The sequence below is a fragment of the Pan paniscus genome, chromosome 20, assembly GCF_029289425.2.
Source record: "Pan paniscus chromosome 20, NHGRI_mPanPan1-v2.0_pri, whole genome shotgun sequence".
Classification (NCBI taxonomy): domain Eukaryota; kingdom Metazoa; phylum Chordata; class Mammalia; order Primates; family Hominidae; genus Pan; species Pan paniscus.
The window spans coordinates 26,869,163-26,941,251 of NC_073269.2; the positions used below are offsets into that span (position 1 = coordinate 26,869,163).

General features: G+C 41.0%; 1 protein-coding gene and 1 pseudogene across 1 annotated transcript; one reads left to right on the forward strand and one right to left on the reverse strand.

Moving 5' to 3' along the window:
* Positions 1 to 14,479: 14,479 nt before the first annotated feature.
* LOC129394650 (protein GVQW1-like) lies at positions 14,480 to 20,249 on the reverse strand (annotated as a pseudogene).
* LOC100986753 (zinc finger protein 729) lies at positions 16,828 to 54,715 on the forward strand. The gene is made up of 4 exons (XM_034946612.3): positions 16,828 to 20,298; positions 37,449 to 37,575; positions 38,381 to 38,476; positions 47,665 to 54,715. Exons 1-4 carry the CDS (start codon positions 20,248 to 20,250, stop codon positions 50,973 to 50,975), a joined length of 3,585 nt encoding a protein of 1,194 aa, XP_034802503.1. The 5' UTR covers positions 16,828 to 20,247; the 3' UTR covers positions 50,976 to 54,715.
* Positions 54,716 to 72,089: the final 17,374 nt, after the last annotated feature.

Genomic DNA, 72,089 nt, shown 5'->3' on the forward strand with positions numbered 1-72,089 from the left:
CAAAGACACACTGAAATACAAAGATCAATGACACTGTGAGCAATCTGCATCAACTAGTGTGCAAAATAACCAGCTAGCATCATGATGATGGGATCAACTTCACACATAACAATATTAGCGTTAAACGTAAATGGGTTAAATGGACCAATTAAAAGATATAGACTGGCCAATTGGATGAAGAGTAAAGATTTATTGGTGTGCTGTATTCAAGAGACTCATTTCACATGCAAAGACACACATATGCCCAAAAAAAAAAAAAAAAAAAGGAAAATTTACTAAGCAAATGGGAAGCAGAAAAAAGCAGGGGTGGCAATTCTAGTTTCCTACAAAACAGGCTTTAAACCAACAAAGATCAAAAAAAGCAAAGAAGGGCATTACATAAGGTAGCAAGACAAACTGCAGACAAAACCCCTCAGACACCGAGTTAAAGAAGGAAGGGCTTTATTCGGCCGGAAGCTTCAGCAAGACTCATGTCTCCAAAAACCGAGCTCCCCCAGTGAGCAATTCCTGTCTCTTTTAAGGGCTTACAACTCTAAGGGGGTCCATATGAGAGGGTCATGATCAATTGAGCAAGCAGGGGGTACGTGACTGGGGACTGCATGCACTGGTAATCTGAATGGAACAGAACAGGACAGGGATTTTCACAATGCTTTTCCATACAATGTCTGGAATCTATACATAACATAACCAATTAGGTTAGGGGTCAATCTTTAACCAGGCCCAGGGTGAGACACCAGGCTGTCTGCCTGTGGATTTCATTTCTGCCTTTAGTTTTTACTTCTTCTTTCTTTGGAGGCAGAAATTGGGCAAAAGACAATATGTGGGGTTGCTGCCAGAGCCCTTAGACATGGGGTCCAGCCTTTGGAAACTCCATCTAGTTGTTTTGAGAGATAGGCCACTGGCCTTGGCCAGGGCCCCACAGCCTGGGTTAAAACTCCAACTGCCATTATTTCTCTTTCTGACACATAGAGTGTAAAGGGTTTTGTCAAGTCAGGTAGCCCCAGGGCTGGGGCCAACATCAGTTTTTCTTTTAACTCATGAAAAGCTCATTGCTGTTGGTTATAATAGAAGTAGTTTATCCAATCTACATTTTTATTAAGTGTCGTCCACCAAAATATTGTCTCAAATCCTGTAGCTATTTGATTTCAAGCTTTAAATTGATCTGGTATTCCCCATGGGGCTCCAATTGCATCTAAATAGATGTGAGAGTCGAAAGACCCATAAGGGGCTTCTCTCACTTTATGGTGTCTTATTTTTCCTCCCTCTGGTTGATGAAATGCCAGGGTGAAAGGGATAGCCAATTGGACTAAAGTACAAGTGCCACTCCAGTTATTCAGCAGGGTGCCCAGTAAAGGTCCATCACAATACCACACACATCCATGCCAGGATGAACAAAGGGCTGACTGATTGATAAGCTCTTGAAAATTCTTAAGCTCACTGCATCCCTTCAGGTTTCCAAGGAATGCTAAGTTTCCTCCCTATCATGAGAGATGCAAAGTGAACTTAGTGTTGGGAGATGGAAGCTGGATGGCCCTTGGGGGCAGATCCACAGGGTGCCAGACTTAGGGATATAGCAGAGAGAGCGTGGCATGACTTATTACTCCAGGCTATAGAATGCTGGAAAACAGCTACCATACAGCCCATGCCTGGTCAACTGGAGGACCACCTTAGTGGAAAGGGGACAATCTGGGCCTCTGGCCTGCCATGTGCTCAAGCATAACAATTGTCTTTGTTTAATGTGTGGATGGAATATTTGATCCATTCCAACCAGGCATTTGCATCTTGGTATCCTGTCTTAATTGCCAAAGTTTGTTTTAAGTCTTTAACTTCTATGATCCTCTAGTAAAATGAATGTATGATTTTAGGAAATTACAAAAACTGGTTGGGGCAGTCCATCCTTGCTCTTTAGTGGTCCACAGAAAGTTGGACCAGCTATGGCATGAAAGCTCTACATTGGGGGCCAAGAATCCTGGTTGACATTGGAGTCTTTATCAAAATTTCCCCAGATTAAATGGTCCTAATTTACTAATGCCCAGTCTGAGGAGAGTCAGGAGGGACAGAGGTACTTTTCTGAAGTAGAGAGCTGTCTTTGACTTGGCAAGTCCCCACAGGGTATAACAACGCAAGCATTAAAGGCAATGGCTTGAGGCAAAATTGACTTGGTTATGTTAATAACCCTAGAAGGTCAGCAATAGAGCAAGGAAAAAAGAAAGTGTAATAGAATAGATGAAAGAGTTAAATTTTTCTCAGCTTTAGTTTGGTAGAGTTTTCCCCTGGGACTATGGCCCATGACTCTGGAGGGGGTGGTGCTTTCTTGACTCGGGTGTGAGTCAAGAAAGAAAGTCACTTCCTGACGCCGACCTCGTCTGGTTCACTGATGGGAGCAGCTTCATGCATCAAGGCCAGAGGTACGCTGGAGTGGCAGTAACTTCAGAGACTGAGGTAATCTGGGCGGAACCTCTGCCCCCGAGGACATCGGCCCAGAAGGCCGAACTGATAGTGCTCACCCAAGCTCTTACCTTAAAGGCGAGGAAAAAGCTGACAGTATATACAGACAGCCGATATGCTTTTGCAACGGCGCATATAAATAAGGCCATTTACAAGGAGCGAAAGTTACTGACGGCTGAAAGAAAAGAGATAAAAAACAAGCAAGAGATCCTAGCCCTGCTAACAGCCCTATAGAGGCCAGAAAAATTAGCCATTGTACATTGCCCACGGCATCAGAAACTAACTACTCCAACTGCTCAAGGCAACTTTCTGGCAGACCAAACTGCAAGGAATGTAGCGAAGGCTCCCAGCCAACTCCTTGCACTCCAGCTCCCTGACCCGGCCCCCAGGACTTGCCATATTTCCCTGAATATTCAGAACAAGATCTCTAGTAGATTGACAAACTTCCCCTGAAACAAATCCAGAATAGGTGGTGGACTGATACTAATGACCAAACCATCCTACCAGAAAAATTAAGACAACAGGTGTTAGAACACATCCACCGAACCACCCACCTGGGGGCCCGGCGGATGATAGACCTGATCAGACGCTCCAAGCTCAAAATCAGACATATAGCTGAGATGGCCAGCAGTATCGTGACAAGTTGCAAAGTCTGCCAGCTTAACAACGCATACCCCCAATCTCAAGCTGCAGCAGGAACAAGGCTCAGGGGAACCAGGCCCGGTATCTACTAGGAAGTAGATTTTACTGAAATAAAGCCAAGAAAGTACAGGTACCAGTACTTACTTGTCTTTGTAGATACTTTTTCAAGGTAGACTGAAGCATTCCCAACCAAAAGAGAAACTGCTCAGGTCGAAGCAAAGAAAATTCTGGAAGATATCCTTCCCAGGTATGGCTTCCCCGTCCAGATAAGGTCAGATAATAGGCCCACTTTCGTCGCTAAAGTAAGTCAGGACTTGGCTTCCATCCTTAAGGCAAATTAAAAACTACATTGCGCTTACAGGCCCCAGAGTTCAGGACAGGTAAAAAAGATGAATCAGACCTTAAAAAAGACCTTAACTAAATTGACTATAAAGACTGGCGCTAATTAAGTAGTCCTTCTCCCCTATGCTCTGTTCCAGGCCCGTAATACCCCTTACAAACTAGGCCTTACCCCTTATGAAATCATGTATGGCAGACCTCCACCCCTGGTTCCTAGCTTAAAAGATGATCTGCCTAAGTCTGAAACAGAAAATGTCTCTGAATTCTTATTTTCCCTACAAGCCTTACAGAAAATTCACCAAGAAATCTGGCCCAAGCTGAAAGAGCTATATAAGACCAGTCCCCCACCGACATCCCATCCGTACCAGCCAGGAGACTAGGTCCTAGTTAAGCGACACCGACAAAAGACCCTAAAGCCCAGGTGGAAAGGACCACTCCAAGTACTCCTGACCACACCCACCGCCCTGAAGGTAGAAGGCATTGCGTCGTGGATCCACTACACCCACGTCAAGCCAGTGGACCCAACCTCCGACCTTCTGAGGCCAATCACGGCGGCGGCTAAAGCACCAGACACGTAGACTGTGGACAGAGCTAAGAACAACCCCTTAAAACTCACCCTGCGCCGGCAGCATAGCTCACTGCAAACATGCAGTTACGTAGTCCAACTCTAACATTAGTCGCCCTAGTGGCCGCTGAAGAAAACATAAAGCCAGCTCCTAATCCCTTTGTCTGGAGATTCTGGCTTTATGAAAACCAAACCCACCCTAGGCAACCTCATAAGCCCAGGAAATTAGTGGCCAGTGCAGATTGCCCCTCCTCAAGGTGCAATAGCCCAATTTTACTAAATTTTACCGATTTCCCAGTAGCCAAACCAGTGGCACCAATAATATGCTTCAAGTATGATCAGACTAAATACAATTGTAAGCACTATTGGTGGCACCAAAGTGCCGGCTGCCCTTATAACTATTGTAACATCCATAAATACCAATGGTGAGGTAGAAAAGAACAGATAGATCCCAGATGGCCCTTCCATCGCAGACGAGATAGAGACCTTTCATATACATGGATAGTTAGAGACCCCTGGAACTCCCGCTGGACCACGCCTCAACACGGGGCTGTATACTACTCCTCCGCCTCCACATGGCCTAGCAGTCACCTCTATCTGTGGCGAGGTCTAGTGCAAGTACGGCCCCTGGTCCATAGAAATATCCAGCGACAAGAAAACCGCCTAACACAAGATTTACGTCCTTTTTCCTGGTTAAAATTATTGCAAGAAGGATTAGAACTTGCTAACCTTACAGGACTTCACAGCCTGTCTGGCTGCTTTCTGTGTGCCACTCTAAGGCGTCCACCGCTAACCGCTGTCCCCCTGCCATGAGGATCCTCCACCTCTGCCCAAGCTAACAACCACCGAAACCTCTCATATGCCCCTATCCCTAACGTGCCACTATACCTAAACCCCAGTCAAGAAAAGTTTCCCTACTGTTTCTCAGGAACTAATTCCAGCCTCTGCAGCATCACTGCAACGCCCCCTAATATCACCTTAAAGGCTCCGTCAGGCATATTCTTCTGGTGTAATAGAACATTATCTAAAAACCTATCAAGCCCCTCTGTTACCAACCTACTGTGTCTTCCTGTCACATTAGTTCCCCAGTTAACTCTACTTACTGCCAGCGAGTTCCTAAAGTATACCGGTAACTGGACTAGTGCTGTTAATCACCCAGACCCTAGACCAAGACCTGCATGAGCCATATTTCTCCCCCTCATTGCAGGAATCTCCCTCACCGCATCCTTCATGGCGGCCGGACTGGCTGGAGAAGACCTAAGTCACACCCTCATAGAAAGTAACAAACTGTACCAACAATTTGCCGTTGCTATTGAGGAGTCAGCTAAGTCCCTTGCCTCCCTCCAGCGGCAGCTCACGTCCCTAGCACAAGTAACCTTGCAGAACCGGAAGGCCTTAGACCTACTCACTGCTGAAAAAGAAGGAACGTGTATGTTTCTAAAAGAAGACTGTTGTTTCTACATAAATGAATCAAGGCTTGTAGAAGACCAGGTCCAACAGTTATGCAAGTTAAGCACAGAAGTAAGAACACAGCAGTTTGCTTCAGCTGCAGACCAATGGTAGAACTCATCTATGTTTTCTCTGTTAGCCCCCTTCCTTGGACCCCTGCTGAGTCTACTATTTCTGCTTACCGTAAGACCTTGTGTTGTTAACAGAATTTTGCGGTTCGTTAAAGAAAAGTTTAACACTGTACAACTCATAGTCCTCAGAGCCCAATACCAACCTGTAAACGCTGAAACAGAATCAGACTTATAAGACCCAAGATTGGCTCTAAAAAAATACCTGAAAAGAAAGGGGGGGAATGAAAGGAGCCAGGCACATTCCTCAGCCCCAGGCTCAAAACAAACAAGCCCAGTACAAACACATCCCATCCTCCCATCCCATCACATATCGCCATATATCTCTCAAACTTCCTGAGCCCAGTACAAACACCACCAAGAAAGTCTCCGATAAAAGGACAGCCGTTCAAAGTTTTACTGAAAGAGCAGGAACCAAAAGAATTCCTTTGTTCCCCTATAACTTTCAGGCTATAAAAAGCAAACACTCGCATTGTTCAAGGCCCTCTTGTATGCTGTAGAATGGAAGGACCAAGTTCGAACTTGTAGTAAAGATCCTTGCCAGTTAGCTTTGACTCTGGACTCCGGTAGTCTTCTTTAAGGAACTAACAGTCTAGGCATAACACCACCTCTAATGCCAGTCTATCTTACACAAAGTTTTAAGTTTTCCTGCTGTCATACTATTCCATAGTCTCCCTTAGATCCTTTCTTGAAATTTTTCAACATAGTTCCTGGTGGGGTGGGCTTACTTTGTGCCTGACCCATGCTTTCTTGAGACAAGACACCATGCTCACACCACACGCATACCACAAAACAAAGAACAGTTTAAAAGGGCACACACATACTTTTACAGTTTACACCAAACCAGAATCAAAACCAAAATCGGAGTATCAAGAAATCCAAGCCAGGTCAAAACCAAAACCAAAGTATCAAGCAATCCAAATCAAGTCAAAAACAAAAACCAAAGTGCTGGTACAGGCACATTGTGGGTGATCAGGCCACACTTCCACTCAAATGGAGTGGGCAAGTTCCAAAGACCAGTCTTACCAAGTTTCAGATGTCTGGACTCCAAGTGCCAGTTCCTTCCCAGTGTTCAGCCACTGCATTGATCCTCTGTAGGGGCCTGCCTTGCACCGCTCTGACAAGGCATTCCACCGGGGCAAATGCCTACCCAGGAGCACTCTCAGGATCCACGTCACTCAAGCTGGCCGGAGTCCCCCACAGGGATGCTCCACAGGGAAGGCCTAAGCCACCTAAGGGGCTGCCTCAATGGTCCATCCGTTAATCGCCTCACTTCCCAGTCAGGGAACCAAGAAACGTAGCAGGACAAGCCACAGACAAAACCCCTCAGACACCGAGTTAAAGAAGGAAGGGCTTTATTCAGCTGGGAGCTTCAGCAAGACTCACGTCTCCAAAAACCAAGCTCCCCGAGTGAGCAGTTCCTGTCCTTTTAAGGGCTTACAACTGTAAGGGGTTCAGTGTGAGAGGGTCGTGATCAATTGAGCAAGCAGGGGGTATGTGACTGGGGGCTGAATGCACCATTAATCAGAATGGAACAGAACAAGACAGGGATTTTCACAATGCTTTTCCATACAATGTCTGGAATCTATAGATAACAACCAGTTAGGTCAGGCATCAAACTTTAACCAGGCCCAGGGCATGGCGCTGGGCTGTCTGCCTGTGGATTTCATTTCTGCCTTTTAGTTTTTACTTCTTTTTCTTTGGAGGCAGAAATTGGGTATAAGACAATATGAGGGGTGGTCTCCTCCCTTAATAATTATAAAGGAATCAATTCAACAAGAAGAGCTACCTATCCTAAATATATAGGCATTCAATACAGGTGCACACAGATTCATAAAACAAGTTCTTGGAGACCTACAAAGAGACTTAGACTTCCATACAATAATACAGGGAGACATTACCACCCCACTATCAATATTAGATCAATGAGAAAGAAAATTAATAAGAATATTCAGGACTTAAACACAGCTCTGGATCAAGTGGACCTGATAGATATTTACAGAACTCTCCACCCCAAAACAACAGAATATACATTCTTCTCAGTGCCACATGGAACTTACTCTAAAATTAATCATATAATCGGAAGTAAAACACTCTTCAGCAAATGTAAAAGGACTCAAATTATGTGATACTGTCTCTCAGACCACAGTGCAATCAAATTAAAACTCAAGATTAAGAAACTCACTCAAAACTACACAACTACATGGGAATTGGACAACCTGCTTCTGAATGACTACTGGGTAAATAATGAAATTAAGGCAGAAATCACAAAGTGAAATTAAGGCAGAAATCACGAAGTTCTTTAAAGTCAATGAGAACAAAAAAACAATGTACCAGAATCTCTGGGATGCAGCTACAGCAGTGTTAAGAGGGAAATTTATAGCACTAAATGCTTACATTAGAAAGCTAGAAAGATCTCAAATCAACACTCTAACATTACAACTAAAAGAACTAGAGAGGCAAGAGCAAATAAATTTAAAAGCTAACAGAGGATAAGAAATGACTAAGATCAGAGCAAAACTGAGGAAGATAAGGAGATAGAGACACGAAAAACCTTCAAAAGATCAATGAATTCAGGAGCTGGATTTTTGTTTTGTTTTGTTTTGCTTTATTTTGTTTTGTTTTTTGAGACGGAGTCTCACACTTGTTGCCCAGGCTGCAGTGCAGTGGCTAGATCTTGGCTTGCTGCAACCTTGTCCTCCTAGGTTCAAATGATTCTCCTGCCTCAGCCTCCTGAGTAGCTGGGGTTACAGGTATGCATCACCAAGCTTGGCTAATTTTTATATTTTTAGGAGAGACGGGGTTTCACTCTGTTGGGCAGGCTGGTCTCGAACTCCTGACCTCAGCTGATCTGCCTCTAAAAATGCTGGGATTACAGGCATGAGCCACCATGGCTGGCCCAGGAGCTGGCTTTTTTGAAGAAATTAATAAAATACATAGAACACTAGCTAGACTAATAAAGAATAAAAGAGAGAAGAATCAAACCCAATAAAAAATGATAAATAGGATATCACCAGTGACCCCACAAAAGTATAAACTACTAACAGATAATACTATAAACACCTCTATGCAAATAAACTAAAAAATCTAGAAGAAATGGATCAATTTCTGGACACATAAACCCTCCCAAGACTAAACCAGGAAGAAGTCGAATCCTTGAAAAGACCAACTAAGTTCTGAAATTTAGGCAGTAATAAATAGCCTACCAACCAAAAAAACACACACAAAAAGCCCAGAACCAGATGGACTAATGGTTGAATTCTACCAGAGGTAAAAAAAGGAGCAGTGAAGCAGCATTGTTGTCTGGGGTAAATACCCAGGGTTCATCATCTAATGCTGAGAAGGTTAATGACACAGACACACACACTTGGAGTGTGTTGAAAGAGCAGAAAGTTTAATAGATGAAAGAAAGAAGAAAGAGAGGGAGAGAGAGAGCTTTCTCATGCAGAGAAAGTGGGGCCCCCAAGGTTTCCAGGATGCAATTGATTTTTTAAAGAGGCTTGAAGAGGGGGTGATTGATTTACATAGGGTTCAAAAGATTGGTTTGACCAGGTGTACCATTTACATAACCTGCAAAAAAACTTCCCACCCCAATCTTTTATTATGCAAATGTGGCCTCTACCTGGCTGGCTCCATGACAACTGCACACGAGGGGACAAAGAAAAGGAAGGGGGAATTGCCATATTGGGTGGACCTGGCTTTCAGTACAGCTGCCCACATTCATCTATGCAGGGTTCTAGCTTGCTTATCTATGCTTGCAGCTTGACTTTTCAGGCTGCTTTATGTTAGAAAAGAGATGGTTTTTCGCTGATTTCTATTAAAGAAAAATTTCACTGAGAACATTTTTACACTTGCTAAGTGACTAAAATAATTTCCTAATAACTGCTATATTACTGGTACCATTTCTTCTGGAACTATTCCAAAGAATTAAAAAGGAGAGACTCTCCTCCCTTCTCATTTTATGAGGCCAGCATCATCCTGATGCCAAAACCTGGCAGAGACACAACAAAAAAAGAAAACTTCAGGCCAATATCTCTGAAGAACATTGATGTGAATATACTCAGTAAAATACTGGCAAACCAAATCCAGCAGCACATCAAAAAGCTTATCCACTACAAACTAGTCGGCCTCATCACTGGGATGCAAAGCTCATTTAACATACACAAATCAATAAATGTAAGCTATCACATAAACAGAACCAATGACAAAAACCACATGATTATCTCAATAGATGCAGTAAAAGTCTTCAGTAAGGGCTGGGCATGATGGCTCACGTCTAATCCCAGCAATTTGGGAGGCCGAAATGGGTGGATCACAAGGTCAGGAGTTCGAGACCAGCCTGACCAATATGGTGAAACCCCATCTCTACTGAGAATACAAAAATTAGCCAGGGGTGGTGGTGTGCACCTGTAATCCTGGCTACTTGGGAGGCTGAGGCAGGAGAATCACTTGAACCCAGGAGGTGGAGGTTGTGGTGAGCTGAGATTGTGCCACTGCACTTTAGCCTGGGTGACAGAGCGAGACTCCCTCTCAAAAAAATAAAATAATAATACAAATAATAAAGTCTTCAATAAAATTTAACATTGCTTGGCTGGGTGTGGTGGCTCACACCTGTAATCTCAGCACTTTGGGAGGCTGGGGCAGGTGGATCACTAGGTCAGGAGTTTGAGACCAGCCTGATCAACATGGTGAAACCCCATCTCTACTAAAAATACAAAAATTAGCCAGGCATGGCGGTGGGGGCCTGTAATCCCAGCTACTCTGGAGGCTACTCTGAGGCTGATGCAAGAGAATCCCTTGAACCCAAAAAGCAGAGGTTGCAGTGAGTTGAGACCATGCCACTGCATTCCAGCCTGGGTAACAGAGTGAGACTCTGTCTCAAACAAACAAAAAAACAAACAAACAAAATTCAACATCCCTTCATGTTAACAACTCTCAATAAACTAAGTATTGAAAAAGCATACCTCAAAATATTAAGAGCTATTTATGACAAACCCACAGCCAATATCATATTGAATGGGCAAAACCTGGAAGAATTCTGGAAAATCAGCACTAGACAAAATGCCCTCTCTCACCACTCCTATTCAACGTAGTATTTTAAGTTCTGACCAGGAAAATCAGGTCAAAGAAAGAAATAAAGGGTATTCAAATAGGAAGAGAGGAAGTCAAATTGTCTCTGCAGATGACATGATGCTATATCTAGAAAATCCCATTGTCTCAGCCCAAAAGCTCCTTAAGCTAATAAGCAACTTCAGCAAAGTCTCTAGATACAAAATCAATGTGCAAAAATCACAAGTACCAACAATAAACAAGCAGATTGTGAAATCATGCATGAACTCCCATTCACAATTGCTACAAAGAAAATAAAATACCTAGGAATACAGCTAACAAGGGATGTGAAGGACCTCTTCAAAAAGGACTACAAACTACTGCTCAAAGAAATGAGAGGACAAAAACAAATGGAAAAAATTTAGTCCTCATGGATAGGAAGAAGCAATATTATGAAAATGGCTGTACTTCCCAAAGTAATTTATACATTCAGTGCTATTCCCATCAAACTACCATTGATGTTCTTCACAGAACTAGAAAAAACGACTTTAACATTCATGTGGAACCAAAAAAGAGCCTGTATAGCCAAGAAAATTGTAAGTGAAAAGAACAACGCTGGAGGCATCATGCTACTTGACTTCAAACTATACAACAAGGCTATAGTAACAAGAGCAGCATGGTACTGGTAAAAAGAAAAACAGACACATTGACCAGTGAAACAAAATAGAGACTCAGAAATAAGACCACACATCTACAACCATGTGGTATTTGACAAACCTGATAGAAACAAGCAATGGGGAAAATATTCCCTATTTAATAAATGATGCTGGAAAAAAATAAAGTCAGAAAAACCTTCTCTCTTTCTGGTCATATTATCTATATCTTATTTAGTCATTTTTATTTACTTCAATTGCTTTCAATTTTAGTATTTGCTTTGGAAATTACTTTTTTACTATGTATAACATTTTCTTGGAGTCTATTTATGGACATCAATGCTATTTTTCATATTTTGATATACAAAATAAAACATCAATGTGGATGTGATGGCACCTGCCTGTAATTCCAGCATTTTGGGAGGCCGAGGTGGGAGGATTACTTTAGCTCAGGAGTTTGAGACCAGCCTGGGCTACATAGTGTGACCTCACCTCTAAAAATAACAGTAATAAATTAGCTGAGCATGGTAACACATGAGTGGGGTCCCAGATACTCAGAATGCTGAGGTGAGAAAACTGCTTAAGCCCACATGGTTGAGGCTGCAGTGAGCTGCAGTCATACCCCTGCATTCCTGCCTGGCTGAGAGAGAATCTTTCTTAAAAGAAAGAAAGAAAAAGAAGGCCAAGGCAGGTGGATTACTTGAGGTTAGGAGTTTGAGACCAGCCTGGCCAACATGACAAAACCCTGTTTCTGCTAAAAATACAAAAATTAGCTGGGCGTGGTGGCATTTGCCTGTAATACCAGGTTCTCGGTAGGCTGAGGTATGAGAATCGCTTGAACTCGAAAGGCAGATGTTGCAGCGAGTGGAGATCGCGCCATAGCACTCCAGCCTGGGCAGCAGAGCAAGACCTTGTCTCAGAAAAAAAGAAAAGAAAGAAAGAAAGAAAAAGAAAACCACAGAGAATAAACTATAATTTTTTTTAATGTTTGTAAAGCTCTAATTGCATAGCAGATTTCTGGAAGTCAGTTTCCAGAATCCAAGGCTAATCCCTAAGCATCTTATACATTTCTTTCTGCATTGATTATAAAATTCGGGTTTCCCAACAGAAATGGAAAAAAATAAAGCATGAATAACAATGAGATAGCACACAATTATGATAATGGCAATCATGAAAAGAAAAATTTCAAAGACCGTCAATGAAAATTTGGATTAAATAGATCTAGAAATATGAAATGGTAGAGTAGCTTTGGAAAATAGTTTAGTGGCTTATTATAAAGTTGAGCATACACTTATTATGTTACCAAGACATCCCACTGCTAGGTCATTACTAAAATAAACTGAAAACTAATGCTGAAATTAAACTTTTTGTGGATGTCTATCGCTCACTTCATTTGTAATTGCAAAAAGCTAGATGTAAACCAGATGCTTCTCAACAGGTGAATGAATAAACAAACCAGTGCATACCTACAATAGAATCCTAGTTGTCAATAAAAAAAAAAAACTATTGATGAGTCACAAATGCATTTCTTTAATTGAAGAAAGTAAAATCCAAAGTTTACAGATTATATAATCAAGTATATGACATTGTAGAAAAATAAAATTATAAGGATTGATAATAATCAGGCCAGGCTTGATGGCTCAAGTGTATAATCTCAGCACTTTGGGAGGCTGAGGTGAGAGGACTGTTTGAGCCCAGGATTTTGAGAACAAACTGGGCAACATAGAAAGACCTCCCTACAAAAGAAGAAGAATAAAAAGAGAATAATCACTGATTGTAGGGGTGGGTTGCCCCTCCACACCTGTGGGTGTTTCTCGTAAGGTGGAACGAGAGACTTAGGAAAGAAAAAGACACAGAGACAAAATATAGAGAAAGAAATAAGGGGACCCGGGGAACCAGCATTCAGCATATGGAGGATCCCGCCAGCCTCTGAGTTCCCTTAGTATTTATTGATCATTCGTGGGTGTTTCTCGAAGAGGGGGATGTGTCAGGGTCACAAGACAATTGTGGGGAGAGGGTCAGCAGACAAACACGTGAACAAAGGTCTTTGCATTCATAGACAAGGTAAAGAATCAAGTGCTGTGCTTTTAGATATGCATACACATAAACATCTCAATGCTTTACAAAGCAGTATTGCTGCCCCCATGTCCCACCTCCAGCCCTAAGGCGGTTTTTCCCTATCTCAGTAGATAGAACGTACAATCGGGTTTTATACCGAGACATTCCATTGCCCAGGGACGGGCAGGAGACAGATGCCTTCCTCTTGTCTCAACTGCAAGAGGCATGCCTTCCTCTTATACTAATCCTCCTCAGCACAGACCCTTTACGGGTGTCGGGCTGGGGGACGGTCAGGTCTTTCCCTTCCCACGAGGCCATATTTCAGACTATCACATGGGGAGAAACCTTGGACAATACCTGGCTTTCCTAGGCAGAGGTCCCTGCGGCCTTCCGCAGTTTTTGTGTCCCTGGGTACTTGAGATTAGGGAGTGGTGATGACTCTCAAGGAGCATGCTGCCTTCAAGCATCTGTTTAACAAAGCATATCTTGCACCGCCCTTAATCCATTTAACTCTGAGTTGACACAGCACATGTTTCAGAGAGCACGGGGTTGGGGGTAAGGTTATAGATTAACAGAATCTCAAGGCAGAAGAATTTTTCTTAGTACATAACAAAATGGAGTCTCCTATGTCTACTTCTTTCTACACAGACACAGTAACAATCTGATCTCTCTTGCTTTTCCCCACAACTGATTGCCAAAGAATACCTGAGGGTAGACTTAACTACAAATAGGAAGCATCGGATAATTTTGGGGGCAATGAAACAGTTCTGTGTGGTACTGTGAAGATGGCTATGTGACTCTAGACAGTTTTCAAAACCTATGGAACTGTACATCACAAAGAATAAATTTTCCTCTTTGAAAATTAGAAAAAACAAGGATTGGGGGAAAATTCAGATAAAATGCAGGGAGTAAAAAGAAGAGTTTACCCTTACTAGAAATGTATCACCTAACCCTATTGAAGAAGGTTGGAATGAAAGGACTTGGTGTAAATCACTTTGAATAACACTATTTTGATTAAATACTGCAAGACTCAAAACTGAACACAAACATTGTGTTCTGGTATGTATTGCTTGTCTATAAGCATATAGACTAGCAATTTTTAAAAGCACTCTATATGTTTGTGTATATATATATACATAAATAAATATAATTAGTGCCTGCATCTCTCTGAAGTTGAAAAAAAAAGAGAATTCTAGAATGGAGTTGAGAATATTTTGATAAATGCATGTATCATAACATATCTATTGAGAGAGACAGAAAGAGAGAGATGTGTTCATACAGGAGTCAATATTAATATGTACCTTTCCAAACTCTGTTTGCTGAGAGGTTGCAGAAGCAGTGACACCCCAGTATTAATGGGCACACCTAGCTCTCATATCGTGGTTTCTAAGTACTATTCTTCAACAAAAAAAGCAAGACTACTTGTAATAATAGACAATTCTAGCACTGGAGTGGAAAATCCAAGTTAAGGTAGAGTATTGTTAAACTAAAAAGTTTAAAAGTGCTTTATGAACAACAGAAGCAGCCATGTCAGAGAAAATCAACCTGAAAGACTTCCCAGGAGCCCAAGCTGGAAAAAATGTGAAAAACACAATAAACATTATTAGCATTGGATTAACACCCAGAGAATTAAAAAAAAATCCATGAATCCATAAAGATAGAGAAAAATACAAATAAGAAAAAAAGAAGGCCAGTCACCGTGGTTCATGCCTGTAATCCCAGCACTTTGAGAGGCTGAGGAGGGTGGATCACCTGAGGTTGGGAGTTCGAGACCAGCCTGACCAACATGAATAAACCCTGTCTCTACCAAAAATGCAAAATTAGCCGGGCGTGGTGGTGTATGCCTGTAATCCCAGCTACTTGGGAGTCTGAGGCAGGAGAATCGTTTGAACCTGGGAGGTGGAGGTTGCAGTGAGCTGAGATCATGACATTAAACTCCAGCCTGGACAACAAGAATGAAATTCCATCTCAAAAAGAGAAAGAGAGAAAGAGAAATAAAGAAAGAGAGAGAGAGGGGGAGAGAGAGAGAGAGAGAGAGAGAGAGAAAGAAAGAAAGAAAGAAAGAAAATAGTAGAAAAAAAGAGAAAAATTTTTTCTTTACAAAATTCCAAGTATACTAATCAATGTAGAAGATAATGCAAAATAGAAAATCACCACTAAGACACCACAGTAATAATTACTGTAGACAAGATGTACTTAAAAATGCAAACATTGTGGATAAAATTTAAAGGAGAAACAGTGTTTCTGTTAGCCCCAAAGTATCTGCCCCAAATATTTATAAATCGCCCCAAAGTAATAGCCCCAAAGTATCCATCTCCAAATATTTATAAATACTATTTCCTCTCAATTTCTTTATAAGACTTATGACTATTTAAGGAAAAATTATAACTCAGTATTGTGAGATATATGTGTAGATGTAAAATATATGAATAGCACAAAGAATAGAAGGAAGTAATTGTAACTCTTCAACAGCAAGGTTTTCATATTTTACATTTATTAAAATAGTACAGTATAAACTCTAGGTAGATCGTGATATATTACAGATGCATATAGTTATCCCTGGAGAAACCACTAAGAAATGTAAGGAGGTGTCACTTAAATGCTATTAAAGGAATTTAATTATATACCAAAAAGTATTTGTACAAGAATGTTTATAGAGCTTTTAGTCATAATAGCTTAAAGCAGGAAACAGCCTAAATATCCATCGCTAGAAATATAGATGAACAAATTATATCTCATTCATACAAGAGAATACCACCCAGCCATAGAAAAAAATGAACTACTAAATCACACAACCTGGATGTATCTCATAAACCTGCCAGATAAGACAAGCTTGAAATAAAATAATACGTATTGTATGATGTCAAGCAAAATGAACCAATGATTAAAAAGAAAAACACCTCTAGTAGAGAATAAAATCATCTGGAAAAAAGCATGAGGAAATTATCTGATAATTTTTTAAAAATCCATTATTCTGTGGAGTCACTCATGCTAAATGTGATATAAACTAAAAATGTAAGGAAATAGGTGATCCTAAAGCAGTTCGGGTTTTGTTTTCTTCTGTGAACAGCAGATTTTAACACAAGGAGTTCCTTTCTACTGTAATTCTTTTTAAAAATAATAACCTGAAGTCCTTGTTTTTACATTACAAAACCCACAGTTCTGCTATTTCACAGTGGGATTTGAGACTAAATAAGTACACTTTTGATGGTGACTGATGCTATCAATGTCTAAAGTTTGGATCTGTCTCTCAAAATTGAGAAGATGACCAAAAAGGAGAAATTATTAAATCAGTTATAGCCTAAAGCTGCCTTCTTTTCTGTTTAATTTTTGTCAATAGGTTTTCTGTACATAGCAAACTGAAACCTAACTGGATATGTAAATAGACTGTAACCCACTCTTGTACCAACTACTGTGTTTTTCGCAATAAAACAACATCAGCTGTTTAAACCATGTTCGAGTAAGGCAAATCTCAAGCTGTAATCAATCTGGCTGTTTCTGTATCTCACCCCCATTTTCTGTATGTCACTTTGCTTTTTCTGTCCATAAATCTTTTTCCACCATGTGGCTATGCTGCAGTCTCTCTGAGCCTACTCTGGCTCCACAGGCTGCCCAATTTGCAAATCATTCTTTGCCCGTTTAAACTCTTTAAATTTAATTTTTCTACAGTATTTTCATTTTAAAAGTTTTCCATTTTTTTCTATGATGAAAAATAAATAATCTGTTGTTGGCATTTGATTTTCTAAGCTTATCCATCAGCTACAAATATAAAGTATTCTATGTCTTTTTAAAATGCTTCTGCAATTTCTTTCTTTCTTTTTCTTTCTTTTTTTCTGAGACAAGGTCTTACTCTATCACCCAGGCTGGAGTGCAGTGGTGTATCCAAACATGGCTCACTGCAGCTTGACCTTCCAGGCTGAAGTGATCCTTCTGCTTCTGCATCTGCCACCTGAGTAGCTGGGGTTACAGGCATGCACCACCATGCCTGGCTAATTTTTAAATTTTTATTCATGAAGACAGATTCTTACTATGTTGGCTGAACTTGAACTCGAGCTCACGTTATTCTCCCATGTCAGCCTCCCAAAATGCTAGGATTACAGGTGTGAGCCACTGTGCACTTCTGCAAATTCTTGACAGGATTATTCCCAATGATAAACAGTACTATATTGGCACAAATGTAAAAGGAATGTAGGCTGGCTGCAGTGGCTCACGCTAGTAATCCCAGAACCCTGGGAGGCCGAGGCAGGCAGATTACTTGAGGTCAGGAGTCTGAGATCAGCCTGGCCAACATGCTGAAACCCCGTCTCTACTAAAAATACAAAAATGAGTCAGGTGTGATGGCAAGCACCTGAAATCCCAGCTACTTGAAAGGCTGTGGCAGGAGAATTAATTGAACATGGGAGGAGGATGTTACACTGAGCCAAAATTACACTGCTGCACTCCGGCCTGGGTGACAGAGTGAGACCCCATCTCAAAAGAAGTTAAATAGATTAATAAAACTAAAATAAAAGGAATCTGGCCTCTATTGTAGAAGTGTCACTCTCCAGGATTTCAAGGGTCTAGGGCAGCTACTTTAGTAGTGTCATCTATGGAGGTGGATGGGCTTTGGAGTCTGACAGAGTTGATCCTGAGCCTCAGCCCAGCCACTTAGTAGCTGTGTGTCTTTGGACAAGATTCTTGATGTGAAAGAGTTCTATAAACCACATATGCAAAAAAAAAAAAAAAAAAGGTAGAATGACACTGATTTCAAAAATGGTAGCAATTTCTAGTTTTTTCTGTATCCATGCCCATTGCCAGGTGCTTTTAAAGCTGTTTCCATCAAGATCCAGGATGTTTTCCAAACCCTAGATTTTGCTGGCCTTATTCACTCAGGGCAGTAGAAACCTGTGAACATGACAATGTAACAGTTTGAGGCCTAGGCTCAAAAGGTCTTGAATGCTTCTGTTTTTCTTTCAGAATGCTACCATTTCCATGAAAAATGGCCGATGTTAGCAAGCTGAAGGATAAGACACCATGGGGAGAAGAAGCAAGGTGCCCCTGTTGACAGCCCCAGAAGCAGAAGCTCATCCCCAGAAGCACAGCTGCCTATTCAACAAACAGCTGAAGATACATGTCTGGAGGAGCTCAGCTGAGACAAAAAGAACAGCCTCACTGAGCCCAGCCTAAATAGCTGACCATCTCAATTATGAGCAAATAAGTTTTGAATGATTTGTTGTGCTGCAATAGCTAATTAATACATGCACCCAGTGCAGATAGGACGCCAGGATTCATTGACAAGTTGATTACTAGTTCTCTTCTAACAGTGGGCACCCTATAGGTACTGATTTTTCCCCCTGATTTGAAGTTGGATGCCAAGTAAGAGAATGCTGAGTAATGCAGAAATATATATGGATATGTATGCATGTAATTGGTGCCTATACTCACACAGTCCCCCATACCACAGGAGAAAACAGATAACCACAGCCTGACCATTAGGGCCAAGGACAAATAGAAAAGTAAGTTTGCCTTTAATCTGTTTTCTTCATATCTAAACATTGGAGGTCAAGACTGTGCACAGGTTTGAAGATATAGAGATTTCTTCTCCTGTGGCCTTATCATCCTTTGTTCACCTTCTGATCTCTGGAAGAAAGGTGGACAACGGGTGGCCAGCAGTGGTCTACCTGTGGTTGTTTTTTGCTTGCTGTCCTCTGATTTTTCTATGGCTACTATCTGTTCCTCCCTCAGAGCTGAAGAGAAATGTTGGTAGGGAAAGGCTCTTTTTTCAGCTTTGGCAGAAAAGTTTTTTCAGGCCCTTCGCTTCCGAGGTCAGAGCTGCACTTCAATGTGGCAGCTACTGGCCATGTGTGGCGACTGAGTGCCTGGAATGTGGCTGGTCTGAACTGTGATGTGCTGGAAAGGTAAAATACAGAGTTAGTTTCAAAGATGAAGTTCCAAAAAATATCTACACTTCATTTATAATTTACATTTTGCTTACATATTAAAATGATAATATTTTGGATATACTGGGTTAATTAAATTGCTACAATAAATACCACATTTTTTGTTTGTTTTTCTTTTTAAAGTTTGGCTACTAGAAAATTTAAAATTCACATGTAGCTCACATTTTATTTCAGAGGATTGCCTTCTTTTTAAAATCTCAGGCAATCTGATGGAAAAAACAGAAGTCAGGGAGGTCATAAAATCAGAAATTTTTAGATAATTTTTATTATATTCTTTTCATTTGTGTATAACCATATAATACATTATTTATGAAAGAATATGACCTTATACAAAAGGTTAAATGCAAATACCCTCTGGGGTTGGCCTGGCTTACTTAGCTCAGGGAAGAAGCCCTGCCTGAAAAGGCTGCAGCCTAGACTGTCACTCTTTACTTTTTTTTTTGGTGGGGGGGGGGGGCCAGACTGTCTGTCACCCAGGCTGGAGTGCAGTGGTGCGATCTCGGCTCACTGCAACCTCCGCCTCCCGAGTTCAAGCGATTCTCGTGCCTCAGCCTCCGGAGTAGCTGGGATTACGGGCGCCCGCCACCACGCCTGGCTAATTTTTATTTTTAGTAGAGACGAGGTTTTGCCATGTTGTCCGGGCTGGTCTCCAACTCCTGACCTCTGGTGATCCACTCGCTTGGGCTTCCCTCCCAAAGTGCTGGGATTACATGCGCGAGCCACCGCGCGGCCTATCAGTCTTCATTCTGTCCAGCATCTGATCACTCTTTTGTCACTCAGGATCTGAGGAGGCGGGGATTTAAGAATTATCCAATCAGAGACTCTGGGCTGGGAACCGTCCAATCAGGCATGCAGCTGGAGCGGAAAAGGCGGCATCCGAGATGTGGCGGGGCCGTTGTTTCTCGTTGTAGCCGCAGTTCCCGGTCTCGTCTTCACTGCTGTGTGTCCTCAGCCTCTGTGGCCCTGTAACCTGCGGCATGGGAAGATCCACAGCTAACATGCCAGGTGCCCCTGGCAGCCTAGAAATGGTGAGAGTGCCGGGTCCGACATCCCGAGAAGGGGAAGGGGCTGATTGGAACCGGTGGGAAGTGGCTGTGGCGGGACTCAGGCCTCCCCGCAGTCAGCTCCACAATCTGCGCCTGGAGTTCTTCTTTCCCATCTCGGCCTCAGTCTCCTTCAGCCATAAGATGGCGGCTGCGCTGACTGCGGGACCCTGGGCGACCTGTCTCCTCCATGCGCTGTGACTGTGCCCTGGCCTGGATCCCTCTCTGGGCCGCTCTGCACCCGCATGGCCGCGTCTCTCCCAGATTGTGCGGGGACCACGGGAGGGGCGTCAGGGGAGAATCCTGACTCCGGATGCGGGTTCATGAATGGGAAGAGCTTTGGTCCAGTGAGGTTTCCAGTCCCTCTTTCCTTCTGTTAAAAATTTATGGCGGCCACCACTAAAGTAATAAATAATTTAATCAAAGTGATTCAAAAATTGTAGAGCACCCAGCTATGGTTTGTAGTTTATGGTCTATGGAAGGGATTTGACGGAAAGATTTTTTTAAGGTGCACAATGAAGAAAACCAAATTCAGTAATTGGTTATGTACAGTTACGTAGTTTCTCAGTTTGTACAATCAAGATGGAAATTTCTCGTTTATATAATCAGAGGTTAATTGTAGTTTATAGTTGGTTAAGCCTGAGTTTTGTTTCCCCCAATGTATAATTTACAAAAAAAAAAAATGCACTTGAATTAGATTTTTTTTTTTTCTTTTTTTAAGACGGAGTTTTGCTCTTGTTGCCCAGGCTGGAGTGCAATAGCGCGATCTCTCGGTGCAACCTCCGCCTCCCGGGTTCAAGCGATTCTCCTACCTCAGCTTCCTGAGTAGCTGGGATTACAGGCATGTGCCACCACGCTGGGCTAATTTTGTATTTTTAGTAGAGACGGGGATTTCTCCATTTTGGTCAGGCTGGTCTCGAACTCCCGACCTCAGGTGATCCGTCCTCCTCGGCCTCCTAAAGTGCTGGGTTTACAGGTGTGAGCCGCTGCGCTCGGCCGAATTAGATTTTTTAAAAAGTAGATATCAGGGACTAGAGCCACCTCAGTCTAATTGCCTGCCACTTAATTATTCTTAATTATTTTCACACTCCTCAGAGGACTGATTTTTTTTTTTTTCCCTTGCATTTTTTACAGGTATCCCAAGGAGAGTATTATGTGTACTCCCAAACCCCCATTCCTGCAGCCTATCTCTGGCTTGCAGTAAAATATAAAATTTCCAGTTCATTGTTACCTTCCCAAATGTCAATTTTTTCCTCTCTGATTCACATTACTATTTGTCCTTTTTTTTTTTTTTTGAGATGGAGTCTCGCTCTGTTGCCCAACCTGGAGTGTGGTGTCCTGATCTTGGCTCACCATAACCTCCGCCTTCCGGTTTCAAGCAATTCTCCTGCCTCAGCCTCCTGAGTAGCTGGGACTACAGGCGTGTGCCACCATGCCTGGCTACTTTTTGTATTTTTAGTAGAGACAGAGTTTCACTATGTTGGCCAGGCTGGTCTCGAACTCCTGACCTTGTGATCTGCCCGCCTCAGCCTCCCAAAGTGCTGGAATTACAGGCATGAGTCACCGTGCCCAGCCTACTATTTGTCCTTTAGTGTACATTTTTGATACCATGTTTTAATTATTTTTTAACAAAGCATTGGATGGCACTTTTCCTAATATTTGTTTTCTGTTTGTAAATATTTCCCATGAGAAGAAAGCAAAAAATTATCCCTTGACACTGCGTTGTAAAAAGTCTTTGTACTGTTTTTTTTTTTTTTTTCCTCCTAGGCCCACAGATTTTATCAGAATGTTTCGGGGGTAAATGTTTTCCTTTGGACACTTATGGAGTGATGTGTTTTCAGCCATTCTTCAGATTTTTTTCCTGGTCCTGGGTTTCAGTACTGTCTGGGAATTAACTAAAATACCCCCCATGGCTATGTCTGCTAGAGTGTCTAGTGAATAGCAGCTCCTGGTCATTTTCTCCCATGGGACAATCCGAGGTGTGGAGTGTAGCCTTTCAGGGAAGCAGGCGGATGCCCTGGAATTGAGAGGAATCTCCTGGCATACTCTTCCCTTGAAAAGCTAACCCTTGAGACATTAAGATTGTCTTCACCCAACCCAGCTTCCAATTATTGAAGACCCAACCCAGCTTCCATTTCTTGCTGGTCAGCCAATCAGTTGCTGGTATTGCGGGGAAAGCATTGAAATAATTTCTGCCCCCTGCATTCTCTAAGGGGGCAAAACAATAGGGAAAGAAATATAATGAAAAAATAGTGAAAGAAAAATAGTGAGAATCTTTGAAATCAAAAATAATATCCCAAAAGAAAAAAAAAACAGTGATCCAGTGAGATGGTGTAAGAACTTGCAAAGTAAAATACACCTGGGGCACTCACTGGGGCTTAATTCAGAGTCTCCTGAGAAGGGGTTATTGGGCACTTAAGTGAGCAGAATGGAGTGGGAGAATCTCTCAAGTGATTGGATGGCCTGATTGAAACATGAGTCAGACACATCTGTACCTTGAAAAGATTTGGTCGCTTATTTTGACCTCAGTTTTTTAACTGTGAATTGCATTTTGTTAGTAGGGATTGGAAGAAAGATAAGAAAATATTTACCAAGGCCAAAAAAGAGATGGATTTCAGAATAAAATTAATATTTAATTATATATTCCATTTGTTAATTTTTTTTTTTTTTTTTTTTGAGACCAAGTCTCACTCTGTCGCCCAGACTGGAGTGCAGTGGCGCAATCTCTGCTCACTGCAACCTCCATCTCCCAGGTTCAAGTGATTCTTCTGCCTCAGCCTCCTGACTAGCTGGGACTACAGGCGCCCGCCACCACACCCGGCTAATTTTTTGTATTTTTAGTAGAGATGGGGTTTCACCGTGTTAGCCAGGATGGTCTCGATCTCCTGACCTTGTGATCCACCCGCCTCAGCCTCCCAAAGTGCTGGTATTACAGGCGTGAGCCACTGCGCCTGGCAAAAATTTTTATTTACCCTTTTCTCAGAATGAGTTTAGGAATTTTCTCTGGTTTGTTTTTTATGGCTGGGTGTTTTTAAACAATTTCAAGGCTTAACTTTTAGAATGCTACCAGGGAAAAAAATAGGAAAAATCTCTCTTCCATTTTGGCTTCAGAAAATGCACACATTTCCACAAGAAAATATGGTAGGTAATTGGTGAGTTATGTAGATTCATGAAAACATCAGTTCCTCTTTTTGCAGGGTAAATTTGTAACCGTGAATATCTCTATTCTATATCCTGTTATATTTCTGTCTGAGTTGCATGCTAAATTTTATGAGCTGAAACTTTGTACCCTCTAGAAATGTTCCCATATGACTTAATTGTTTACTACATGATTTTTAATGGAAATAGTAAAATAATATTTATTGTCTGAAAGGAATAGATACTTTTGCTTATCTTACTGAGACATAAAATGTAAGCACCTTAAAATTTTCTTCCCTTACATGTACACTGTGTTAGAGTAATTCTGCTGAATTTTTCAAACACTTACTTTCAAAAACCACATGAATAACTCTGACATGAAAATTAAAGCCTGAGCCCAGTGACTCTAAGCTAAGGCTAATACTGAGCCTGCAAAAGGAAGTTATTAAAGGACCACTTAGTTTTTTCTGGGGAGTCTTCTCTGCAGATATTCCAGCCTGTTCACCCCAGCCATGGAAGACGCCTTTATCCTGAGAGAAACTACATAGCCTTGGAAAGTTGGGGACCCACAGCCAGATGCAGTTAAGGTTAAGATGAAAGGGGATTGGGAGGGTCTTACTGAAGATGAAATTGTTATTGTTTTGTGGTAGTTTCTAGACTTTGTAAAGTAAAACAAAGTTAGATTTATGTTGGAAAAAGAATTGAATTCCAAAAGAGTATTGCAAGAGGAGGAAGTACCAACTCTGAGATCTTCAAGGATTGCAAAGTTTAGGCAGACAAGGGCCTTGTTTCTTATGGAAGAGCAAACAGTATTAGGAGGTGGGAGGGGATGGCAAATGGAGGGTGAAAGAATGAGATTTTAGATCAGAGAATGTTTTACCCTGAAGTCATCATGTTCTTAGGAACTACATAAAATGGGGTTGTATGTTGACTCAGACTGAGGGTAGCTCAAAGTTCAGAAAGCTGTTGAAAGGAAATAAACTTAAGTAATGTTTGATTAAGAAGTATTCTAGGTTGACCACTGAAAACAAATTCAGCTGATTTATTTATTTTTTTTAATGAGAAAAAAGAGACAGTGTGCAGAGTCTGTGTCTGGCTATGTGACAGGTACGAAAAGAGCACCATCTAAGTCATAATGGGAAGGGTATTTCTTTCTGACTTTTCCTGGATTGTATCTTTTCTAATAAACTGGTAAATGTAACTAGGATGTTTTCCTGAGTTCTGTGAGTAGCTGTATAATATTATTGAACTTGAAGAAGGTTATGAGAGTCCCCAGTTTTTAAACGGTAGCTCAGAAACAGATGGGTCTATGGGGTTTGTGACTGGCATCTGCAGTAAGAACAATGTTGTGAGACTGAGCCCTGAATCAGGGTCTGGGTGGTGTCAGAATTCAAATGTTAGGCAATGAGTTGGTGTTGGAGAATTGCTTGGTGTTTACCAAGCTCTACAAATTTGGTTCCAGATAAAAGATATCACAGAGGCCTGGTCTGGAATGGATCTCTGGGTGTCTGGGAATGGGAGGCTCTGCTTTTCTCTACACAGGCCATCACACTGCCCATTATCCTGTGATTTCAGATCTCCTCCCGGGGTGAGAGAGGATAAAAACTTAGAGGAAAAAAGTTCTGATAACAGACCCCCTTTTTCCACTGCTGCCACCACAGGATTCCCACCTTCTTACAAACATATCCACTAGACATTGACTTGTCCACACCCCTCGTAGGAATAGGTACCACCCCCAGCAATTTCACTACGGCATTTTTGATCCTAGCGTTTCTTGCCAAAAACTCACAAAAGTGTCTACAAGTCTCCTGGCATATCCCAACCCCCAGACACTGAATCTGCAGCAGCAACCTGTTTTCTCCACCAACCTGGGGTTCTGGACAACCTGTTCATAATCTCGTCTGCCTGCATGGACCCAGAAATTAATCAGAGTAGAGTCACACCTGGGCCACTATCTGTAGCACAAACCAGTCCTTCCACCTGCATTGCCCTCTCCCCAACCCATAAAGTTCTTTTATTTTTTTTTTGTTTTTGTTTTTGAGACAGTTTCACTCTTGTTGCCCAGGCTAGAGTGCAGTGGCACGATCTCGGCTCACTGCAACCTCAGTCTTCTGGTTTCAAGCAATTCTCCTGCCTCAGCCTCCTGAGAAGCTGGGACTACAGGTGGCTGCCACCACGCCCCGCTAATTTTTGTATTTTTAGTAGAGACAGAGTTTCACCGTGTTGGCCAGGATGGTCTCAAACTCCTGATCTCGTGATCCGCCAACCTCAGCCTCTCAAAGTGCTGGGATTACAGGCATGAGCCACTGTGCCCAGCCAGTGAGTTTTTTGTTTTAACTTTTATTTTTGATTCAGGGGTACATGTGCAGGTTTGTTACATAGGTGAAATTGTGTCGGGGGGTTGGTGTGCAGATTATTTTGTCATTGAGGTATTAAGCACAGCACCACACAGGTATTATTTTTCTGATCCTCTTTGTCCTCCATCCTCCACCCTTAACTAGAACTCAGTGTCTGTTGTTCCCCTCTTTGTGTCCATGTGTTATTATTTAGCTCTTACTAATAAATGAGAACATGCATTTGGTTTTCTCTTTCTGCATTAGTTTTCTAAGGATAATGGTCTCCAGCTCCATCCATGTTGCTGCAAATGACATAATCTTGTTCGCTTTTTATGGCAACACAGTATTCCATGATGTTTATGTACCGTATTTTGTTTTCATTAAATCTTTTATTTTATTTATTTTTGGAGACTGGGTCTCACTCTGTCACCCAGGCTGGAGTATAGTGGCATGATCTCAGCTTACTGCAGCCTCAACCTCCCGGGCTCAAGCAATTCTTCTACCTCAGCCCCCAAGTAGCTGGGACTATAGGTGTGTGCCACCAAGCCCAGCTAATTTTTCTTGTATTTTTTGTTGAGATGGGGTTTTTCCATGTTGTTTAGGCCTATCTTGAACTCCTGAGCTCAGGCAATTCACCTGCCTCGGCCTCCCAGAGTGCTGGAACTACAGGCATGAGCCACCACACCTTATCATACCATATTTTCTTTATTTAGTTTACCATTGATAGGCATTTAGGTTGATTCCATGTCTTTGCTATTGTGAATAGTGCCGCAATGAACATGTATGTGCAGGTGTCTTTATGACAGAATAATTTATATTTTATTGGGTATATACCCAATTATGAGGTTGTTGGGTCAAATGGTAATTCTCTTTTTAGTTCTGTGAGGAATCGCCACACTGCTTTTCACAATGGTTGAACTAATTTACACTCATGCCAGCAGCACATAGCCTTTTCTCTGAAACCTTGCCAGCATGTTATTTTTTGACTTTGTAATAACAGCCATTTTGACTGGTGTGAGATGGAATCTGGTTGTGGTTTTTTCTTTGCATTTCTCTAGTGATGAGTATTTTTTTCATATGCTTGTTAGCCACATATATATCTTATTTTGAAAAACATTTGTTCATGTTTTTTGTCTACTTTTTTTTTTAATAATTGAGACGAAGTCTCACTCTGTCGCCCAGGCTAAAGTGCAGTGGCATAATCTCAGCAAACAGCAATCTTCACCTCCTGCGTTCAAGCGATTCTCCTGCCTCAGCCTCCTGAGTGGATGGAATTACAGGGACTCGCCACCATGCCCTGCTAATTTTTTTATTTTTAGTAGAGACAAGGTTTAACCTTGTTGGCCAGGCTGGTCTCAAACTCCTGACCTCAAGTGCTCTTTCCTCCTTGGCCTCCCAAGGTGCTGGGATTACAGGCGTGAGCCACCACTCCTAGCCTTTTGTCTTTTTTTTTTTTTTTTTTGAGACAGTTTCACTCTTGTTTCCCAGGCTGGAGTGCCATGGTGTGATCTCGGCTCACTGCAACCTCCGCCTCCTGGGTTCAAGAGATTCTCCTGCCTCAGCCTCCTGAGTAGCTGGAATTATAGGTGTCCACCACCACACGTGGCTAATTTTTTGTATTTTTAGTAAAGACAGGGTTTCATCATGTTGGCCAGGCTGATCTCAAACTCCTGACCTCAGGTGATCCACCTGTCTTGGCCTCTGAGAGTGCTGGGATTACAGGCATAAGCCACGGAGCCTGGCCACCTTTTGTCTACTTTTTAAGGAGGTCGTTTGTTTGTTTCTTGTAAACTTAAGTTTTGTATGGATTCTGGATATTAGACCTTTGTCAAAAGCATAGTTTGGAAATATTTTATTTTATTCTATAGGTTTTGTGTTTACTCTGTTGATGGTTTCCATTGCTGTGAAGAAGATATTTAGTTTAATTAGGTCCCATTTGTCAATTGTTGCTGTTGCCATTACTTTTGGTATTTTCATCATAAAATCTTTGTTAGTTCCCATGTCTAGAATGGTATTTTCTAGGTTATCTTTAAGGGTTTTTTATAATTTTAAGTTTTACATTTAAGGCTTTAATTCATCTTGAGTTGATTTTTGTATATGATGTAAGGAAGGGGTCCAGTTTCAATTTTCTACACAGTGCTAGGTGGTTATCCCAGCACCATTTATTAAATAGGGAATTCTTCCCACATTCCTCTTGTTAGTTTTGTCAAAGATCAGTTGGTTATAGGCGTGTGGCATTATTTCTGGGCTCTCTATTCTGTTGCATTGGTCTGTGAGTCTGTTTCTTGTACCAGTATTATGCGGCTTTGGTTACTGTAGCCCTGTTGTATAGTTTGAAGTCAGGTAATGTAACGCCTCCAGCTTTGTTCTTTTTGCTTAGGATTGCCTTGGCTACTCGGGCTCTTTTTTCCTTCCATATGAATTTTAACATAGTTTTCTATAGTTCTGTTAAGAATGTTTTTGGTAGTTTGATAAGAATAGCATTAAATCATTTCTTTTTTTGGGCATTATGGCCATTTTAATCATTTTGATCTTTTCTACCTATGAGCATAGAATAGTTTTCCATTTATTTGTGTTATCTCGGGCTTTTTTTTTCTTTTTCTTTTTCTTTTTTTTTTTTTTGAGTCCGAGTCTCACTCTGTCACCCAGGCTGGAGTGCAATGGCACAGTCTTAGCTCACCACAACCTCTGCCTCCTGGGTTCAAGCTATTCTCCTGCCTCAGCCTCCTGAATAGCTGGGATTACAGGTGCCTACCACCATGCCCAGGTAATTTTTGTATTTTTAGTAGAGATGGAGTTTTACTGTGTTGGCCAGGCTGGTTTCGATCTCCTGACCTCAAATGACCCACCCGGCTCGGCTTCCCAAAGTGCTGAGATTACAGGCATGAGCTACCGTGCCTGGCCGTCTGTGACTCTTTAAGCAGTGTTTTGTGATTCTTGACATAGAGATCTTTCACTTCTCTGGTTAGGTGTACTCCTAGATATTTGTGTGTGTGTGTGTGTGTGTCAATTGTGAAGGGGATTGTGTTTTTGATTTGGCTTTTGGCTTGAATGTTGTTAATATACAGAGATTCTGCCAATTTTTATACATTTATTTTGTATTCTGAAATTTTGCTGAAGTGATTTGTCAGTTTAAAGAGCTTTTCTGCAGAGACTGTAGGGTTTTCTAGATACAGAATTATGTCATCTGCAAACAGGGATAGTTTGACTTCCTTTCTTCCTGTTTGAATGCCTTTTATTTTATCTCTTGTCTGATTGCTCTGGCCAGGACTTCCAATTCTCTTAAATAGGAGTGGTGAGAGAAGGTATGCCAGTTTTCTTTTTTGTTGTTGTTGTTTTTTTTGTTTGTTTGTTTGTTTGTTTTGAGACAGAGTCGCTCTGTCGCCCAGGCTGGAGTGCAGTGGTGCAATCTTCTCTGCTCACTGCAAGCTCCGCCTCCCGTGTTCACGCCATTCTCCTGCCTCAGCCTCCCGAGTAGCTGGGACTACAGGGACTACAGGCGACTACAGGCGCGCACCACTACGCCCGGCTGATTTTTTGTATTTTTACTGGAGACGGGGTTTCACCGTGTTAGCCAGGATGGTCTGGATCTCCTGACCTCGTGATCCGCCCGTCTCGGCCTCCCAAAGTGCTGGGATTACAGGCGTGAGCCACCGCGCCCAGCCGATATGCCAGTTTTCAAAGATAAATGCTTTCAGCTTGTATCCATTCAGTATGTTTACTTTGGGCTTGTCATAGATAACTCATTATTTTGAAGTGTGTACTTTGAATGCCTAGTTTGTTGAGGATTTTAAACATGAAGGCTGATAAATTTTATTGAAATCTTTTTCTGCATCTATTGAGATAATTTTTTTGGTTTTTATCTTTAATTCTCTTTATGTGATGAATAACATTTATTAATTGTTGCATGTTGAACCAACCTTGCATCTCAGGGATAAAGCCTACTTGATCATAGTGGAGTAGCTTCTTGATGTGCTGCTGGATTTGGTTTGCCAGCATTTTGTTGATTTTTTCATCAATGTTTATCAGGAATATTGGCCTGAAGTTTTCTATTTTTTGTTTTATCTCTGCCAGGTTTTGGCATCAGAATGTTGCTGTTTCTATATAACGAGCTGAGGAGGAGTCCCTTCGTCTCAATTTTGGAATAGTTTTAGTAGAATGGTTCAGGCTCTTCATTTTATGTCTGGTTGAATTCAGCTGTAAATTTGTCTAATCCTGGGCTTTATTTTGGATGGTAGGCTATTTATTACTTATTCAATTTTGGAATTTGTTATTGGTCTATTCAGGAATTTAGTTTCTTTTTTGTTCAGTCTTTGGAGAATGTATTTGTCTAGAAATTTATGTATTTCTATTAGGTTTTTTAGTTTGTGTGCAGACAGGTGTTCATAGTAGACTTCAATAGTTATTTGTATTTTTATGGGGTCAGTGATAATTTCTCTTTTGTCATTAACTGTTTATTTGAATCTTCTCTTTATTCTTCATTAATCTAGCTATTTACCTTATTTATTTATTTCAAAGATTTATCTCTTGGATTTCTTGTTCTTTTGTATAGTTTTTCATATCTAAATCTTCAGTTCTGATCTTATTTATTTATTTTTTTTGTCTGCTGATAGCTTAGGAGTTGCTTTGCTCTTGCTTCTCTCGTTCTTTTATTTATGATGTTAGATTGTTAAATTGAGATGTTTTTGATGTGACCATTTAATGCTATTAATTTCCCTGTTAACACTGCCTTAGCTGTGTTGCAGAGATTCTGGTATGTTGTATCTTTGTTTCAAAAACTTTTAAATTTCCACCTTAATTTTATTATTTACCCAAAAGTCATTCAAGTGCAGGTTAATTTCCATGTGATTGTATGGTTTCAAGTGGTTTTCTATGCATTGAATTGTAATTTTATCAAGCTGTGGTCTTTGTGATTGGTATGGTTTGAGGATTTTTGAATTTGCTGGGGATTGTTTTATTTCTGATTGTATAGTCAATTTGAGAGTACGTGCCATGTGGTGATGAGAAGAATGTATATTATGTTTTTAGATGGAGAGTTCTGTAGATGTCTACTAGGACTCTGGTCAAGTGCTGAATTTAGGTTTAAATATTTTTGTTTATTTTCTGCCTCAATAATCTGTCTAATAGTATCTGTGAGGTCTTTTAGCCTTCTACTATTGTGTCAGAATCTACATCTCTTCTTAGGTCTCTAAGAACTTGTTTTATTTACGTGTACCAATACATTTTTTATAACACCTTTTTCTCTTCTGTTTTTTTTTTCCCATAAGCATATTTTCAAGTGCACACAGTGTGCCCAAGGATACTCCTTAGATTTTCAATGTCTGCTGAAATTCAGATGTCCAAGAATTTAAGAATATATCAAAAGACCTGGCTTTTGTAGGAGAAAATACAAATTAGAAATAAGAGGATTTATTCTCCTATAGGAAAATAAGAAAATATATTTTGCTTATCTTTTTTAAAGCATTTAGATTTTATGTAGATATTTTTCTCTACTTTTTTGAAATATATATAAATCATATTAAAACAAAATGAACCTCTTATCATTCTTTGTGACTCAGGATTCTTTTTATTTAGATTCATTGCTTTGTTTTTGCTTTGGTGTAGGTATATATATATATATATATATATATATATGGTCTTTAAAGGAGACAAAGATTTGTTTAGATTAAAGCTCATATTAAGAACACGTAAGGCTGGGCGCGGTGGCTCATGCCTATAATCCCAGCCTGACCAACATGGAGAAACTCCGTCTCTACCAAAAATACAAAAAATTAGCTCGGCGTGGTTGTGCATGCCTGTAATCTCAGCTACTCGGGAGGCTGAGGCCAGAGAATTGCTTGAACCCAGGAGGTGGAGGTTGCAGTGAGCCGAGATCACCCCATCGCACTCTGGCCTGGGTAACAAAAGCAAAACTCCATCTCAAAAAAAAAAAAAAAACACAAAACATTGAGCACAAAGATAGGATGAAATTTAGCAATACAGAATGATAAAAGCTGAAAGATACTGAGTACGTTTCTTTGACAGAAAACCGATTATACAAGGTATTAGCATAGTTACGTGTAGTGTTTGTAGACAACCTGCATTCATATAAATTAAACAGCATTTTCTTCAGTAGTATGAATATAAGGCCAAAATATTTACTTTGACTGAATACTCATTAAATAGTCATTTTAATATTGCTGTTCATACTTTTGAAACATATAAAATACATATACATATAAAAAATATAGTGTTTTAACTGAATTATGGCTACAGACAATTTAAAAAATTCTTACATGCCTTATATCTAATACATTAAAGTTATTTATACTTAGATATTTATTTCTAATATCCAAATAAAATTTACTACCAAATTGCTAAAGTAGATATTAGTCTGACATGTTAACTTATCTAATAGGTATAACTATAGGTAAGCATAATTACAGTGTCTTCTTTTTTGAGACAGAGTTTCACTCTTGTCACCCCGGCTGGAGTGCAATGGCATGGTCTCGGCTCACTACATCCTCCACCTCCTGGGCTCAGGTGATTCTCCTGCCTCAGCCTCCCTACTAGCTGGGATTACAGACACCCACCACCATGCCTGGCTAATTTTTGTATTTTTAGTAGAGACGGGGTTTCACCGTGTTGTGCAGGCTGGTCTCAAACTCCAGGAAGTTTGCCCACCTTGGCCTTCCAAAGTGCTGGGATTACAGGCATGAGCCACCATGCCCAGCCTATTTATAGCGTCTTTCATTTCACTAAATTGGAATGCTGCTATTACAGGAGAAATAAACACAGATGATGTGGCCACCGCAAAACCATAATAGCTCTTTAGTTAGCTATGTGGCAAGCTTAAATACATTCCACTATATGAACAAAGTCAGATTATACATCTTCATCAAAAAGTGCTGGTGGAAATTGTGAGATGCATTTCAATATATAACCCCCATTCAATGGCTAGGAGATGAGAGAGCAGCAGAGATGGAAGAGAAATCTTATAAAATTCTGCTGAGAATATATCCCTTTTCTTCATAATGCTCATGTTTCTCATGCTGAGAGTAGCTGTGCACTTTGGTTGTTTAGAGAGAAATTCCTTTTAAGAGAATATTTTCTGGCTGACTTGATCAATCTTACATCTAAATTGAGTTTTTGTTTGTTTGTTTGTTTTTGAGATAGAATCTCACTCTGTCACCCAGGTTGGAGTGCAGTGGCGCAATCTCGACTCACTACAACTTCCACTTCCCAGGTTCAAGTGATTTTCCTGCCTCAGCCTCCCGAGTAGCTGGGACTACAGGCTTGTGCCACCAAGCCTGTTTAATTTTTTGTATTTTTAGTAGAGATGGAGTTTCACCGTGTTAGCCAGGATGGTCTCCATCTCCTGACCTCATGATCCACCTGCCTTGGCCTCTTAAAGTGCTGGGATTACAGGCGTGAGCCACCATGCCCGGCCTAAACTGAGTTTTTACTTAAATTGCATTTAACTTTTTTTTTTCTCTAAGCATAATCTTGCTCAGACTGAGAGCTGTTTTTCTGTCCAATGCTTTGGGTGTCTGCACTATTAAATATTCCCTGTTGTCTGTGAATGAGGTGGGCTGTCACAGTGAGAAATTTTGGAGCTATCTGTACTTGGACTTAATGTTGGAAATCCAGCAGTAGTTTTTCCATGTCACATTGTAAATAAAAACTGAGGCTGAATTACTGTTCCAATGTCCATTAATGTAAAGGTGCAGTTCTCCCCAGGAGGCCTGCAGGCTCTCCTCCTGCAGCTCAGGCTTCCCTCTCTGGGGTGACACTGGAGTGCTGCTGTGGCAGTTGTGCTTTATGTAAGATGTGAGCTTTCAGATGTGAGCCCTGTGCAGTGTGCTCTGCCTCAATGGCAGATGGTAGTGGTCAAGAGAGGACACTAGCTAACAGGAGAGGGCAAGCAGGAGAGATGTAGCCAAGTGCTCAGGGAGTAGAGAGCCATTGCTTTGAAGTGTAAATAGCCAAAAAGATAGCACTCTATTCAACCATTTTTGTAGGAGATTGAGAGCCTACCTTCAGCAGGCACCTGGATTCAAGTTGCAAAATTACCTCCTTTCATGAAGATGTGAAAAGTTTATTTTGTCATTGAACATAACTGATTAGCCTGCATGGCTAGCCTTCCCAGTTACCAGGTGAATTTAGGATGAACTGTGTATGACATGGTGCTATAAATTTTTCTACTTGTGAACTAATTACGGTTACTGTCTTTCTATCTTTTCAATCTCTTAAGCAGATTGACTGTGATGCATGTCACATTCAGGTTTAATTGTGTAATAAAACAGTTTTATGTCTGTTCTATTGTGGAGTTTCTCTGGGGCTGAAGAAAATTTATCTTTTAATTATGTTTCACAAAAACTGTCTAGAATTATCAGACATGATATATAAATATAAGGTGCCACCCAAGCTTTACTCTAGAGGAAACTTTCCCTCTCAGGCTATCAGTCAATTCACAATTGTGCTGCAAAGTGCATACTGTCCCCTAAATATGCAGGCAGAATTGCTTCTCTGCCAATTTGGTATCTTTAATCCTCCACAGTAACTTTTAGAGAAGCTAGATCAGAATTCTACAAACTTCACAGGGCAGCAATCAACCATTTTATGTTTTTCAGTGACTCTTGTATCTTCCAAACTGAAACTGATTCACAGACTATGGGGCCCAGAAACCCAATCAGAGTAACATATGTGCATTGAGTAGACATGTACACTTGGGAATCTGTACTTCCTTTTTCTTCATCTTGCTAAAATGCCCACAAATGTGCAGGGAAAACCTGCTGCTATCCCATCCATTCAGGACCTAAAACTGCAACTTCAAATTCTGAATCCAGGTCTTCAGATTTGAGAAAAAAGAAAAACTTTCTTTCTGAGAGATGCAAGTCCTTTTGGTTGTCCAACTTATAGAGACATTAAAATGAGAGCAGAATTATGTTTCTCTTTTTGTTTTTTGAACTATGTATTCATCTTTTGAAGCTGTTTGCTATTGCCACAAGTAGCTATATATTAATAATGCACACTGGACACTATGACTTGTACCGTAAAACTTAATGGTGTATATCCAATCAATAATCAATGTTATTCCTGTAAATAATAAAAATTTCTGACAAACAACTTTGTATCAACCCACTCTCTGTCCATCTTTTTTAGCCTTTACAAATCAACTTGTAATCACACTGCTAATCAAGTGTATGTTGCGGGCAACTTGAATATTTGCTCCCAGGTTACAGTCCTCAAGCTTGGCCCAAATAAACTGTCAACTTAAATCTATATTTTCTCAGCTTTTTCGTTTTAGGTAGACATATTTAGAATGTGCCAGAGTAGCGTCTATGATGAGATCTCTCCTTTGATTGTACTCTGTTTGCTGTAACACCCAAGGAGGCAGAGTCTGGTTGATCCCACCTGGAATCTGCACATAAGATCTGGCCTCTGCCTAAGATTTACAAGACAGGGCCAAACTTTGAATTGAGAATATGCAGAAAACCAACAGAAGACATTTTCTGTATTGTGAGATGTCAACGTAGAGATCTTAAATCTTTTCTTTGAGAGTGTGGCTCTGTGAGATTTTCAGATCTTTTCCAGTGACCTGTTACAGGTATGTGAGAGACTCCAGGTATAAATAAAATCTGATGACAGAATCTGTAAGTATAAAGAGGCATCTTAGGAGTGAGAGATCAAGGCCACAGAGTAACCAGAGCCATGACTACAACTATACCTACCTGTAAAATGTGATACTGGAGTAGAGTATTGTTATTTCTCTTACCCAAGAGCTAGCAAATCAGAAGAGGTGATCTAGATTCTGGAGCTTAACCAGGGCAGTTCCATTTTCTATTTATAACCAGCCTGAGTCTCTTCTGCCTGGCTCATCATTGGGTCATTAGCCCAGAGTCACTGGAAACCCTCTCACAATCACCTAGGCATCTTTGAGACATTTGAGGATGTCCAGAGCAGAACTGTGTCAAGCTGACAAGAGTGGTTAATTCTGCTTCTGTCTCAGTATAAGAGAAATGAGTCATCCTGTGTTTGTTCCTCCCCTCATACAAGAGATACCTTTAGTTGGTACCCAGACAAGAGTTTCTCCAGTTTCTTGGTACTTGGGTGAAAAACAAGGAGGAGGTCCTGAGACTCAAACAGATAAACTAATAGCTTCCATTTCATGTGGCCATTAAAAAAATAGATGAGGGAGTCATGGTCCCTACCACCCAGGAACTTATAGTCTAGACTAGCAACTGTGTACATGGTTGAATTAAACATCATCATATCATTGGTACAATAAACAGATGTGTGCAGAAACGCTTGGGCTTTATTTGGACTACTTTCTTTATATTCTTCTGACTTCTGATGTCATCACTTGAAGGGATGTTTATGTTTATTTCTATTTATTTTACCTTGGTAGAATAAATATGTATATTTTAATAAAATTACCCTAGGAACCATAAAAGACTTGTTTAAATTGCTTATTAGTATATGTCATAAAATTGGGCACTGTCTAAAAAAATATTTAAATTACACAGATTCTGGGATTTAAGTGCATCTTAGGTAAGCTTAGGAAAAACAAAACTGGAAGCACTCCCAGTAGCATAGAGAACAGAATTCTACATAGGGTCCACTCCCTGGCCAAGTTCTGTTTAGATCCACTGTTTTGGAGGCCTTATTTAGGTCAGGTCCCACCCTGGAGTCTTACCTCACAGAAATGGATAAAAGAGATTAGAGTTTTGGCTGGGGAATCCTGCTGCATTTCTAGAGCGGGAGTGCAGTGGCGCGATCTCAGCTCACTGCAACCTCCACCTCCTGAGTTCAAGCGATTCTCCTGCCTCAGCCTCCGGAATAGCGTGCCACCATGCCTGGCTAGTTTTTGTACTATTATTAGAGATGGGGTTTCACCATGTTGTCCAGGCTGGTCTTGAGCTCCTGACCTCAGATGATCCGCCCACCTCAGCCTCCCAAAGTGCTGGGATTACAGGAGTGAGCTACTGCGCCTGGCCTTTTAAGTATCTTTATGCAGCTGATGTGCACCAGTGATCACATTTAATCTGGCACCTGCCTTTCTTTCTTAGATTTTCTTTGCATATATCTATCTTTGGAAAATGAAGTCTCTCATCTTTGTTTACAGGCCAGAAAAACTGGGAAAAACACAGGCTCCCCCACTTGCTGAATGTTTGACAAAAGATTCTTTTTTGGGCCAAAAACAGGCAACACTGGTGAGCTTGTCAGAAATTCAGAAACTCAGACTTTATTCTAGATCTTCTAAAATAAATATGCATAACAAGATCTCCAGTTAATTGTACACATTAAAATTTGAGAGGTGTCTTCTAACTCAGCATGTCTTTTGATCTGAAAAATATACAAGACTTATTCTGTATGATGTAAATATAGCACAAAAAATGTACATGTTTGTTATCATGCCATTAGTTTTATACTTTATTATCCAGAAAGGTATCTTATCTACAGTGGTGTTGCGGATCTTATGCCATTCTTTTTTCTCAGAATTTGAGACTACATTAGATAATATTTCTGTGTTGAAAATTATTTTATTGGATATGTTCGGTCATCCCTATAAGTTAGAATCTGTTCTCTTTATTCTCTCATTTCACGTTGAGTCAAATTAAAAATTTCTGCCCATGGCCACTTGGGAAATGTATGTGTGTCTTTCGTTGTGTTTTTCAGGGACCACTGACATTTAGAGATGTGACCATAGAATTCTCTCTGGAGGAGTGGCAATGCCTGGACACGGTTCAGCAGAATTTATATAGGGATGTTATGTTAGAGAACTACAGAAACCTGGTCTTCCTGGGTGAGGATAATTTTAATTAAGCAATTCCTATTATATTCTATAGGTTTAATTTCTCTTTTCTGTAGAATGTGTTTTGGTGATTTATGCTTACTATAAATGAGTTTCACATCCCTGTTTTCTGAAAACAGGGATTTATAAGTGTAGAAAGGAATTTTTTTTTTTTTTTTTTTTTTGAGAAGGAGTTTCACTCTTGTTGCCTAGGCTGGAGTGCAGTGGTGCAATCTCAGCTCACTGCAACCTCCACCTCCCAGGTTCATGCAATTCTTCTGCCTCAGCCTCCCAAGTAGCTAGGACTATAGGCATGCGACACCACACCCGGCTAATTTTTTTGTATTTGTAGTAGAGATGGGGTTTCACCATGTTGGCCAGGATGGTCTTGATCTGTTGGCCTTGTGATCCACCCGCCTTGGCCTCCCAAAGTGCTGGGATTACAGGCGTGAGCCGCCGCGCCAGGCCAAAAGGAATTTTTTAAAGTTGTTTCATTTTTACCTGAACTTTTCACATTTCTGAGCAGATCTGTATTTTTCACTCTAGATTAGTGAAAATTGCTGAAATTGAGTGGCGTAAAATATAGTTGCCACACCTTAAAATCTCATTGCCACCAACAATTTTTGATTCAGTAGTACCAGGTAGTAAAATTAAGGGCCTGTACAAATTGAAAATACTTTCTAAATATTTAGAAATGTATGTTATAAATTAGTATTGGGGGATCAATTTACTAGAATATTCTATTACATTCTCTTTAATGAGCATATTATTTGGGTAATATGACCAATATTTATGTTATTTATTTTTAATAAAACAGGTATGGCTGTCTTTAAGCCAGACTTGATAACTTGTCTGAAGCAAGGGAAAGAGCCTTGGAATATGAAGAGACATGAGATGGTAACTAAACCCCCAGGTATGTGAGAGTGAATACAGCAGACAACACAGATGAGAGGTCCAGAGGTCCAGGAGAAAGCCAGTTCTCAAAATGTGACCTGAGAAGCTGTGCTCCAAAGGAAGTAGTTTCTGGGAAGACTGAGATTTTTTAAATTTTGCTCTCACGTAGAGGCATCTTCTGTCTTATGCTTTAAAATTCTCTGAGGATTCTATTTTCGTTTTGGTAATTTCCCTTCAAGTTTACAATGAGAGCCAAAGTCGTGTTCATGGCATATAAGGGACTGCACAATCTGACTGCTTTTCCATATTGGGGACACACAAATATCTGTATAGTTTTGAGAAACTATGTTAAAAGAACCTGGCTCTTTTACCTCACACTTGCTCTGTCTTTTACCGTGTGATATGTCCAGTTCCTTTTCGCCTGCCACTGTGATCATAAGCTTCCTGAGACACTCACCAGAAACAGATACAGGCACACACTTCTTGTACAGTCTGTTGAACTGCGAGCCAAATAAACCTTTTTTCTTTATAAATTATCTACTCTCAGATATTTCTCTGTATGCAAAATATTATAGTCTATAATGTTACCTACATTTTGTTTTCTTAATCTTTTACATGAATTTTCTATTTTTTATTATTATTATTGAAAATGGGGTCTCAGTGTCTGCAACCATTATGTTGCTATATATTTCTTGCTTCACCTTTGTCAATATTTATGTATTTTGGAGCCCTGTTGTTATACCTACCTGTACATATAAATATAATAGTTATAGATTCCTGGTAAATTGACCCATATTACTATTATATAATATCAATTTTTGTCTCATACTAGTACTTGACTTAAAGCATATTGTGTCCAATATAATTATGACTATCTCACCCAATTGTGGCTACTATTTGCATGAAATATAAAGTTTTTAAATTCTGTTACTTACAGACTATTTGACTCAGTGCTAAAATTGGTCTCTTGTAGGAACATATTGCATGCTTTTTTCCTTAAGCCACTCAGTCATCTTCTTTCTTTTTCTTTTAATTAATTAATTAATTAATGAAATAGGGTCTCACTCTGTCAGCCAGGCTGGTTTGCAATGGTGTGATCATGGCAGTGAGCTGCAGCCTCAGCCTCTCAAACTCAGATAATCCTCTAGTTTCAACCTCTTAAGTAGCTGGATTACAGGCACATGGCATTAAACCTAGCTAGTTTTTTTGTTTTGTTTTGTTTTGTTTTGTTTTGTTTTGTTTTGTTTTTTTTTTTTGAGACGGAGTCTCGCTCTGTCGCCCAGGCTGGAGTGCAGTGGCGCGATCTCGGCTCACTGCAAGCTCCGCCTCCCGGGTTCACGCCATTCTCCTGCCTCAGCCTCCCGAGTAGCTGGGACTACAGGCGCCCGCCACCACGCCCGGCTAATTTTTTGTATTTTTAGTAGAGACGGGGTTTCACCGTGTTAGCCAGGATGGTCTCGATCTCCTGACCTCGTGATCCACCCGCCTCGGCCTCCCAAAGTGCTGGGATTACAGGCGTGAGCCACCGCGCCCGGCCTGTTTTGTTTTTTAGAGACAGGGTTTTGCCTTGTTGCTCAGGCTGCTCTCACACTCCTGGAGTCAGGTAGTCAGCCCACCTTGGCCTCCCAAAGTCCTGGAATTACATTTCTTTTTATTAAGTAGTTTAATAAATTTATATTTAAAATGATTTCTTAAAGAAATAAAGTTTTGCACCGGGCACAGTGACTTATGCCTGTAATCCCAGCACTTTGGGAGACCAAAGCGGGCAGATCACGAGGTCAGGAGTTCAAGACTAGCCTGGCCAACATAGAGAAACCCCGTCTCTACTGAAAATACAAAAATTAGCCAGGCATGGTGGCACGCATCAGTAGCCCCAGCTACTCAGGAGGCTGAGGCAGGAGAATCAGTTGAACCCGGAGGTGCAGGTTGTGGTGAGCTGAGATCATGCCACTGTGCACCAGCCTGGGCAACAGAGTGAGACTCCATCTCAAAAAAAAAAAGAAAAGAAAAGAAATAAAGTTACATACCAGTTTCATTGTTCTGTTTTATATGTTTTTTTTTAACATGTTTTTTCTCATTTCTTGTTTAACTATTTTTTGTTTAATTTTGTAGTGGCATGCTTTGCTTATTTTATTTTGTTTTGCATAGTTTCTATAAAATTTTTGTAGTTATCTTGGAAAACGGACATTATGTAAAATATCTTAAGATTAAATCAGTATGTTTTAATCTCATAACAACTTCAATGGAACAAAAAAACTATATTTTTATATTTTCCAGTTTGTTATTAATATTATAAATTATTTCATATTGTGTATTCAGATTTATGCAGATTTACATTTTGTTTTTATATTCTATAGAAGAATTTTAAGGGTTTCTGCACTATTATAGTAAGAAATTTTATATATGTCTGTATATTTACATTTAATAGAAAGCTTTTTTTATGTTATCTAGAATCATTTTATTTTCAACATGAAAGACTCATTTTAGCATTTCTTTTTTTATATGTGTCTGTATATTTACATTTAATAGAAAGCTATATATTTATATATGGATTTTTGATACTGTCTAGCATCATTTTATTTTCAATATAAAAGACTCATTTTAGCATTTCTTTTTTCTTTATGTGTCTGTATGATTATATTTAATAGAAAGCTATATATTTATATATGGTTTTTTGATGCTGTCTAGCATCATTTTATTTTTCAACATAAAAGACTAATTTTAGCATTTCTCTTGTTATATATGCAGAGTCTCACTATGTTTTTGTGCTGATCTTGAACTCCTGGTCTGAAGTTATCTGACTGCCTTGGCCTCCTAAAGGTGTAGGATTACAAGCATGAGCCACTGCGTGTCCACAATGTAGCATTTTTTTTTTTTTTTTTAGCTGTGCTAGTGGTGATGAACACCCTTACCTTTCATTTTGGAAAGTCTTTATTTTTTACTGTTTTTGAAGTAAAATAATTTCTGATCAAGTGTTATGGATTAAGAATTTTTTTTTCAGCCGGACGCTGTGGCTTATGCCTGTAATCCCAGCACTTTGGGAGGCCAAGGTGGGTGGGTCACCTGAGGTATGGAGTTTGAGACTAGCCTGACCAACATGGAGAAACCTTGTCTCTACTAAAAATACAAAAGTAGCCAGGCATGGTGGTGCATGCCTGTAGTCCCAGCTACTCGGGAGGCTGAAGCAGGAGAATCGCTTGAACCTGGGAGGTGGAGGTTGTGGTGAGCCGAGATCCCACCATTGCACTCCAGCCTGGGCAACAAGAGCAAAACTCCGTCCAAAAAAAAAAAAAGCATATTTTTGTCTTTTATTACATCAAAATTTGGAAAGCTCTGTGTTTTTTTGTTTTTTTTTTTTTGTTTTTTGTCTTTAAGTAACCTGTGTACTACTTTATTTTTATTTATTTATTTTTCTTAAGTTATTGGGGTACAAGTGGTGTTTGGTTACATGAGTAAGTTCTTTAGTTCTTTAATGGTGATTTGTGGGAGTTTTATGCACTCATCACCCGAGCTGTATACACTGCACCCTATTTGTAGTCTTTTATCCCTCGTTTCCCTCCCGCTCTTCCCCTCAAGTCCCCAAAGTCCACTGTATCATTCTTATGCCTTTGCATCCTCATAGCTTAGCTCCTACGTATCAGTGAGAACATAAGATGTTTGGTTTTCCATTTCCGAGTTACTTCACTTAGAATGATAGTCTCCAATCTCATCCATGTTGCTGTGAATGCCATTAATTTTTTCCATTTTATGGCTGAGTAGTGTTCCATCATATATATAATCTCACAGTTTCTTTATCCACTCATTGGTTAATAGGCAATGGGCATTTGGGTTGGTTCCATGATTTTGCTATTGTGAATCATGCTGCTATAAACATGTGTGCAAGTATCTTTTTCATGTAATGACTTCTTTTCTTCTGGGTAGATACCCAGTAGTGGGACTGCTGGGTCAAATGGTAGTATGACTTTTAGTTCTTTAGGAATCTCCACGCTGTTCTCCATAGAGGTTGTGCTAGTTTACATTCCCATCAGCGTGTAGAAGTGTTCCCTGATCACCACATACACACCAACATCTACTGTTTTTTGATTTTTTTTTATTATGGCCATTTTTGCAGGAGTAAGGTGGTATCGTATTGTGGTTTTGATTTGCATTTCCCTGATCATTAGCGATGTTGAGCATTTTTTCATGTTTGTTGGCCATTTGTATATCTTCTGTTGAAAATTGTCTATTCATGTCCTTAGCTCAGTTTTGATGGGATTGTTTTTTTTCTTGCTGATTTGTTTGAGTGCATTGTAGATTCCAGATATTAGTTCTTTGTCAGGTGTATAGATTGTGAAGATTTTCTCCTACTCTGTGGGTTGTCTGTTCACTCTGCTGTTTCTTTTGCCTTGCAAAAGCTCTTTAGTTTCATTAAGTTCCCGTTTTGACACTATTCCACAAGATAGAGAGAGAACCCTCCCTAATTTATCTTTGTTTTTATTGCATTTGCTTTTGGGTTCTTGTATATGAAATCCTTGGCTAAGCCAATGTCTGAAAGGGTTTTTCCAATGTTATCTTCTAGAATTTTTATAGTTTCAGGTCTTAGATTTAAGTCCTTAATCCATCTTGAGTTGATTTTTGTATAAAGTAAAAGATGAGGATCCAGTTTTATTCTCCTATGTGTGGCTAGCCAATTATCCCAGCACCATTTGTTGAAAAGAGTATCCCTGGCCGGGTGCGGTGGCTCATGCCTGTAATCCCAGCCCTTTGGGAGGCTGACGTAGGTGGATCACGAGGTCAGGAGTTCGAGACCAGGCTGACCAAGGTGGTGAAACCCCATCTCTACTAAAAATACAAAAATTAGCCAGGTGGAGTGGTGGGTGCCTGTAATCCCAGCTACTCGGGAGGCTGAGGCAGGAGAATTGCTTGAATCCAGGAGGCAGAGATTGTGGTGAGCTGAGATCGTACCACTGCACTCTAGCCTGGTCAACAGAGCAAAACTCCCATCTCAGAAAAAAAAGAAAAGAGTATCCTTTACCCACTTTATGTTTTTGTTTGCTTTGTCAAAGTTCAGTTGGCTGTAAGTATTTCGGTTTATTTCTGGGTTCTCTATTCTTTTCCATTGGTTTAAGTGCCTATTTTTGTACCAGTACCATGCTGTTTTCATGACTGGCTTTATAGTATAGTTTGAAGTCAGGTAATGTAATGGCTTCAGATTTGTTCTTTTTGCTTTGTCTTTGGCTATGCAGGCTTTTTTTTGTTGTTGTTCCACATGAATTTTAAAATCATTTTTTCTAATTCTGTGAAGAATGATGATGGTGTTTTGATGGGAATTGCATTGAGTTTGTAGATTGCTTTTGGCAGTATAGTCATTTTCACAATATTGATTCTACCCATCGGTGAGCATGGGCTGTGTTTCCATTTGTTTGTGTCATCTGTGGTTTCTTTTAGCAGTGTTTCATAGTTTTCCTTGTAGAGATCTTTTACCTCCTTGGTTAGGCATATTCCTAAGTTTTTGGGTTTTTTTTTCACAGCTATTGTAAAAGGGGTTGAGTTATTGATTTGAGTCTCTGCTTGGTCGCTGTTGGTGTATAGAAGAGCTACTGATTTGTATACATTAATTTTGTATCTGAAAGCTTTGCTGAATTATTTTATCATTTCTAGGAGCTTTCTTGAAAAGTCTAGGGTTTTCAAAGTGAACAATCATATCATCAGCAAACAGTGACAGTTTTACTTCCTCTTTACCAATTTTGATGCCCTATCTTTTTTCTGCTTGCTCTGGCTAAGACTTCTAGTACTGTGTTGAAGAAGCATGGCGAGAGTGGGCATCCTTGTCTTGTTCCAGTTCTCAGAGGGAATGCTTTCAACTTCTCATTCAGTATTATGTTGGCTCTGGGTTTGTCATAGATGGCTTTTATTACATTGATGTATGTCCCTTGTATGCCAATTTTGCTAAGAGTTTTAATCATAAAGGGATGTTGGATTTTGTTGAATACTTTTTCTGCATCTATTGAGATGATCATATGATTTTTGTTTTTATTCCTTTCTATGTGGTGTATCACATTTATTGACTTGCATTTGTCAAACCATTCCTGCATCACTGGTATGAAACCTATTTGATCATGGATTCTCTTTTTGCTATGTTACTGGATTCAGTTAGCTACTATTTTAAGGATTTTAGCATCTATTTTCATCAGGGACATCAGTCTGTGGTTTTCTTTTTTGGTTAATGCCCTTTTCTAATTTTGGTATTAGGGTGAGGCTGGCTTCATAGAATAAATTAGGAAGGGCTCCCTCTTTCTCTGTCTTGTGGAATAGTGTCAATAGCATTGCTACCAATTCTTTGAATGTCTGGTAGAATTCTGCTAAATTCTGTCTGGTCCTAGACTTTTTTTGTGGGTGATTTTAAAATTACCATTTCAGTCTCGCTGCTTGTTATTGGTCTGTTCAGGGTATCTAATTCTTCTGATTTAAGCTGGGTGGGTTGCATTTTTCCAGAAATTTACCCATTTCTTTTAGGTTTTCTAGTTAGTGCACTTAAAGGTGTTCATAGTAGCCTTCAATGATCTTTTGTATTTCTGTGGTGTCAGATGTGATATCTCCCGTTTCCTTTCTTATTGAGGTTATTTGGATTTTCTTTTTTTCTTGGTTAATCTTGCTTATGGTCTGTCAATTGTATTTATCTTTTTAAAGAGCCAGGTTTTTGTTTCATTTATCTTTTGGTTTTTGTCTGTTGGTTTGTTTCAATTTCATTTCATTCTGCTCTGATTTTGATTATTTTTTTTCTTCTCCTGGGTTTGCATTTGGTTTCTTCTTGTTTCTCTAGTTCTTTGAGGTGTGAATTTAGAGTGTCTGTGTTCTTTCAGACTTTTTGATGTAGGTGTTTTGGGCTATGTACTTTCCTCTTAGCACTGCCTTTGCTGTATCCTAGAGGTTTTAATAAGTTGTGTCACTTTTGTTGTTGAGTTTGAAGAATTTTTTAAATTTCCATTTTGATTTCATATTTGACTCCATGATTATTCAGGAGCAGGTTTTTTAATTTACATGTATTTGCATGGTTTTGAAGGTTCCTTTTGGAGTTGAATTCCACTTTTATTCCACTGTGGTCTGAGAGAGTGCTTGATATAATTTCAGTTCTCTTAAATTTATTGAGGTTCATTTTGGGGCCTATCATATGGTCTGTTTGGAGAAAGTTTCATGTGCTGTTGAATAGAGTGTGTATTCTGCAGTTGTTGGATGGAATGTTCTGTATATATCTGTTAAGTCCATTTGCTCCAAGGTATAGTTTAAATCCATTGTTTATTTGTTGACTTTCTGTCTTGATGACCTGTCTAGTGCTGTCAGTAGAGTATTGAAGTCCTCACTATTATTGTGTTGGTGTCTATCTCATTTATTAGGTCTACTAGTAATTGTTTTATAAATTTGGGAGCTCCAGTGTTAGGTGCATGTATGTTTAGGACTGTGATATGTTCCTGTTGTACAAGACCTTTTACCATTGTATAATGTCCCTCTTTGTTTTTTTTAATTGCTGTTGCTTTAAAGTATATTTTGTCATATGTAAGAATAGCCCTTATGAACCTCTTGTTTAGCATGATATTGTGGGGTTCTCTGGCTTAGGTGAATAGCAAGCCATTTTCATGAATTACCTCACGCCATTAGGGGAAGAGGTATCCTCATTTTTTTCAATTTTTTATAGTGATCTGTGTTCCTGTTTCTCTCATTCAGTGTTATTTAATTTATTTGAAATTTTTAAAAATTAATTTATTAATCTTCATGTTTTATGGTTGCTTTCTAAAAATTTTATACTTTTTTTGATTGGGCCATGTTGTCCTAATATTCTATATACATTGTAATCGTTGATTAAAATTTGCATCAAAAAAGCTACCTGTTGGAATCTTCATAATGTAGTCTTGTCCTGGAATAGTCTGAAACCAATTGTCTTGGCTAGAGATTCTGGGAGTCTGTCAAACATGTTCTTAGAATGTGTCTTGTCTGAAATTGTGTGTGTGTGTGTGTGTGTGTGTGTTTAGGTAAAGAACGTTATTCAGGTTTTTTCTCAATAGTAATCACTTGCTACATCTATTTTTTGTGTGTGTGGTACTATATTCTCTGCTGCTGTAACATCTAACTTTGGTCTCAGCAGACTCAAGCTGTCATTTTAAAGTATGCCACCATTTCTTTCAGCACTTTATGTCATCAGAGACAAAAACCAGAAAGGCCCCTGGAAGCCAGAAATAAATATATATGTGCTACTGGTTTTTTTGTTTGTTTGTTTTTTTGAGACAGAGTTTCACTCTTTTTGCCCAGGCTGGAGTGCGATGGCATGATCTCAGCTCACCTCAACCTCCGCCTCCCAGGTTCAAGCAATTCTCCTGCCTCAACCTCCCTAGTAGCTGGGATTTCAGGCGTGTGCCACCACGCCCAGCTAATTTTCTATTTTTAGTAGAGATGGGGTTTCTCCATGTTGGTCACGCTGGTCTCGAACTCCCGACCTCAGGTGATCCGCCCACCTCGGCCTCCCAAAGTGCTGGGATTACAGGCATGAGCCACTGCGCCTGGCCGTGCCACTGTTTTATTTGTCTTTAAACAATTAACCAGGAGTTGGCAATTTCCTTTTTTTTTTTTTTTTTTATTTGAGACAGAGTCTCACTCTGTCACGTGGGCTGGAGTGCACTAGCATAATCTCATCTCACTGCAATCTCTACTCCCCAAGTTCAAGTGATTGCCTCAGCCTCCCAAGTAGCTGGGACTACAGACGTGTGCCACCACATCTGGCCAATTTTTGAATTTTTAGTACAGATGAAGTTTTTCCATTTTGGCCAGGCTGGTCTTGAACTCTTGATCTCAGGTAATCCACTTGCCTTGGCCTCCAAAAGTGCTGGGATTACAGGCATGAACTGCTATTCCCAGTCAGCAATTTACTTCTAAAGAGCCTATGCTATTTTTGGTAGCAGGAAGAGCTGCATTGGGAAACTGTAACCGACTTCCCTTTCCTTCTGTGTGGCTCTTTGCATTGTGCTTACTTGGGTTACTTAACTTATATATAAATTTTCCACAAATGTATTTGGTCAGTATGTTTTTGTTACATTTATATGTCTATGAAGAAATTAGGGCCTGTCTTATTTTGCTGTGCCATCTTATGTGGTTTGCATAATTTTATAGGTTAGATTTGTAAAGTATATTCATCTGAGTCTAGCAAGTGGAATAATTTGTTATTTTTATTTCTTCTAGTTATGCGTTCTCATTTTACACAAGACCTTTGGCCAGATCAGAGCACAAAAGATTCTTTCCAAGAAGTAATACTGAGAACATATGCAAGATGTGGACATAAGAATTTACGATTAAGAAAAGATTGTAAAAGTGCCAATGAGGGTAAGATGCACGAAGAAGGTTATAATAAACTTAACCAATGTAGGACAACTACCCAGAGAAAAATATTTCAGTGTAACAAATATATGAAAGTCTTTCATAAATATTCAAATAGAAATAAGGTTAGACACACTAAAAAGAAAACTTTCAAATGTATAAAATGTAGCAAATCATTTTTCATGCTTTCATGCTTAATTCGACATAAGAGAATTCATATTAGACAGAATATCTACAAATGTGAAGAACGTGGCAAAGCCTTTAAATCGTTCTCAACCCTTACTAAACATAAGATAATTCATACTGAAGACAAACCTTACAAATGTAAGAAATGTGGCAATGCCTTTAAATTTTCTTCAACGTTCACTAAACATAAGATAATTCATACTGGAGAGACACCCTTCAGATGTGAAGAATGTGGCAAAGCTTTTAACCAGTCCTCAAATCTTACTGACCATAAGAGAATTCATACTGGAGAGAAAACCTACAAATGTGAAGAATGTGGCAAAGCTTTTAAAGGGTCCTCAAATCTTAATGCACATAAGGTAATTCATACTGCAGAGAAACCCTACAAATGTGAAGATTGTGGCAAAACTTTTAACCATTTCTCAGCCCTTAGAAAACATAAGATAATTCATACTGGAAAGAAACCCTACAAGCATGAAGAATGTGGCAAAGCTTTTAGCCAGTCCTCAACCCTTAGAAAACATGAGATAATTCATACTGGAGAGAAACCCTACAAATGTGAAGAATGTGGTAAAGCTTTTAAGTGGTCTTCAAAACTTACTGTACATAAGGTAGTTCATACTGGAGAGAAACCCTACAAATGTGAAGAATGTGGCAAAGCTTTTACCCAGTTCTCAACCCTTAAAAAACATAAGATAATTCATACTGGAAAGAAACCCTACAAATGTGAAGAATGTGGCAAAGCTTTTAACAGTTCCTCAACCCTTATGAAACATAAGATAATTCATACTGGGGAGAAACCGTACAAATGTGAAGAATGTGGCAAAGCTTTTAGGCAATCCTCACACCTTACTAGACATAAAGCAATTCATACTGGAGAGAAACCCTACAAATGTGAAGAATGTGGCAAAGCTTTTAACCATTTCTCAGACCTTAGAAGACATAAGATAATTCATACTGGAAAGAAACCCTACAAATGTGAAGAATGTGGGAAAGCTTTTAGCCAGTCCTCAACCCTTAGAAACCATCAGATAATTCATACTGGAGAGAAACCCTACAAATGTGAAGAATGTGGTAAAGCTTTTAAGTGGTCATCAAAACTTACTTTACATAAGGTAATTCATACTGGAGAGAAACCCTGCAAATGTGAAGAATGTGGCAAAGCTTTTAAGCATTTCTCAGCCCTCAGAAAACATAAGGTAATTCATACTAGGGAGAAATTGTACAAATGTGAAGAATGTGGCAAAGCTTTTAACAATTCCTCAATCCTTGCTAAACATAAGATAATTCATACTGGGAAGAAACCGTACAAATGTGAAGAATGTGGCAAAGCTTTTAGGCAATCCTCACACCTTACTAGACATAAAGCAATTCATACTGGAGAGAAACCTTACAAATGTGAAGAATGTGGCAAAGCTTTTAGCCATTTCTCAGCCCTTAGAAGACATAAGATAATTCATACTGGAAAGAAACCGTACAAATGTGAAGAATGTGGCAAAGCTTTTAGCCATTTCTCAGCCCTTAGAAGACATAAGATAATTCATACTGGAGAGAAACCCTACAAATGTGAAGAATGTGGTAAAGCTTTTAAGTGGTCATCAAAACTTACTGTACATAAGGTAATTCATATTGCAGAGAAACCCTGCAAATGTGAAGAATGTGGCAAATCTTTTAAGCATTTCTCAGCCCTTAGAAAACATAAGGTAATTCATACTAGGGAGAAATTGTACAAATGTGAAGAATGTGTCAAAGCTTTTAACAGTTTCTCAGCCCTTATGAAACATAAGGTAATTCATACTGGAGAGAAACCCTACAAGTGTGAAGAATGTGGTAAAGCTTTTAAGTGGTCCTCAAAGCTTACTGTACATAAGGTAATTCATACTGGAGAGAAACCCTGCAAATGTGAAGAATGTGGCAAAGCTTTTAAGCATTTCTCAGCCCTTAGAAAACATAAGGTAATTCATACTGGAAAGAAACCCTATAAATGTGAAGAATGTGGCAAAGCTTTTAGCCAATCCTCAACCCTTAGAAAACATGAGATAATTCATAGTGGAGAGAAACCCTACAAATGTGAAGAATGTGGTAAAGCTTTTAAGTGGTTGTCAAAACTTACTGTACATAAGGTAATTCATACTGCAGAGAAACCCTGCAAATGTGAAGAATGTGGCAAAGCTTTTAAGCATTTCTCAGCCCTTAGAAAACATAAGATAATTCATACTGGAAAGAAACCCTACAAATGTGAAGAATGTGGCAAAGCTTTTAATGATTCCTCAACCCTTATGAAGCATAAGATAATTCATACTGGGAAGAAACCATACAAATGTGCAGAATGTGGCAAAGCTTTTAAGCAATCCTCACATCTTACTAGACATAAAGCAATTCATACTGGGGAGAAACCCTACAAATGCGAAGAATGTGGCAAAGATTTTAACAATTCCTCAACCCTTAAGAAACATAAGCTAATTCATACTAGGGAGAAATTGTACAAATGTGAAGAATGTGTCAAAGCTTTTAACAATTTCTCAGCCCTTCTGAAACATAAGATAATTCATACTGGGGAGAAACCCTACAAATGTGAAGAATGTGGTAAAGCTTTTAAGTGGTCCTCAAAACTTACTGAACATAAGGTAATTCATACTGGAGAGAAACCCTGCAAATGTGAAGAATGTGACAAAGCTTTTAAGCATTTCTCAGCCCTTAGAAAACATAAGGTAATTCATACTGGAAAGAAACCCTACCAATGTGACGAATGTGGCAAAGCTTTTAACAATTCCTCAACCCTTACGAAACATAAGATAATTCATACTGGGGAGAAACCCTACAAATGTGAAGAATGTGGCAAAGCCTTTAGTCAGTCCTCAATCCTTACTAAACATAAGATAATTCATTCTGTAGAGAAACCCTACAAATGTGAAGAATGTGGCAAAGCCTTTAACCAGTCCTCACACTTTACTAGACACAAAACAATTCACACTGGGGAGAAACCTTAAAAATGTGAATAATGTGGCAGAGCTTTCAACCATTTTATAAACCTTAATACACATAGGATAATTTATACTAGAGACAGACCCTGCATATGTGAAGAATGTGGCAAAGCTTTTAACCAGTCCTCAAGCCTTACTAGACATAAAACAATTCATACTGGAGAGAAACCCTACAAATGTAAAGAATGTGGCAAAACTTTTTTTTTTTTTTATACTTTAAGTTCTAGGGTACATGTGCACAATGTGCAGGTTTGTTACATAGGTATACGTGTGGCATGTTGGTTTGCTGCACCCATCAACTCGTCATTTACATTAGGTATTTCTCCTAATGCCATCCCTCCCGCAGCCCCCCACCCCCTGACAGGCCCGGGTGTGTGATGTTCCCCACCCTGTGTCCAAGCATTCTCATTGTTCAATTCGCACCTATGAGTGAGAACATGTGGTGTTTGGTTTTCTGTTTTTATGATAGTTTGCTGAGAATGATGGTTTCCAGCTTCATCTATGTCCTTCCAAAGGACATGAACTTATCCTTTTTTATGGCTGCATAGTATTCCATGGCATATATGTGGAATGTGGCAAAACTTTTAACCAATCCTCAAACCTTACTAGACAGAAAACAATTCATACTGGAGATAAACCCATCAAATGTGAAGAATGTGGCAAAGCCTTTAACCAGTCCTCACAGCTTAAATACGCATAAGATAATTGATACTGAAGGAAAACTCTACAAATATCATAAATGTGGCATAGCTTCTAACCATTGCTCAGCTTTTACTCAAAATGAGAGAATTCCTAAAGAAGATAAACTCCACAAATGTGAATAATATGGCAAAGTTTTTGACCGGTCCTCAAATCTTACTGAACATAAGATAATTCATGCTAGAGACAAACACTACAAATGTGAAGAATGGGCAAAGCTTTTAACCAGTTCTCAAACCTTACTCAAAATAATTTATAGTGGAGAGGAACGCTACAAATGCAAAGGATTTGGCAAAACTTTTAAGTGTTTCTCAAAACTTACTGAACACAAGATAATTCATACTAGAGAGATACTTTACAAATGTGAAGAGTGTGGCAAAGCTTCTAACGGGTTCTCAAATCTTACTGAATGTGAGATAATTTATATTAGAGAGAAACCCTACAAATGTGAAGAATGTGGCAAAGCTTCTAACGGGTTCTCAAATCTTACTGAATGTGAGATAATTTATATTAGAGAGAAACCCTACAAATGTGAAGAATGTGGCAAAGCTTTTAACTGGTCCTTAAACCTTACTGAACATAAGATAATTAATATTAAAGAGAAACCCTAAAAATATAAAAAAAGTGACAAAGCTTTTAACTGGTTTTGAGAACTTACTCAAGATAGTTTATACTGAAGACAAACTCTATAAATGTGAAGAATGTGACAGTGCTTTTAATCAATTCTCAAACTTTACTAGACATAAGAAAATTCATACTGGTTAAAAACCCTACAAATGTGAAGAAAGTGGGAACACTTTTAGCCAGTCCTCAACTCTTACTAAACAAGATAATTCAATGGGAGAGAAACCCTACAAATGTGAATAATGTTATAACCATTCTATTTATGTGTTTACATGTTTAATGTTGAAATAATGTTTTTTTTTCATATTGATATTACAATTTGGAGACATTTTTCACTCACAATTTTTGAAGTGGGTGAATTTCAGTCTACAGTTTTTATTTTTAGTCACCTCACTGTAGGCAACTCTGGTAATTTTCTCTGGAAAAATTTTGGAGACGAAATTGTAATGGCTTTCAGGTTAAAACATTTCCTGTTATTTTGCATGCAAACTTGTTTACGGTGTTCAAACAGTGGCCAATCTTTAGGTCATAAACAACACCTACCCTTTTAATGTCTTTCATACCATTGCAGTTAGCACCAGAAACTTCTGCTGTCTTAAACTTAAAATAAAAGCCCTAATGTACATTGGCTCCTCCCATGCACGATACTGAGTTCAGAACATGCTGTTAAATGTCAGAGTTCCTATGGTTATGACTGAAAAATTAAATGACAAGACAGCACAAAACTATATACTTTTGATATCATTTAGCCAAGTTAATGACAAAGACAGAGAATATTTAAAAAAATTGATATCCTTCTATAATGTTTTAAATATATATTTTTCAACTTGACAGATAAAGCATGTATTCTGTAAAACATGATGTTTTGAAGTATATATATACATTGTCAAACTCTTAATTTTAGGTAATTAATGCTGTACCTCACATAGTTAACATTTTTGTGGTGAGAGTACATGACATTGTCCTAGCATTATTCAAAAATACATTACTATTAACTATAGACACCATGCTGTACAACAAGTCTTTTGAATATATTACTTCTATCTAACTATAATTATGTATTATTCTTTGACAAACATCTTTCTAAAGCCCTCTTTTAAATACCTTGGCATCTGGTGGTTACAATTTTATTCTGTGCTTCAGTGAATTTAAGTTTTATATCATTCATGTTTAGGTGAAATCATAAAATTTTCTTTCTGTTCCTGGCTTACTAAAAGATAAATAGATAAATTTTATATATATACTACTTTGTCAGTATTTAATCATTAGATGTTGAACTGTTGATTCTGTATTTTGGCTACTATGAAGAGTGTTGCAGACAACATAGAAATACAAATATTTCTCATTCTGATTTCATTTGTTTTTAAATATATATATATCCTATAGTGAAATTGCTGTGTTATATGGCAGTTTTATTTTAAATTTATTGAGAAATCTCTATTTCAGTTTTCATAATGGCTGTTCTCATTTACACTCAGACTAGCAGTGTGCAAGCATTCCTTTTACTTCACATCTTTACCAACACTTTTTTTTCTTTTTAGTAAGAGTCATTCTAATACGAGTGACTTTTTATCTCATAGATTTTTTGGCTTGCCTTTCTCTGATAATAAGTGACATTGAGCATTTTAAAATATCTCTTGGCCATATGTATGTCTCTTTAAAATATTTAAGCCTTTTGCTCATTTTTCGTAGTTATTTGTTTTTTATTGTATAGTCACTTTCTTACATAATCTTGATATTCACCCCTTGTCACAAGTATGGTTTGCAAAAATGTTCTCCCATTTGTCTTGTTGATTATATCAGATTCTGTGCAGCAACTTTTTAATATGAAGTAATCTGACTCATCTATTTTTCCTTTAGTTCCCTGGGATTTTGAGGTTAAATTAAAAAAAATCACTGCCGAAACCAATGTTACGGGGCTTTCAGTCTATATTTTTTGTAGTAGTTTCAGAGTTTCAGGCCTTACATTTAAGTATTAATATATTTTCAGTTGATTTATATATATGGAGTAAGATGAGAGACTCATTGCTCTGCATGTGGCTATAGTTTTCTCAACACTATTTATTGAAGATACTGTCATTTTCCTAAGAAATTGTCACCTATATAAAAAATCAGTTAGCTTTAAATACATGGATATATTTCCTGTCTCTTGTGCTCCATTGGCCTGTGTGACTCATTTTGTTCAAGTACCATACTGTTTTCATTACTATAGCTTTGCAGTATATTTCAAAGTCAGGTAGGATGATACCTTTAGCCTTTCTTTTTTGCTTGAATGCTTCTGCTATTCAGGGTCTTTTGTCATATCATATAAATTTTAGGGTTTTTGTTTGTTTTTGTTTTATTCTAGACAGAGTTTCACTCTTGTCACCCAGGCTGGAGTGCGGTTGTGCAATCTCAGCTCACTGCAACCTCTGCCCTCAGGTTCAAGTGATTCTCCTGCCTCAGCCTTCTGAGTAGCTGGGATTACAGGCACACACCACCATGCTGGGCTAATTTTTTGTTGTTGTTGTTGTTGTTGTTGTTTTAAAAATGTGTGGGTTTTTTAATAGTATTTATTGATCATTCTTGGGTGTTTGGCAGGGTCATAGGACAATAGTGGAGGGAAGGTCAGCAGATAAACATGTGAACAAGGGTCTCTGGTTTTCCTAGGCAGAGGACCCTGCGGCCTTCCGCAGTGTTTGTGTCCCTGGGTACTTGAGATTAGGTAGTGGTGATGACTCTTAAGGAGCATGCTGCCTTCAAGCATCTGTTTAACAAAGCACATCTTGCACTGCCCTTAATCCATTTAACCCTGAGTGGACACAGCACATGTTTCAGAGAGCACGGGGTTGGGGGTAAGCTTATAGATTAACAGCATCCCAAGGCAGAAGAACTTTTCCCAGTACAGAACAAAATGGAGTCTCCCATGTCTACCTCTTTCCACACAGACACAGCAACAATCCGATCTCTCTCTCTTTTCCCCACATTTCCCCCTTTTCTATTCGACAAAACCGCCATCATCATCATGGCCCGTTCTCAATGAGCTGTTGGGTACACCTCCCAGACGGGGCAGCGGCCGGGCAGAGGGGCTCCTCACTTCCCAGATGGGGCGGCTGCCAGGCAGAGGGGCTCCTCGCTTCTCAGACGGGGCGGCCGCCGGGCGGAGGGGCTCCTCGCTTCTCAGACGGGGCGGCCGGGCAGAGACGCTCCTCAGTTCCCAGACGGGGTCGTGGCCGGGCAGAGGCACTCCTCACATCCCAGACGGGGCAGCGGGGCAGAGGCGCTCCCCACATCTCAGACGATGGGCGGCCGGGCAGAGACACTCCTCACTTCCTAGACGGGATGGCGGCCGGGAAGAGGCACTCCTCACTTCCCAGACTGGGCGGCCAGGCAGAGGGGCTCCTCACATCCCAGACGATGGGCGGCCAGGCAGAGACGCTCCTCACTTCCCAGACGGGGTGGCGGCCGGGCAGAGGCTGCAATCTCGGCACTTTGGGAGGCCAAGGCAGGCGGCTGGGAGGTGGAGGTTGTAGCGAGCTGAGATCATGCCACTGCACTCCAGCCTGGGCAGCATTGAGCACTGAGTGAACGAGACTCCGTCTGCAATCCCGGCACCTCGGGAGGCCGAGGCTGGCAGATCACTCGCGGTTAGGAGCTGGAGACCAGCCCGGCCAACATGGCGAAACCCCGTCTCCACCAAAAAAATACGAAAACCAGTTAGGCGTGGCAGCGCGCACCTGCAGTCCCAGGCACTCGGTAGGCTGAGGCAGGAGAATCTGGCAGGGAGGTTGCAGTGAGCCGAGATGGCGGCAGTACAGTCCAGCCTCGGCTCGGCATCAGAGGGAGACCGTGGAAAGGGGAGACGAGGGAGAGGGAGACCATAGAAAGGAAAGGGGAGAGGGAGAGAGCTAATTTTTGTATTTTTAGTTGAGATGGGGTTTCACTGTGTTGGCCAGGCTGGTCTTGACCCTGCCTCTGCCTCCCAAAGTGCTGGGATTATAGGTGTGAGCCACTGTGCCCAGCCTTGAGCACACTTTTATTAGTTTTTCTCTGTTTAGTCCTTTTGTTTGTTTCTATTTTAAGAAGAATTTTAATTTCTACTTGAAATTACTAATTTGAGCCCAAAGTATCTGAGATGACAGAGTGTCAGGAGGTTGTGACAATGCGTGCCCAAGGTTGTTGGGGCACATGTTGGTTTTATACATTTTAGGGAGACAGGAGACATCCATCACTATATGTAAGATGCACATTGTTCAGAAAAGGACAACGCGAAGTGGGGCGGGAGCTTCCAGGTCATAGGTAGATAAAGGGCAACTGGTTGCAATTTCCTCTGAGCTTCTGATTAGCCTTTTACTGGGTTTTTTCCAGGTCTGTCTTTCCTAAGCCTCCAAGTTTATCTGGAGTCAAGAGAAACTTGACTCCATGTTTGTAGAATTTTAATCTATTTTGGCCAATTTTATGTCTACTTTATAACATATAACAACAGGTAATTTAACCAAAACCCTTATGGTTTTCTTGCACAGCTATAAGCTACACATGTATTCTTAGCAAGGTAAAAACAACAGAAACCATGATGATAACAATAACCACCCTTCTGTGCATGAGTAGCCCTTCAGCTGGGGACATCACACCCCACTGTAGAGTTTCTGAATCCTACACCTGAAGGCAGTCAAAAGTTGGAAAATTGACTTGCACACATAGATCTGGTCCACAGGTAGGTTGGTGACTCCCACACCATGATTCAGCACACCCACAAAATGGTGAATTTACTAAGAAGACAAAGTTTACAGGAAGAATAGAGGCTCTGATGCAGTCCACTGTTGAGATTGTGACTCATGTACTTAGACTCAACATTCAGGAGGTGTTGACTCTTATACCTAAAACTGGGACATGTATGGAATTGTTAATCTCACCGTGGATCTTCTGTAGATGTTATTGTGACATATGCCTCTCCCATGACATACGCCTCTCCCAGCACCTGAGTGATTTGACTGTCTTGGGTCCTAGCTGACAGATGGGATTGTGGCATATCACTGGACACAGCACCTAGGTGATGTGACACTATTCTCCTGCCTTGGCACTACCTATCTGGGGCTTTGTGACATGTCTGTGCTCATAACTAAGGGGATGTGATTCTCTTCTCTTGCCTGATGTCTGCTCATGTGGGAGACAATTACATATCACTGGGCCCAATGCCAAAGTGACATTGCTTTTTTACCTTGACCCTCTTCTCAGAAAACATTGTGACGCATTGTTGGGGCACAGTCAACGTGACGTGAGTCTCCTGCATGAACCCTGACCACAGAGACCATCGTGACATAATCTCTGGAAGCTCAACTATTGGAAATGATTACCTTGTTATACCTGCTCTTTGCCCATAGGAGAGAATGTGACATATCTCTGGGCCCAGGACTTAGTTGATGTAACTCTGCTCTCCTGCCTGGGCTATGCCTACAGAAGAAAGAGTGACTTATCGCTGGGCCCAGCACACAGGTGATGTGATTCTACTGCCTTGATCCTTGTCCATAGGAATCATCATTACATACTTGTGGGCTCTTCTGCTGGATGATGTGTGTCTCCTTTTCTGTCCACAGAGGAGATTGTGACATATCACTTGACCCAGCACCTACATGATGTGCCTCTCATGCCTTGGCTTTTCCCACTGGGCTAATTGTGACATATAGGTGGGCACAGCTTCTAGGTAATTTAACTCTTCTCTTCCTGAGTCCTACCCACAGGGGGCATTGTGATGTATCTCTAAGCACTTCACCTAGGTAATATGACTCTTTTCCTTGACCCTCCCCTAATATGGTATTGTGACATATTTCTGGACCACCACCTAGGTGATGTCACTCTTTTCTCCTACCTTTTACTGGAAGTGAATTCATACGGGTATGAGTGCAGGAACCTCGATTCTCGCCTTAGAAGAAACAACTCGACTGAGGGGCATAAAGCAGGAGAGACCGAAGCAAGTTTTAAAGCAGCAGTAAAAGTTCATTAGAAAGCTACAGAACAGAAACAAAAGGAAGGAAAGTACACTTGGAAGAGGGCCAAGTGGGTGACTTAAAAGGCAAGTGCACGGTGTGACTTTTTGACTTGGGATTTTGTATGTTGACATACTTCTGGGGTCTTGCGTTACTTCCCCCTACTTGCCCAACTCTTGAGATCTTATTGGGAAGCTGCTGATCACTAGTTGTAGGTGATCCACTAGTTGCCCACTTGAGAACAGAGGAGATACTGGAGTGAACTGTGGCCCCCTCTTCATCCTTGGGGTTCAAGTCTTACCATGCACACCTAGCTTTTGATCTCTGTTTTATGGGTCTCTTGCACCTGTGGCCTTGGCCTGGCCTACATCATTGACTCCATTGACCTCTAGTGACTCTAGCTAAGGGCATTCTAGCAACAAAATAAGTATTTCTCTTCTCAGATTTCCACTTCCCATGTTCTTTTAGTATATGTGAAGCCCATTTTTCAGCTAACTGCCCAAAGGGGGCTAGACTTCCCTCCCCACTCTTTTTATATATGACCTTGAAGGTCTTGATGCATATTGAGAAGGGCAGGAAAGTAATTAGAAAAATGGAGGCTACAGAAGAAAGTGAACGGAAGTGAGAGGAATACTCAAGGGAAGACTTCATATGCTCAACAAAACAGCAGCCCTTGGATTCAAGAGGATAATAATGTTCATCCAAAGCAGGTGGACAAACTGCTTCAAAAGTCACTGAGAAACTCATTCCTGGGGCATAACAGAAATGAAAAGTATATGATAAGTCATAAACTGTCAGAGCCAGAGTTGGAATTAGTGTGGATTAGTGGAATTAGATTAGAGGCTTATGTCTGGACCTTATCTACAAGGAAATTGTGACATATCTGCATTCATCAGCAAAAAGTAGTGACTCTTCTTTTTTCTACTGGGAAGATTGTAACCTATTACTGGGCGCAGAAAACAGGTGACATGCCTCTCCTGCCGGGGCCTTGCCCACAAAAAGTTCTGGGATATAACATGGCCCAGCACCCAGGTGATGCGACTCTGCCACCTGTGCCCTGCTTTCAGGTGGGGATTGTAACATATTCCTGGCTAAGCATCAAGGTGATGTGACTCTCCTGCCTGGTCTTTGCCCTCCGAAAATATTGTGACATATTCCTGGGCAAGTGCCAAGGTGACGTAACTCTCTTACTCATTCCCTACACACAGGAGGGATGTTGATATATATATTTGCCGAGATCACTGATATGATGATGACATTTATACAAAAAAAAAGTTATACCACTCCCTCACATACAGTATAAAGCCGTCAAGTGGTATAAACTCATCACAGGACACAGCACAAATATGAGATTGTTTTTTGTGTGTGCAACCTGCCAACCTTTAAAGTCACCCACACACATGGACAGGGTCCAATTTTGAAGTCCTGAAACTCACAAGTAGACACAGTTCAAAGTTAAAATTGTGACTGTCATATGTGAACACCTGGCCACTGTTGGGTTAGTGACTGTTTAATAAACCCAGCTTATAGGCAGGTAAAATCTTTCCAATCTGGACTCTCCTAATTGAAGAGATGTTGACTCATACCTGGGCTTAGGGCCACAGGTACAATCACAGGTCCATATCAGTACAAATGTGTCAGAGTAGATTGTGACTTTCATACATAATGTATAAAGCCCTCGGGTGGTACAGAGAGTGTCCTAACAGGACCGAGAACACGGGTGAGAATATGACACTCATGCATACTCACCCAACAGTCAAGATTGTCATCTTTCCACATGAACACAGCCCACAGCTGAGGAACTGAATCTCACAACTGGAGGCAAAGGGTGGACTTTTCACACGTGGAACCAGTCAAAAGGAGGGCTGGTGACTTTCAGACCATGACTCGGCATACCTGTAAGGCTGTGACTAAGGAGACACAGTCCACAAAAGTGATTGAGGCTCTCATGCACGATTCCAGTCCACCATTGAGATTGTGACTCCTGTATTTAGACATAACATACAAGAGGTGTTGACTCTTGTACCTAGAACCAAGACACGTGCCAAATTCTTTTCTTTTTTCTTTCTTTCTTTTTTTTTTTTTTTTTTTTTGAGACAGTCTTGCTGTGTCACCCAGGCTGGAGTGCAGTGGCATAATCTCTACTCATTGCAACCTCTGCCTCCCGGGTTCAAGAAATCCTCCTGCCTCAGCCTCTCGAGTAGCTGTGATTATAGGCACACGCCACCACAACCAGCTAATTTTTTGTATTTTTAGTAGAGACGGGGTTTCGTCATGTTGGTCAGGCTGGTCTTGAACTCCTGACCTCAGGTGATCCGCCTGCCTTGGCCTCCCAAAGTGCTGGGATTACAGGCATGAGCCACCACGCCCAGCAACTAAATTGTTAATCTCATTACTAGACCTTCCTGTAGGTGACAGTGTGACATATGCCCCTGCCCACCACCTGAGTGATTTTGAGTTTTCTGCCTGGGCTCAGTCAAACGTGAAATTGTGAGATATCTCTTGACTCAGTATCTAATTGATGTGACTATTCTGCTTTGTCTGTAACCACAGGTGACATTGTGACATATTTCTTGGCCTTGTACGCAGGTGATGTGACTCTCCTCTCTTGTCTTGGCAATGCCCCAGAGGGCACTGTGACACATTACTGGATCCTGCACCCCAGATATTTGGCTCTCCTACCTGTGCCCTGCCCACATGGGCCATTGAGACCTATTGCTGAGTCCCAAGACCCATGTGATGTAACTTACCTGCTAGAGCTCTTTCTATAAGGGGCGTATGACCTATCTCTGCCTATCATCCAGGTGACGTGACTCTTTTCTCCAGCCTGGTCTCAGTCTACAGGAAAAATTGTGACATATCTCTGAGACTAGCTCCTAGCTGATGTGACTTTTCTCTTTTTCCTAGCTTCTGCCCACTGGGGAGATTGTAACATGCCCCTTGTCCCAGCACTATGTTGATGTTACTCTTTTGCCTTCATGCTGCAATCAAAGATATTGTGACATATTTCTGGGCCCAGCGCCAAAGTGATGTGAGTCTCCTGCCTGGATCCTGCCCATAAGGGGTATTTTGACATATCTTTGGACCCATCAATTCATTGATGGGACCTTGTCTCCTATGAGCTTTGCCCTGGACCATCTGCACAAAATAGAGAACGACTTATCACTGAGCCCAGCACACAGATAGTGTGACTCTCCTGCCAATTCCCTACCCTCAAAAATGATTGTGACATATTCCTGGAGAAGGACCCAGATGATGTGATTCTCCTGCCTGCTCCTTACCCACAAGTAAGATTGTGACATATATCTTTGCTCAGTTTACAGGTGTGACCATGACTTTTGTACCTCAAACCAGCCAATATGGGTAATACTATGGGTCTTCCCTTTGTTCGAAGGTAATAGAGGGTTACCACTTTGTTGCATATCACATAAAGATCTTGGGTGGTACAGAGAGTGTCAACACAAAGCCTGGCACACAGGTGAAATTGTGTTTTACATACACCCTGCCAACCATTTCATTCATCACATTCACACATAGACAAAGCCCACTGGTGAAGTTTTAAAACACACAGGAATGCAGCTTACAATTGCAATTAAGACTTTCATATGTGAAGATTTGGCCACACTTGGAATGGTAACTTATTTCTAAATCCACTCATAGGTGGGACTCTCCTATCTGGACTGAGCCAATAGGAGTGATGTTGACTGTCATATCTTTGCTTAGGGCCACAGGTACAATCATTGGTCCCTACCAGCATGAATGCCTCAGAGTGAATGGTGACACTAACATACACTGTATAATGCCATCAGTTGGTACAGAAAATGTTTTCACAGGGCCCAGCAGACAGGTGAGATTGTGACCCTCATATGAACATCCAGCTGAAAGTAAAGATGGTCAACCACCCAGCTGAAAGTAAAGATGGTCAAGTAAAGATGTAAGTCATACATACATCAACACAGTGCACCATTGAGGTTCTAAATCTAACAACCAGAGGCAGTCAGAAGATTTTTTTTAAAAAGGCTCTTATACATAAATGTGGCCCACAGGTGGGTTGGTGACTCTCAGACCGGGATTCAGCACACCAAGAAGGCTGGGACTCCATTAAGTCAACACAATATGCAATAGGAATTGAGGCTATGATGCATAGATCTGGTTCACTGATGAGACGTGCCTCATGTAGTTGGACCCAACATTCAGGATGTGTTGACTGTCATATCTGAAACTGGGATATGTGCAGGATTGTTAATCTCATCCCTGGACCTTCCTGCAGGTGTGACTGACATAACATGTGCCCAGCACCCAGCATAATTTGAAGTCTCCCACCTGGGCCCAGCTCACAGATGAAATTGTGACATATCACTGAACTCAGAACATAGGTGATGTTATTCTACTCTTCTGCCGTGGCCCTGCCTACATGGAGCATTGTCACATGTTTCTAGGCCCCACACTCAGCACTCAGGTTATATGTCTATTCTGCCTGTGCCCAGCCCGTGTGGATCACTGTGATATATTTTTGGGGCTGACATTTATGTTTTGTAAGCCTCCTGCCTGGGGTTTGCCAGTAGGGAGCATTTTGACATATCTATGTGCCAATTGTGCAGGTGATATGAACCTTTTCTACTGCCTGGTTTCTGCTCACAGGGAAGATTATGACCTATCAGTAGGCCAACAGGTAATTGGTGTAACTCTTAGTCTCAGGTTCTGCCTACAGGGGAGATTGTGACATATTGCTGGGCTCAGCAACAAGATGATTTGGGTCTTCTGCCTGGACCCTGCCTTGTAGGAGCATTGTGACATAGCTCTGAGCCAATCACCTAGTTAATGTGACCTTTCTCTTCTCTTACCTGAACTGTGCCCATAGAATAGATTGTGGCATATCTCTAGGACCAGCGTCTAGGTGATACGACTCTCCTCTCTTACCTGGCCATGCCCACAGAAGGAAGTTACTTATGACTGGGCCCAGCACACAGGTGACAGGGGTCATGGAGACCTATCTCTGGGCCCATCACCTGGATGATGTGACTCTTCTTTTCTTCATAGGGCCTGTCCATGTGAGGAATGTGACATATTGCTGGGCCCAGCATCTATGTGATGCATCACTTCTCTTGTGCCTTATCTCTTTCAACTGGAGTGATTGTGACATGAAGCCCCTAATTTATGTGACTCTTCTTTTCCATCTGAGCCCTACCCACAGGGGGCATTGCAACATATTTTTGAGACCCTCCCCTAGGTGGTGTTGACTCTCATGAGTGAGCCATCCACTCAGTTGGTATTGTGACACATTTTTGCACACAGCACTGAGGTGATGTGACTCTCTTCTACTGCTTGGGCTCTGTCCAAGGAGGTATTGTGATATATCACTGGGTCCAGCACCTAGGTTATTTGACTTCCCTCTACTGCCTGGGCCCTGCATACATTGTGTATTGTGACATGTGGCTGTGTCCAAAACATAGGAGATGCAACTCTCCTGCATTGGCTTTGCCCATAGAAGTATTAGAAAAGACTAATAAAAGAGAATAAAATATCTTAATTATTCATCTAGGTGATTTGACTCTTCTTTTCTGCCTGAGCACTGCACACAGCTGAGATTGTGACAGTGATATGCACACCCGGCCAACAGTATAGACTGTCATCATCCCACCTGAACACAGCCCACTGTTGAGGTTCTGAATCTCACACCCAAAGCCAGTCAAAAGTAGTGAATTGACTCTATATGCAGATTTCATTCACATTTGGGTTTCTGACTCTCCAACCAACATTCAGCAAACCTGTGAGGCTGTCACTCTACTAAGAAGACAGTCCACAGGACAAATTGATGCTGTCATGCATGGATCCAGTACACCACTGAGATCATGACTCATGTACTTATACCCAACATGACATTTCACTGGGCCCAGCACCAAGCTGATGTCACTCCTCTATTATCCAGGTTCTCACTCCCACCTAGTTGATGTGACTATCTTACCTGTGCTGTCTTGTCAAGGGATATGGTGACATATTACTGGACCCAGCACCTAGTTGATGTGACTTTTGCTGCTCCTAGGGCTCACAGTCCTAAAAAAGAATTGAGTTGTACTGCTGGGCTTAGCACCAAGGCGACAATACTGTTAGCTGTGTCTGCATATCAAAGTCATAATCTCACCTGTGTGCTGGCCCCTGTAATAAAACTCTGTACTGCCAGGGGGCATTATACAATATGAATAAGTTTCATAATCTGCCGTGACTTTCATACAGGTAGGAGACTCAGGACCCTACCAGTTTCCTTAAGCTCAGCTATAAGGGTCAACATGTATTTTATTGGCTGGGTCTAGTTATAAGAGTCATCATGGTGCCTGTGAGCTAACATCACGCCTGTGGCTGGATCTACATATGACAGTCAAAATTCCAGCTGTGGGCTGTGTCCATGTACAAGACTCAGGACCTCACTAGAGGTCTCTGTTCATGTGTGAGAATGACACTCATAACTGTTGGCTGGATGAGCATACAAGAGTCACAGTCTCATCTGTGTACTGGGTGCACTTATATGTTAAAATCCCACTTGTGGAAAAGAAACAAGCTAAGAGAGCCACGTATTTTAAGTGCCGGGCTAAAGATATGTTAAAATATCCCCTGTGGGCAGGGCCCAGGAAGGAGAGTTAAATTACCTGCATACTGTGACCAGTGATATGTCACAATGCCTTCTATGGGCATGGCCTGGGCAGGAATTTCACATTACCTTTATGCTGTCCCAAAGATATATTTCAATCCCCCTCCATTGGCATGGCTTAGAGAGAATAGAAGAGTCACAGCACCTAAATTATGGCCACAGAGATAAATCACAATACCTCCTGTGGGCAGGGCCTAGGATAGAAGCTTACATTACCTGCAATCTGGGCTTGCTAAAATAATTCAGCCTCCTGTTGCCATGACCCAGGCAGAAGAGGAGAATCATATCATCTAAGTACTTGGGCCTGTGGTATGTCACAGTCCATTTTCAAGGGGCAGAATGCAGGCAAAAGAAAAAAGTCACATCACCTAGGCAACGAGTTCAGAGGTATGTCACAATACCTACCGTGGGCAGGGCCCAGGCAGTACAGTCACATCACCGAGGTACTGGGCTCAGTGATATCTCACAAATGGCTTTCTGGGCAGGGCCCAAGCTAATGATAAGAGTCAGATGACCCAGTGATATTTCACAATACCCTCTGTGGGCAGGGCTCAAGCAAGAGAGTCACATCACCTAGGTGCTTGACCTAGGTATATGTCACAATCTCCCCTGAGGGCTGTGCCCAGGCAGGAAAGTAAAATCACTCAGGGGTTATGCAGAAGTATATGTCACAATCACACTTGTGGGAAGGTCCAGGGATGAGATTCACAATTCCACATATGTTCCAGCTTCAGGTGGGAAAGTCAACACCTCCCATGAGTTGCATCCAAATGCATGAGTCACAATCTCAATGACGGACTAGATTCATGCATGAGACCCTCCATTTTACCTGTAGGCTGTGTACTGGTATCAGAGGCAAAGCCTCACAGGTATAATGAATCCTGGTCCTATAGTTACCGTCTACCTGTAGACAAAATCTACATGTAAGGATTATAATTCCAACTTTCAACTGTGTCCAGGTGTGAGATTCAGAAGCTCAAGAGTTGTCTGTATTCACGTGGGAGGATGACAATTTTTACTGTGGGCTGGAAGTGTATATGAGAATCACAATCTCAGCTGTGTTCTGGGTCCTCTTATGACACTCTCTGTACCACCAGAGGGCTGTACATTGTTTGGGTGAGACTCACAATCCCCTGTGAGACATTAGTGCTGTATAAATGCATGATTTTACTTGTTGCCCCACTCCCAGGTATGAGAGTCAACATTTCTCATATTGGCTGTGTCCAGGTATAAAAGTCATTGCTCTGCCTCTTAGTTGGGTTCAGATATGAGTCACCATCCCACCGGTGGCTAGATGTACACATGACATTAAAAACTCCAACTGTGGATTGCATCTGTGAGTAAAATTCAGGACCTCACCAGTGGGTTCTGTCCGTGTGTATGAATGGCAATTCTCTACTGTTGGCTGAGTGTGCATCTGAGAGTCACAATCTCAACTTTGTGCTGAGTTATGTAATGGCACTTTCTTTACAACCCTGGGGGCATTATACAATATAAGTGAGTGTGATAATCCTCTGTGACATTTATACAAGCAGAAAACCCAAAACCTTACCTGTTGCCCTAAGCCTAGGTACAAGAGTCAAAATATCTTCTATTGGCCAGGTTCATTGTGCAAGTGAGTTGGGTACAGAAATTTGTCACCATCCAACCTGTGGCTGGATCCATATATGACAGTCACAATTTCAATGGTGGAATGGGTTCATGTGTAAGATTTAGGACATCACGGTAGGCTCGGTCTATGTATGAGCATGGCAATTCAAACTGTTGACTAGGTATGTATAAAAGAGTCACAATTACACCTGTGGACTGGGCCCTGCAATGACAGTATTTCCCAAGAGCTTTATACAACATATGTGAGTGTCATAATCTTCTGTTACTTTCCTACAAGTAAAGGACCCAGACCCCAAAGCCTAGCTACCAGAGTCAACATCTCTCTTATTAGCTGGGTCCAGGTATGAGTCATCACCATTCCTGTGAGCTGAATCCAGAGTGAGTCACTATCTCACTTCTGGCAAGATATACATATGACAGTCCCAATTCCAACTGTTGGCTGTGTTCACATATAAGACTCAGGACCTCAAAAGTGGTCTTTGTTCCTGTGTTATAGTGACAATAGTAACTTTTGGCTGGGTTTGCATACAAGAGTAAAACTCTCATCTGTGTGCTGGGCCGAGTTATATGTCACAGTCTTACCTTAGGGAAAGGCTGAGAAATAAGAGTAACGCCACCTTGATTCTTCACCTGGAATATGTCTCAATCCCCTCTATGGAAAAGGCCCAGGCAGAAGAGTCACATCACTTGTGTTCAGGGCCCAGCAGCATATAATATTTCCTCTAGGCAGAGCCCAGACAAGAGATTCATGACATTTGGGTCCCGAGCCCAGAGATATGTCACAGGGGACTAAAGAATCTTTTCTTTAGGCATGTTTTTGGCAGCAGAGAAGAAGCACATTATGTAAAAAATTGGTTCAAAGATATCTCACAATGTCCCCTTCGGGTGGTATGCAGGTAGGTGAAGAGAGTCACATCATCCAGATAATCAGCCCAGCAATATGTCAAAATGCCCCCTGATGGAAGGGCAAATAAAAGAAAGTCATGGCCGGGCACAGTGGCTCACACCTGTAATCCCAGCACTTTGGGAGGCCAGGTGGGCAGATCACCTGAGGTCAGGTGTTCGAGACCAGCCTGACCAACATGGAGAAACCCTGTCTCTACTAAAAATACAAAATTAGCTGGGTGTGGTGGTGCATGCCTGTAATCCCAGCTACTCTGAAGGCTGAGGCAGGAGAATCACTTGAACCGGGGAGGTGGAGGTTGCAGTGAGCCGAGATTGTAACATTGCACTCCAGCCTGGGCAAAAGAGTGAAACTCCATCTCAAAAATAAATAAATAAATAAATAAAAATTAAAAATAAAGTCACATAACCGAGGTGAGTAAACCAGAGATTTCACAATGCATGCTATAAGTAGGGACCATGGAAAAGAGGAGCTTCACATAACCTAGGGGCTACACCCAGATATATGTCACAATCACCCCAGTGGGCAGGGCCTAGGTATAAGAGGAGAGTCACACCACACAAATCCTAAACCAAGTGATATGTCACAATTCCCACTGTGGATGGGTCCAAGAAAAAAGAAAAAAGTCACATCATCTACATGTTGGGGCCACAGATATGTATCAATGTTCCCTGTTAAGTATGGCCCAGGCAGAAGAGGTAAGTCAAGTCACCCGGGTGCAGAGCTGAGAGATACGTCACAATGTCTTCTATAGGCAAAGCCCAGGTACAAAGGAGAGTCACATCAAATAGGAGATCAGCCCAGAGATATGTCACAATGCCCCTGTAAGCAGAGTCCAGGCATGAGACTCAAATCACTTTTGTGCTGGGCTCATCAATATGTCACAATGCCTTTTGAGAGCAGGACCAAATTAAGAGAAATATCACCTTGTTTGACCTAGTGATATGTCACTATCTTTTGTTTGCACAAAATATAGGAAAAAGAGACGAGTCACATCAGCTGGGTGCTGAGGCCAGAGACGTGTCAATCTCCCCATCAACAGAAATCACATAGGAGAAGAGAGTCAAAACACACGTATATGGTGAGGCGCGGTCACTCATGCCTGTAATCTGAGCACTTTGGGAGGCCAATGCAGGTGGATCACCAGAGGTCAGGAGTTTGAGACCAGCCTGGCCAACATGATGAAACCCTGTCTACTAAAAATACAAAAATTAGTCAGGCGTGATGATGGGCACCTGTAATCCCGGCTACCTGGGAGGCTGAGGCATGAGAATTGCTTGAACCTGGGAGGTGCAGGTTGCAGTGAGCCAAGGTCATGCCACTGCACTCCAGCCTGGGTAATAGAGTGAGACTCTGTCTCAAAACACACACCACACACACACAGACATACAGATAAAGGGCACAAAAATATTTAATAATGTCCCCTATAGGAAGGGCCCAGGCAGAAGAGTAAAATCACCTGGGTGTTGGACTGTGCAATATGTCAAAATAGCCAATGTGGGCAGGCGATAGCCAGAAATCACATAAACTGGGTGCAGGGCCTGTAAATATATCATAATGTCTTCTATGGAGACAGCCAAGACAGGAGAATAGATCACATCAGCTAAGTATGGAAAAAAATGACATGTCATAATCTCCACTGGAGCATAGACTCAGGCAAGAGAGTCAAATCACTCAGATTCTGGGCAGAGATACATCAGAATCACACCTACAGGAAGGTCCAGGGACAGGATTAACAGTCCCACACATGTCCCAGTTGTTGGTTTGGTCTAAGTATATGAGTCACAATCTCAAAAATAAACTGGATCTGTACAAAAGAGACTTAACTACTTCTGAAGACTGTTTCCCCTTAGTGCAGTCACAGCCTCACAGATGTGGGGAATCTTGGTCTGAGATTCACCAACCAACCTAGGGACAAGATCCATGTATGAGAGTTAATTCTCCAACTTTCCACTGCCTCCAGGTGGGAGATTCAGAACCTCAATGGTGGGCTGTGTTCATGTGGAAGGATGACAATCTTTACTATTGGCCACCTGTGCAAAAGAGTGTCATAATTTTACCTGTTTGCTAGGCTCTGTGAGGACAGTCTCTCTACCACTCAGGGGCTATATATGCTATGTATGAGAGTCAACATCTCCTCTGAGACCTTCATGCTGTTATGCACCCATGATTGTACCGGTGCCGCTAAGTCCACATATGAGACTCAACATCTCTCCTATTGGCTGAGTCTAGATGGGAGAGTCCTGACCTCTCTATGAGCTGGGTTTAGGAATGAGTCACCAGCACAGCTGTGGCCAAGTGTTCACTTATGACAGTCAGAATTTTAACTGCAGACTGCGTCTGCATGTGAGATTCAGCATTTCACCAGTGGGCTCTGTTTAGATGTGAGGGTGACAATCCTAACAGTTGGCTGGGTGAGCATATGAGAAACACAATCTCGCTTGTGTTCTGGGCCCTGTGATGACATCTTCTCTACCACTGGAGGACTTTATATAAGATATAAGAAAGTGGTAGTTCTCTATGACTTTAATACACAGAGGAGACCCAGGATCTTACCCATTTCACTAAGTCTAGCTATGAAAGTATCTTATATTGACTGGTTCGAGGAAAGAGGGTCAGCACCCTACCTGTGAGCTGGGCCAAGATATGTCATAATCCCACCTATAGGTAGAGAGTGAGCAGGAGAGTCATATCACCTGGGAGCTGGGCAAGGCATATATCACACTCTTCCCTGAGGACAAAGACCAGCTAGAAGAGTCACATCCCTGGATGCTCAGTCAGGGATATTTTACAATGCCTTCCTGAAAGCAGGGAACACGATGCATACTCACATCACCTAGGTGCTGGGCCCAGTGATATGTCACAATGCTCCCTGTGGGCAGTACCCAGGCAGGAAAGACACATCATCTCAATGGTGGGCCCAGCAATATGTCCCAGTCTTTCCTGTGGGCAGAATGCCGGCAGAAGAGGAGAGTCACATATCCTAGGTGATGGATTCAGGGATATGTAAAAAGTTTTCTGTTAGCAAGACCAAGGCAGGAGCCTTAAATCCCATTGATGTAGGGCTCAGCCATATGTCTCAATACCCCAAATATGCAAGGCCCAGGCAAATAAGACAGTCACATCACCTAGGTGCTCGGTCAAGGGACATGCCCCAATCCCCTTTTTTTGTCAGGACCCAGACAGAAGAAAAGAGTCAAAACACCTAAGTGATGAACAAAAAGATGTCATAATACCCCTGCTGGCAGGGCCCAGGTCGAAGACTTGCATCACTTAGGTTTTGATCCCAGCCATATGTCACAACATAGAATGTATGCAGGGCCCTGGCAGAAGAGGAGGAGAGTCACAACACCTAGGTTCTTGGCCCCGTGATACATCACAATTCCTTCTTGGGCAAAGTCCAAGCAGTAGAAGAGAGTCACATCATCGTCATCTAGTTGCTGGGTCCAGCAATATGTCACAATACCCCCTAAGAAGAGGGCCTAGGCAGAAAAGTCTCCTCACCTAGGCAAGAGGCCCAGAGGTATACCCCAATGCTTTCTGTGTTAGGGCTCAGGAAGAAGAAAGTCACAAAGCCTATGGGATAGACCCAGTTTTATTTTACAGTCACCCTAGTAAGCATGGTTGAGGCATGAGTGGAGAGTCACATGATGTAGGTGCTGAGCCAAGTGATATGTCACAATGCCCTCTGTGAGCAGTGACCAGGCAGGAGGAAGAAGTCAAATCACCTAGGTGATAAGTGCAGAGAGATGTAACAATATTCCAGGCAAGAGAGTAACATCACCTTGGTGTTGGATTCAGAAATATATCACAATGTCCCACGTGAGAAAGACACAAGCAAGAGAGTCACAAGAACTGGGTGCAAGACCTGGCAATATATCATACTTTCCACTGTGGACAGACTCAAGAAACAAAAGGAGACTCACATCATATAGGTTATGGGCCCCAGAGATATATTCCACTTACCTCTATTGGCAAGGACCAGGCAGAAGTATCACACCACCTTTGTGCTCAGTAACGTACTAGGTCATATCACCTAGGTGATAAACAACAATACATCGCCGTTTCTTTTCTGAACATAGCTCAGGCAAGAGAGGGGCATTGCATTTCCAAGGTGCCGGGCCCAGATGTATGTCACCATATCCCTTATGGGCAAAGATGTGGTAAGGGGGGATAGTCAAATCAAATAGTTGATGGGCCCAAAGATATGTCACAATGCACTCTATGGGCAGAGTCCAAACACAAGACACACTTCACCTTGGTGCTGGTAACAGCAATATGTCACAAGGCCTTCTGAAGACAGTGCCAAGGCAAAAGAGTAACATCACCATGGTGTTGGGCCCAGCTTTATGTCACAATCTCCCCTGTGAGGAAAACTCAGAAGGCAAGAGAAGTCACATCAGCTCAGTACTGAACAAAGTGATATGTTCCATTCTCCCCTGAGAGCTAGGATCAGGCAAATGAAGATAGTCACATCACTTGGTGACAGGCCCAGGATATGAAACAATTTTCTGTATAGGCAGGGCTTAGACAGGAGAGTTAAATCAAATGGGCATAGGACCCAGTGGTATGTTACAATGCCTCCCGTGGGCAGTGTCAAGGCATGAGAGAAGACATCACCTGAGTGCAAGGCCCAGTGATGTCAAAATGTCCCAGTGCCCAGTTATATGTTA

Bases quoted from the DNA above. Each gene is read 5' to 3' on its own strand.
- LOC100986753 (XM_034946612.3), top strand. From the start codon at position 20,248: ATGGGAAGATCCACAGCTAACATGCCAGGTGCCCCTGGCAGCCTAGAA. The intron at 20,299-37,448 runs GTGAGAGTGCCG...TGTGTTTTTCAG, and splicing joins CCCCTGGCAGCCTAGAAATG to GGACCACTGACATTTAGAGA. The intron at 37,576-38,380 runs GTGAGGATAATT...TTAATAAAACAG, and splicing joins CAGAAACCTGGTCTTCCTGG to GTATGGCTGTCTTTAAGCCA.